This window comes from Vipera ursinii (assembly GCF_947247035.1).
Source record: "Vipera ursinii genome assembly, chromosome: 3".
Classification (NCBI taxonomy): domain Eukaryota; kingdom Metazoa; phylum Chordata; class Lepidosauria; order Squamata; family Viperidae; genus Vipera; species Vipera ursinii.
The window spans coordinates 107,182,254-107,254,342 of NC_139516.1; the positions used below are offsets into that span (position 1 = coordinate 107,182,254).

The 72,089-nt window shown below is 40.6% G+C and overlaps 1 protein-coding gene across 2 annotated transcripts; it reads left to right on the forward strand.

Moving 5' to 3' along the window:
• Window positions 1-2,315: 2,315 nt before the first annotated feature.
• On the forward strand, window positions 2,316-36,442 carry LOC310637534 (regulator of G-protein signaling 8; the record flags this gene model as incomplete). Of its 2 annotated transcripts, XM_083357991.1 has the most annotated exons (5): window positions 2,316-2,430; window positions 14,221-14,322; window positions 18,090-18,154; window positions 35,195-35,361; window positions 35,945-36,442. In XM_083357991.1, the coding sequence occupies 4 exons, from the start codon at window positions 14,231-14,233 to the stop codon at window positions 36,125-36,127; spliced, it is 507 nt and encodes a 168-aa protein (XP_083214117.1). In that variant the 3' UTR covers window positions 36,128-36,442. The 2 variants fall into 2 exon arrangements, with proteins under 2 accessions (XP_083214117.1, XP_083214116.1); XM_083357990.1 differs by lacking the exon at window positions 2,316-2,430 and having other exon boundaries at window positions 14,207-14,322.
• Between the last annotated feature and the right edge of the window lie 35,647 nt (window positions 36,443-72,089).

The window sequence follows — 72,089 nt, forward strand, 5'->3', positions numbered from 1 at the left end:
TATACAATCTCATATTTAAACAGGTAGAAATTATTGACTCTCTGCTAAACTGGAATCATGTTGTCTCATACAATATCCATCGTATCAATAACCACATAGATTATTATTGATCATTATTGTCATAGTCTAGTTTTATATATTAAATTATATAACTGAATCAATAATTCAATTGTTTAATTAATGAATTTTAAGTTTTATAACAATTGTAATTTTTTTCTTTATTTACTGATATTTTCCATCCGCTATGTCCTTTTTCATTTTCCCCCTCTTTTATGTACTCACTTTGTTCCTTAAATGTTTTAAATCAATCAATAAATAAATAAATATTCACAACAAAAACTGCAGTTTGTTGGTGCATTCAGGATGTTACCAAGCAACCAAGTATGCAACAAATCTGGTTTGATTGAGAACTTAGGTACCAAAACAACATTGTTTGTAGCTTCAAGGCTTGTTTTATTACTCTAAAGGAAAAGACTGATTTTTGAGTTAAGTTTAACCCTGAGTAACTAGATCAAAATGCTTGCTTTGGTCATAGTGCAGGTCAGAAGGGAATCAACACTGCCGATTGGTCGGCAGAATGGAGGGATGAGAATGCTATTCAGTCTTGACTTGAAAAATATTAACTAGGAGAATTACTTGAGTTTGAGCCAGTCTGAAGCCAGTCAGAATTACTTGAATTTGAGCCAGTCTGAGTCCTACCTGTAGGACTCTTTAGTCAGTGATCTTAAATTATTTCTCTTCAAGGACCAAAATGTTTTTCATTCAAATCTTGGCCTTCTGTTCTTGCTTGTTCAATCCTGGACAAAGCTTCAATTATAGTTCTAACTAGGAAGAAGGTATACAACTTCATTGGACTAATGGCAGATTTAGAATTGAAGAGCATGTCACGGGCATTATTTATTTATTTTTATTTATTATATCCCGCCATTATTATTTTAATAAATAAATTAAGACAGTGAACACACACAATACTTCTTCCTCCATTTTCCTCACAAAAACAACCCTGTGAGGTGAACTGGGCTGAGAGAGAGTGACTGGCCCAAAGTCTCTCAGTCAACTTTTATGCCTAAGGCAGGACTCAAACTTACAGTCTCCTGGCTTCTAGTCTGGTGCCTTCGCCACTAGATCAGACTGGCTCTATCACAGAATGTTGGTATGGAAGCTAACAGAATCTGGCAGGCAGACAATAGAGTGTTGATTTACTCTTAAATAGAGCTACTCCTTGAGTGAAAAGACATCCTTTTATCATCCAATAATAAAATGTTTGACCTAACTATAACAAATGTCTCATCAAGCTTGGATTGTCATTAGTTTGCAGGGTTTTTCTTTCTTTTTAACCCCTTTAACTTTTGCATTATTTTAAGTATTCAGAGCCTACTCAGAACCGAGTTAATATAAATTACAGAAATAAACAATAACCAAGCAAACTGTAGATAGGGTGAGTGTAGCCAACTGAAAACCCTTGTAAAAAGGCTAAATCTTGGGAAATTCTCTTACTGCAAAGACTCACCATCAGAATTCTTTCCAGTTCTCATTTAAAAAAATAATAATAATAAAAGGAAGAGAAATAGGTGCACCTAAGCTGGCAGGAGATCTGCACTGATGATGATATTCAGGTGAGAGGAAGCATAAGGAAATGTGAGATAACACCAAGCTGAAGTGGGGAGGAATTAACACATTTCTCTTTATCTGACTCTATCTTTTATAAAGAATTGGCTATGCATTTATCACATAGCCGTACCCAATAAGAAACCTTCATTGTGATTTAATAGATGCAATTTGACTTTCCTGACATTGGTGCTGTTTAAGTAAGCTCAGTGATGTTATTCTTCTCTGCTTGGATCCAGCCTAGAATCTCCATGGATCTCCCATCTCACCCTAAATCCACCAAGGACTTACATTAAACACTGCAAGAAGATGCTTTATTCTAATCACTGGGATAACAATTGCATGGAATGCTTATGGGAGAGGAGAACTTCAGTCTGAATCAGCTTCAGTCTGCAAATGTTTGCCAGGCATTTGGTGAATACTCCGAGCAAAGCCTTCATTTAGCAGAATCAAAACAGATTTGCCATCAGGTGGAGAAGTAAAGAGCAAGATGAAAGAAGATGCTTCAAAAAGCTCTGATCAGGTGGACACTTCTCAAATCCCACCCAGGAAACATGTGAGCCGGCTTTGCAGTGCTGGACCTCAAGCCTGCTCAGTTAAATTGCTTTAGGGTTTTGTGAATGTGATATGCAGACGGGATGATCAGAGCTTTCAGCTGAGCTTTTGCTCAGGGGGAATACTGGGGAGGGGGGGGAACTGGGAGGTGTGTCTGTCTCTCTGTGTGGCTTTTGCCCCTGCTTAAGAGATTGCTCTGTTCTCTTCCTAGAGCCTGTCTGATCACACGCTTGGCAAAGATCTCCGGAGCAGGACAGGTCAAAGGCAGTGAGTATCTTTTCTTCTTCGTCTGTTTATTAGTGTGTCTGAGATGCTGATCTCTATTGAATTGTTTGCTCTCCCTATGTATCAGCCTTTGATACGTTCTCCTATATATATATATATATTTAAGCAGGAGTGTTTGTTACATCATTTTATTCTTCATGCTTCTTTCTGTACAGAGTAATTCCCACTGGATTTAATATGGTAGGCGACTAAATGATAACAACTTGATCTTGTTTAATGGGAAAATTACCAGCAACCTCTCACTCCCTTTTTCATTCCTCTGTCCTCAAAATCAGCACCTGGAATCCACTGGAAAGGTGTCTCTCTGCACCTATTCTGTTTACTACAATGAGGAAAGCCAGTGCTTCTGTTGAGGAAAGGACAGGTCAGAGGGGTGGAACCACCCTGGCCATCACCCAAGCAAAGTTGAAGTGACCTCTTCCATTGTCCTTCTTGTTGTTTTGTGAACGGTGATGGAATGAGCTATATGGAGCAGAAAGAGATTTCATCCAGATTTTAGCATATTCCTGCAGTACCTGAGAAATCAGAAAAAGATTAAAATCCTTCTTGAATCCGAGAGGAGCTGGAGAGATAAATAATAAAAAGGGGGGGAATAATACAAAATATGGAGATTATTCACCTGAATCCTGGCAAATAGGGCACAGTTTAGCAGAGAAAAATATGAATGGAAATTATTATGGATGGTATGAAGCAGCAGAAGAGTTCCCCCTCCCACCCCCACTTAGTGAAATGAGACCCAAATGACACCTCAGCAAAAGTTTGAAATGTTTGCAAGCTGATCCTGCAGAGAGAAGAACAAGGTTGTCTCTCTCTCTCCCCTGCCAACCTCCAAATCCAAAACCAGAGTGACAGGGAAGGTCAAATTCTTGGTCAGGCATTTGGAGCACAAATGGAGACATGGCAGAGGAGTCAAGCCAGTTTTTCTCACTGACTGTGGAATCCAGGAAGCAGCATTAGATGATCCAAATGGTTAAGGTGGGGAGCTGGGTTTATGTTAATGAAGGCTTTCAAAGGGACTTCAGAAATTGCAGGGATTGATTTCAGCTAAAGCCAAGCCAGGGAGTTGGGATGGGGGATTTAAAGAAACCCATTTGCTGGCCAGTAGTGCTCTCTCTCATTAGGTTAGATGGAATGAGCTTCTCTATGTGAGCATGTATGTATTTTAATTTAATCAGATTTTTAATGGATGTTGGAATTAACCACTGGGAACCCACTTTAGATTTTTTTTTGAATGCCTTGAAACCCCATGTCATTACTTCTCTGCTGCCCATCTTTTTTAATCTTTGTTTTTCTCTTGGAGCAGCAAAGGAGGCAAATTATGGGATCATTCTAGCAGAGAGATGCTAAAAATACAGAGTAACTGCATCCATTATAAATTGGATGCAACTAACAAGACAAATAGATTGTTCCATTCCCAACAACTCACCAGTAATAACTCTGTGCCATTTTGAAGCCCTTCACATGTGTTCTGTCAATAATCCCCAGCAAGCTAACCCTCAAAGACAGGCCAAAACCACATTCTTTTTACAGGAAGCATAGCTTGTCTAAGGTTGCTGGTGGTTTTGAACCCAAGGCGAGATTTAAGCCAGGGATTTCTTTTACCTTAATTTGTCTCTATATCTCTCTTTTTTATTACTGGCCCTCAGCTACCGATAAGGGACTGCAGCTGAGAGATACTATCTATTCACCTTTAAAAAATGTCTGCAATGCTCTTCCTTCCCCCCCCCCCCAATCTCAGTCTGTCATTCCTGTCTGCAACATTAGCTCCATTCTTAACTTGTTTTTTTAAAAGACATTATTTCTTGATTCTTCTTATACATAAGCAAGAATTCTGCACTTGGGAACTGCATTTACATTCTGGAGAGATATGATTTAATGTTAAGCATTATTCAACTTTATAAAATATAAAAGGATCTACCTATACCTCTGGTTGATGATTTCATCCCCACCTGACTTACTTTTAACTTCTTAAGAAAAACCAAGTTGTTAGCATGAGGCCTCCTGGGTCAGGGGCCAGCTTCATATTGGGCAGAATGAGATGACTATTTGAAGTAGTGAATGTTGCCCAAGAGGCAGGAATTGACATGGCAGTCTTGAAACATAGAACTGGGTATGCTTTGCAGTTGTCCTATGTTTGTTAAGTTGTTCTTGGACATAGAGGAGGATGTTAATGTTGAAGTAAGATTCAATTGCCAAACTAGTTGCATTTTGTACATAGAACAGGAAGGAGGAAGTGTCTCCCTTGCTGCAGGCTACAAAATTTAGAATAGAATAGAGCTAGAAGGGACCTTGGAGGTCTTCTAGTCCAGCCCCCTGCTCAGGCAGGAGAACCTATACCATTTCAGATAAGTGAATATCCCAGGGTGGGACTTCAACTCCCAGAATTCCTGAGCCATCCATTCTGGCTCAGGAATTCTGGGAGTTGAAGTCCAGAAGTCATAAAAGAGCCAGGTTTCTCCACCCCTGGAGTCTTAAAAACCTCCAGTGACAGAGCACCCAGGATTTCTGAAAATGTCTTTAGGGTGGACCTGCTGGATGAGAACTAAAGAGAGACATGGAGGTAAGACCTTCAGGACCAAACCACTCAGTATGTAGTCCAGCTTCCTCCAGACTGGATATGTGAAATTCTCTAGCTATCTTTTCCATTGCAGAGGATGTGAGCAATTGATATTCATGCACCAAATCTCTCAGGTTGAGCAAGGGTGTGCGAACCTGAAATAGGCTTGATTGCACTACAAAAAGTCATTGAAGAGAGTTTTGAAGGAAAAATTAAGTAGGTGTGGATAGAAGTAAGCTTTTCCCACCTGTCTATTTAGCTCTGCAAATGCCCCACTGAAGTGCCTCCTTCTTTGCCAGGGAGATTTCTACTTTAGGATCAGCTAGATGTTTTTACAGACAATGAGGATATTTGCAAAAGAGGGAATAATGGAAGTCTGAAGCCTCTATCTTTCCTTCTTTTGTTGGGACAGGATTGGAAATCTGAATTTGCAAAGGTAACACACAATTGCACTGTGTGCCATTAGCTATTACTGTGACTCTCACCAGTTTATTTCCAGGTTATTATTTCAGCAATTGCATTTCCTTTGCTCTTAATGCCTTTTGACAAATGTCTTTGTCAACATTCACACCCAATATATTGCCTTGTTGTCTCTATACATGCTCAGCTTTACTCCTTGCTTGAAAAAACTGCATGTGAATATTTGAAATAATTTAAGAGGTAGAAATACTTTAAGGCCACATGCAACCCCCTCCCCCTATTCTTTCTTTGACAGGCTGGTTTCAATGCCAGCTTTTCCTTAGCTTCTTTAGAAGACCCTCAACCTTGATGTAAAGAATCAATAGCTTACCCTCCTTAAATCAGCTTGACCCTTGAGACTTCCTCTTCCATTTAATAGTTTTGCTCGCTGGTAACCTATCTCCTGTAGCTTAAACTTAGTGACAGAAAAATAGCAAAAACAGCACCTTCTGCTGGGAGCAATCTTGTGAACAACTACAATGGAATTCTGTGGTTACTTCCAATGGAAAAGTGTATTTACTGAGTTAATAATTGCTTTGCTATTTTGCCACTCTTTTTAAACCAATAATTGTCAATATTTTGTATCTTAAATTTCAGCAACTGCTTAAAGACTTTGGGTCAGTAAAGTAAAGAAAATACCCCATTTTTTTTAAAAAAAAATGTCCCAACATGTTTACAAAAATTTGTTGTTACTTAGTCATCAAATTTATATGGCTACCCATCTCACAACAAATTACTCTGGGCAGCGTACAACAAATATATAAAAACAATCATTATAAAAATATTAACAATCATTATTAAAAATTTAAAATATACAAACCAGAAGGCACAGACAGAAACTCTCAAAGCCTCCAGGCACTGGGATAAGACATTCATGACATTGTTTAATTCACCAGGGGCAGAGATATACAATTGGGTATCATCGGCTGATACCTCACCCCAAGGCGTCACCCAGTGGTCTCGTGGATGTTAAATAGGAGAGAAAGCATCAAACTCTATAGCACCCCATATAGCAGGGGCCAAAGATGGGACTTCTCTCCAATCATCACTGACTAGAATTGACCCCAGAGAAAGGAGGTGAACCAGCATAATATGAGCTGCCCATTCTTAATCCTCTGAGCTAATCCAGGAAGATTCCATGGTTGATAGTACTGAAAGCCATAGAAGGATCAAATGGGGTAAAAGATGGATGCTGAACCCACCAACTAACCATGCCAGAGATCATCCAAAAGTGCAACTAATGCTGTTGAGTCTGAATCCTTACTGAAAAAGATCCAAATACTGTAGTCCACTTCTTCCAAAGTTCTCTGAACCTGCTTAACAACCACCTTCTCAATCACCTTCCCCAAAAGGAGAGGTTAAATATTGGATGAATATTGTCCAGTATGGTGGGTTCCGGTGATCATTTCTTGTAAAAGGGAAAACCAAGGCATTTTAAGAGGTAGAGGAACAATCCTCTCATTAACCACCATTAGACCCGCTTACATAACACCCAGTGGTCACTTTTGCAGGCCAGGAGGGACATAGATCAAAAGAGGAGGTGAATGAACTCACATCCTAAGGGCCCTGTCCACTTTCTCATATCCAACAGGTTCACACTGTTCCCAGGTAATTGAGCAAGACTCCTTCTCAGGCATGTCCTCTGGACCTGCAACAAAGTTGGCATCCAACTATAAGCAAATCCAAGCAACTTGTCCAATAAATGCTGAGCAAATTCCTCTGTATGCCCAGCAAGAGGGCTTGTGTCACACAAAAGAGGGCTGCAGGGCAGCAATCTATGAACACAATAAGGATTGAGAAGTATTGAGATTTTGCACCCTTATCACCACAAGATATGCATTAATAATAGCTTTAATCCCTGTTTGGTTGAGTTCATCTTTTGTTAGTGCTAGTGATGTTCTAGACATTTCTCATTTTATTTCCTTCTACTCCTGTGTGGATCATGGGGTGAGGTTGGATGGATGCACTCTTACTCTAGGTAGCAACCAAGGCTTGGATAAACCATACAGCAAACCAACATGGAAAGCCCCAGCTCTTTCATCTAGGTCCATCAGACACTGGAGGCAGACCAGCCTCTGTGCAGTGGATAATGGCATTAGAGAATTCCATGGAAATCAGGGCATTATCTTACCATGACCAGGAAGACATCATGAGCTTCTGCAGTTTCAGATCACATACTACTCCAACAAGAACACCAAATCTGCAGGGTTGGGTTTTTTTTTTGTTTACAATAATTTTAAAGACTTAATTCAAATTTTGTAAACGAATTGTGTCCCACCATATTACTGAATTCCGCTTGTGGAACATTTATCACTGGACGAGGATCATTATTTTAAATAATCAAAAGCCATAGTAGTCTTATCTCCCCTGGGGTTTTGAATTCTGGAATATATATTGATGCCCATCCTTACAAGTGAATCGTATGAACACAATATAGTAAAACTGCTGTTGACACAACAGTAATAGTTAACAAAAACACCTTTTTTACTTTTCTCAAGCTTAATTACCCAATTTTCATTCATTTTTGTAAGTTCCACATTCGTGGAATTTGACATGATGCTCCAAAGGTCAACTTCCAAAGATCATAATTTTCTATTTTTTCCCCTCTGTGTTCAACTCTAGTCTATCCCCAGAGAGAAAAGGAAAAGGATAAAGCTCTCATAGGCTGGGAAAACAGCAGAGCAGTACATTTTAAACTGCAGGTGGAAGAATTGTTTCTGTAAATATAATGGAATATTAGCACATCAAGAGCTTGAACATCTCTGTGATGTGGTATTTCACTACATAACAAAACTTCTCAAGTAGGGTCAGCTCAACTATCATTTGCTTTTGGATTGAAGTTGTAGACTGATGGGAACACTGTCTCTGTCCCCCAACTGTTCTTTTCTCTTTCCACTTCACACATTTTGAGCTCCTGCTTCTCTGTCTTGGACATTATAACCATCCAAGGTGAGGCATCCTACAGCTTTGCTGCATCTCTCTACATATTATCATTGCCTCCTTCAGTTTCCTGCTCTGACCCCAAAGGAATTTAACCAGCACTGCAGTACTGCATGTCATCTGCTTTAAATAAGTGATTGTGAGCTTTTCCCAGTATTTTACCTACAAAAAGTGGTGGGTGGAGAACTTTATATTGAAGGCATCAAATTCAGGCCAACCCAAGGATTTGAATAAATCTCTACTAGGTACTTTTCCATAAGAGTCACACAGCATTTGTTTTTCTGACTTGCTGGCTTTCAGGGGTGTCAAACTCAATTTCATTGAGGGCCGCATCAGCATTGCGGTTGTCCTCAAGGGGCCGGGTGGGTATGGCCAGGGTGGGTGTGGCCTACTGGGTGGGCGTGGCTAGAATGCATATGGCCTACTGGGTGGGCATGGCCAGCTCTACATCGTTTGCATCAAGGGTGCCTATGGGGGCCTGGGGGGGAATGGGACAGATCTGAGGGTCTCTGGCAGAAGGAGGGTCTCTGGGCCAGGGCCAAGGCAGTGGGGGCCGTTCCCTCACTGTTTCCAGGATGGCTTCGCGGGCCACATGAAACCACTTCACGGGCCGGATCTGGCCCCCGGGCCTTGTGTTTGACATGTCTGCTTTAGTGTAACCTTGTCCTTTGGTGACCTCTTTAGACTAGGGCATTATGCAGTTCTTTGTATAAAGGGTATGCCCTGCTTGGGCCATCACTATGCCAAAGTAGGACTAAGGAAACTTGGGTTCAAAACCTGGTTCACTCACTCAGATCAGCCTACCTCATAGAGTTCTTTAAGCAGAAATTGGGGGCTCATGAACTTATTAAAGAAAAGGCAGATATGTATATAATTAATTGACACATATGTTTTTTTGCTAAATGAACAGATTATACTGTGATAACAACCAAATTAGAACTTACCCATCTTTTGGGCTGGTAAATACAATATAATGTGCTTGGGATGGTTCTTCTGATTCTGTTATTTGTTACTTGGTGTGCAATTATGCCAATGCTTGTATTAGTTTGAAGGATACTTTTTGCCAGCAAGAAAAGAACAGACTTGTCATCTATCTGCAGACAATGCAGAGAGTTCTTAAAGAGAATATCTGGGTAGACTAAAGCTGCACTTTTCATGGATGGAAATGGATTTTAACTGATGCTGCTTTGAGTTAAACATTCGCTTGTTCCTGTTTTATGAAGCCATTTTGGTGATATGAAATTGATGTAATAGCTTTTTCTTTCAATTTTTAAATCATAAATTTTCCAGTATTACAAAGAGTGATCACCTGATGATATGCAAATATATTTAAATCTAAATTTATTGTTGTATGAATATTATTGGATGGAAAGCCAGCTAAATCACTTTCAAATTGCACAACAATCCTAACAATAAGCTTTCATGACCGGAGAAGAAATAGTTATCATTTTGAAATTCTTTAAACAAAAGGATCTGACTGCTCTGTACATTTTTTTGGCTACTAGCTACTAAAATCTTATTTGACGAAGTACAGGTACAAGTGCTGGAAATAATGCTAAAGCTATTTCTATTGTTATGAAGGAGCTAAATGCTGTGGAGTGGGCTGCATGGCTCCAGCCAGATAATTAGTTTATTCAGCAACATTTAGATTTGCTCTAAAATTACATTAAAATATTCAATAAATAGAAACTAGCCAAGAATGCTGATAACAGAAGGGAGATGTGGGCACAGTGAAATTATCTCAGAGACAGTGCCAAAGCTTTCTGCAGAAGCTTCCCATATGGCATTGATAAATGTCATTTTATATTTAACTGTGCAGTGGTACAAAGTTCTTGTAGGCTGTTTCAGAATGAAATTAACAGAAAAAAATCCTTTGAGGTTAGGAAAGGTCAAGAGAAGGAGATAAACGTCTGTAGAGATCTGGGACATTTCTGAGCTGATACAGTTTGGGGCTGTAGTTTTCAAGGTTTTTTGAGAGGATCATTGAAAAATGTATGAGAATTCCTCAACAAGAACAAAAGCCCTAGTTTCCTAAAAAAAGTAGCCTATATGAACTTCCTCTTCTTTGTCCAGCACAGTGGACAGGAAGCCAGGGTAGATTCTGAGAAGCTATGCTCATCCACATACAACTGAATCATCATAGCTAACCAAACAACCGAGCTCACTTGATCACTGTTTTTGTTGTCATAGTTTCCCTAACCCTATCCAAAAGGCTTTTCTATATATATATTATTACTGTCTATAAGAGGAGGAAAATTTGAGGTTTGTCGTTAGGACACTGAGCTTGTCGACCACATGGTCGGCAGTTTGGTGGGTCGAATCCCGAGTGCTGCGTAACAGAGTGAGCGCCTGTTACTCGTCCCAGCTTCTGCCAACCTAGCAGTTCGAAAGCACGTAAAAATGCAAGTAGAAAAATAGGGACCACTATGGTGGGAAGGTAACAGCGTTCCGTGCGCCTTTGGCGTCTAGTCATGCCGGCCACATGACCATAGAGACGTCCTCGGACAAGCACTGGCTCTTCGGCTTTGAAACGGAGATGAGCACCGGCCCCTAGAGTCAGAAACAACTAGCTCACATGTGCGGGGGAACCTTTACCTTTACTTTACCTATTAAAAAAATGTGCACATGTGTATGTGTGTTAAATCCCCTCTGGGTTTGCCTGCATTGTGACCCCTTTCAAGCAACCCTTACCCAGTTATTCCGGAGCACAAAAGAAGGGGACAGATGCATAGATGTATGCTTCTTTAACCAGTATATATTTTGTCACTCTGTGTCATGGAGAGAAATGGAGATGACTCCCTTTTCGCCCTCCACATTTGCACTGGCTTACCTAGTTTGATTTAGCCAACTATTGTGAAGGCAAAAGGCTGAGGATCTTATGAGAGAAGTGGAATTAGGCCATATGGCCTCTTCTCACTTTCCTCTCTACTTGAACTGTGGCTGGGTCACATTCATTAAAATAGGACATTTATTACTCTGTCTTTCAACCTCAATAAGAAGGTTCATACCCATTCAGCTTTATAAGCATGATGAAAAGGGAAAATGGAAAGAAAACTCAAACCTTTCAACCTTATCTTGCTCTGTCTATGGGGTTGCTTAAGAGTTATTTCTAAGGTTGATTCATTTCTCAAAACTGAGGGAGATGGTGTTGAAAATGAAAAAAATAATTTGGATTGTAGAGTTTTTGGCACTCCATCTGCTTTAAGAGTGATCTCCCAGGTGTAAAAAGAGCCATATTAAAGTTTTTAAAATAATTAAATAATTTAAAAGAACATCAATAAAATTTTAATTGGTTATGACTTAAAATAGAGATACAAAGTAGGTCTTTGTGTTTTCTCTTGAGCTATAACTTATTCTTTCTAATGTCTCTCTAGAAGCCTTGGGAAAGTGGAGGGACATACATTCAATCTCAAATTATTATGACCTTATATTTGTCATGATTTCTAAAGTCATGATTACATAAATCTCTTGGCTTCCATAAACTAGCTGCTTTGGATCCATTGTCCACAATTACTAGGATTTTGCAGCCCTCATAATGCCAGTCTGAAATATAACTTTTGTTTTAGACTTTATAGATGCCAGATAAAACATTTCCTCTCCCATGTTGGTCTTCAAAAATGAGAGTTTGAGCTTACATGGTAGAGCAGGGCTTAACCAGTAAATAGAATTTCAGTAGCACAAGGCTAATAAAAGCCATACATCTTTTTGAACCATCAGAATAGGTAGCAACTGGTTTCCCTGTATCCAGTTTTCTTTAATGCTTTGCATCCTTTACAATGTGCAGTACAAGGCACACTTCCCTTCCCTTTCCTTCAATGCTTCCTTTAAGGAAAACCATTGGAACTAATAGAATTAGAGTTCTATTTCCTGCAGGCAACAGTCCAGAGAGGTGTATGCATACATGTAAAATGCACACAAACACAGGGAGAAGTACGATTTGCAAGTAGACTTCACTTCCCCTAGTTTTCAAGTTATTTCTTAGAAAAATGTGATAGTAGCTTGGAGGGGTCTTTTTAGGCCAAGAAATCTGAGAGATAACCAGAGGCAGATCATGTCTAACAGATAATGCCTAGCTTTATTTATTTGATTGTCAAATTCTATTCTCCAATATTCTTATTTTAAAAAGTGTTCCTGTCAGTGCTTTTTTTGTAAAAGAAAAAGGTGCCGGAACTCACACATGTCATACAACCCGCCTTGCCTACCCTACAAGGTTCCATCCAAAAAAGGTGCCGGAACTCCGTTCTGAGCGTTCTATGACAAAAAAAAGTCCTGGTTCCTGTCATTCAGCTGAAATGTATCTTGCTATAGTTCAGGTCTATTACATCTGCTCTGAGAAGCTGCTAAGAACAAACCTTTCTTCTTTTCTACTGGTCAATTCAAGAATTAGAATAGTTGAAAGAGTCCCTACAATAAAAAGGAACTTTCTGCTCTCATCATCAATTGCTATAATTTCTTTTGTTATAGTTAGTTCCTCAGTAGCCTATTTCTTAACCCATTGAAAGTTTTGCAGTGCCCCTAATGAGTGATGAGTCAGCAGTTAAAGACACTGAGCATGTCAGCTGGAAAGCTGATAGTCTGAGTTCGAGACCTGAGCACTGCATGATGGAGTGAGTTCCTGTTACTTGCTCCAGCTCCTGACAACCTAGCAGTTTGAAAGAATGCAAATGCAAATAGATAAATAGGTACCACTTCAATGGGAAGGTAACAGCATTCCGTGCACCTCACCTTATAGTCATGCTGCCCACATGACTATGGAAATGTCCTCAGACAACGCTAGCTCCCCCAGATAAGAAATGGAAATGAGCACTGACCCCTAGAGTTGGACATGACTGTGCAGGAGAAACCTTTACCTTTAATGAGTGATATATCAGTTTTATAAATAGAATAAGTCAAAGTTATATAACATAGTCAGCTTACTGAACCTAAGTAGCTCTGATTGGTGCCTGGGTTGGCTTTCCATATATTCTCAGAAGGGAAAGACAGCACCAAAAATATCTTCCTATTTATAAGGTTATCTTCCTAAAATTGTTTTTACGACCTGTTTTAGCCCATTCCTGAAGCAAATATCTCAGTGAAATTGACTGGCAGTAAAATAAATTAGAAGAGACAAAAGAAAACCTTTTTTTCTCGGTGACTAATGTATGGAATTTGTTGCCAGGAGACAAGAGGTGGTGCCTTTGGAAAGTGTTAGTTAACAAAGCTAGTAGTTAAATGGAATTTCTGTTTAGTTGGTTGGTTGGTTGGTTGATTAGTTAAAAATATACATGTGCATGCATCTCTCTCTCTCTCTCTCTCTCTCTTACTTTAACAACACCACAGAGATTTGAAGCAGTTGTAAAGATACACAATAAAAAGATCAAATAGATAAGCAGGTGTTTTTAAATTATAGAAATAGTACAAAAAACAATAACCTGGAGCAAGCATTAGGAATGAGGTTTTAGGGCTTAAAGTAAAAGCCACTGTAAAAATGATTTTGTAAAGAGCATGTAAAACGTATCAGCTTTGCAGCTTAAGGTATTATACAACTGAGGTCCCTCAAGATCCTAAGTTTCTGTGAGGCTGATGTAGGTAAAGATGCTCTTTTGGGATTGTTTACCACTTTCAAGTAAATGAACAATACAAAACGACTTTCTTGCTCTTCTTGTGGGCTTTCAGAAAGCATCTGGCCAGCCAGTATTTAACAGAGAATACAGAGATAAATGGAATCAATGTCTGAGGAAGAACAGATCTTTCTTGTGTTCTTATGCACTAATGTTAATTGTTATCCCTTTTCCTTCTCTCCCATTTGCTCCCCTATCGTGTATGACCGACTGCAGAAACAGAGGGATGAGGACTCGCCTGGGCTGTCTGTCTCACAAGTCAGACTCATACAGCGACTTCACAGCCATCCTTCCGGATAAACCAACTCGAGCTTTGAAGTAAGTTGGGGCCTTTGTTTTCAGGGAGGGATCCCTTTCTCCTTTTTTTTTCTTTGCCAATGACCTACTGATTAACCATTTTCAGGAGACACAGGAGGAATCTTTAAAAAGATGAATATTTAATGATTTAATGAATGAGAATAAAAATATTTACAAATTTCCACTGACCACAGCAAGCATGGCTTCCTATATACCATTTTCAAGAAGACAATTGGAAACTTACCAAGATAGGGAGAAATGCAATCACTGGCAAGAAGGACTATATGGGAAAAATGGTATCAAAAAGATGAGAAGTATGTAGGAATGCTCTGATGCAAGGGCTGCAATTAAGTACCTGCATCGATAGGAGTCCCCTTCATGGATTACTGCCTTGTCGTGGTGAAGGGGCTTGCATAATTCAATGAAGCTATGAGCGATGCCATGCAGGGCCACCCAAGACGGACAGGTCATAGCAGAGAGTTCTGACAAAATGTGATCCACTGGAGAAGGAAATGGCAACCCACTCCAGTATCTTTGCCATGAAAACCCTATGGACAGTACCAAAAGGCAAAATGATATGACGCTGGAAGATGAGCCCCTCAGGTCGGAAGGCATCCAATATGCTACTGGGGAAGAGCAGAGGGCTAGTACTAGTAGCGCCAGAAAGAATGAAGCGACTGGGCCAAAGCCGAAAGGACGCTCAGCTGTGGATGTGTCTGGTGGTGAAAGGAAAGTCCGATGCTATAAAGATTTTTTCTCCATAGGAACCTGTAATGTAAGATCCATGAATCAAGGAAAGCTGGACGTGGTTAAACAAGAGATGACAAGACTGAATATCGACATCTTAGGTATCAGCGAACTAAAATGGACAGGAATGGGTGAATTTAATTCAGATGACCATCAGGTATACTACTGCGGGCAAGAATCCCTCAGAAGAAATGGAGTAGCCTTCATAGTCAATAAAAGAGTAGGAAAAGCAATACTGGGATACAATCCTCAAAATGACAGAATGATCTCAGTTCGAATGCAAGGCAAACCATTCAATATCACAGTAGTCCAAGTCTTCCCCAACCACCGGTGCTGAAGAGGATGAAATTGACCAGTTCTATGAAGCCCTACAGCACCTTATAGAACTAACACCAAAAAATGATGTCCTTATCATCATGGGGGATTGGAATGCTAAAGTAGGAAGCCAAAAGATAACTGGAATAACAGGCAAGTTTGGCCTTGGAGTACAAAATGAAGTAGGACACAGGCTGACAGAATTTTGTCAAGAGAATACGATGGTCATAGCAAACACTCTTTTCCAACAACCCAAGAGACGGCTCTACACATGGACATCACCAGACAGTCAACACAGAAATCAGATTGACTATAGGGACCTAACAGAGGCGTAAGAGATTAAGAAGAGGTGGCAAAATTACACAGAAGAACTATACAAGAATAATCTTAACGTCCCTGATAATCACAATGAGGTGGTCACTGACCTCGAGCCAGACATCCTAGAATGTGAAGTGAAGTGGGCCTTAGAAAAGCTGAGCAACAACAAAGCTAGTGGAGGTGACAGTATTCCAGCTGAGCTATTCAAAATCTTAAAAGACAATGCAGTAAAAGTGCTACACTCAATTTGCCAGCAAATTTGGAAAACTCAACAGTGGCCACAGGATTGGAAAAGATCAGTTTACATTCCAATTCCAAAGAAAGGCAGTGCCAAAGAATGTTCAAACTATCGTACCATTGCACTCATTTCTCATGCTAGTAAAGTTATGCTTAAAATCCTACAAGCTAGACTCCGGCAGTATGTGGATCGAGAACTACCAGAAGTACAGGCAGGATTTCGAAGAGGCAGAGGAACTAGAGATCAAATTGCCAACATACCCTGGATCATGGAGAAAGCTAGAGAGTTCCAGAAAAACATCTACTTCAGCTTCATTGACTATGCTAAAGCCTTTGATTGTGTGGATCATAACAAACTCTGGCAAGTTCTTAAAGAGATGGGTGTACCAGACCATCTTATTTGTCTCTTGAGAAACCTATATGTGGGCCAAGAAGCTACAGTGAGAACTGGACATGGAACCACTGATTGGTTCAAAATTGGGAAAGGAGTCCGGCAAGGCTGTATACTGTTGCCCTGCCTATTTAACTTATATGCAGAACACATCATGAGAAAGGCAGGGCTAGATGAATCAAAAGTTGGAATTAAGATTGCTGGAAGAAATATCAACAACCTAAGATATGCAGATGATACCACTCTAATGGCAGAAAGTGAAGAAGAACTAAAGAGCCTCTTGTTGCGGGTGAAGAAGGAGAGTGCAAAACTTGGGTTGAAATTTAACATTAAGAAAACCAAGATCCTGGCATCCGGCCCTCTTAATTCCTGGCAAATAGATGGGGAAGAAATGGAGGTAGTGACAGATTTTTATTTGCATACTGATGTCATAATGCATGTGTCATCATTGCCCCCCCCTTCCACACACTCCTGATATCCACAAGGAGAATGATATGGACATTTTAATAGCAAATATAGCTTTATACTTTAAATGGGTTAATTTACAGAATGCATCCAAAATTCAGCACTCATGATTACCATGGAATTGAAATTTGGCAAATTTTATAAAACATATGCCATAAAAATGATCATAAAACAGTTTATGACATTATATAAAATGTCATAAAATAGTGTTTCTCAGCCTTTTTTTCACCATGGACTCCCTTTAAATATCTTTTGTGGCTACAGACCATGGCCATGGACCATCAAGACTTAACTCAAGATTTAAATCATAACTTTTCTTCAAGCCTTTGTGGACCCCCTGTGATAACATCACTGCCCCCTAGAGGTTGATGGACCATAGGTTGAGAACCACTGTTACAAAACATTTCCTGTGGTAATATTTGACTGAGTTATACAATTAAACATGGTCTATTTTCAAGGCAGATACATCTTTGAATGTATCCCACCTTTTCCATGCATTAGATGTTCTGTCAACATTGAGGAACTTGGTAAGGAAATATCTCTGAAAGGATTACCCAAGGGATTGGTGGATGAACATAGAGGCTTTGGAAAAGAGTAGTTGGATTCATAATAAGTAAAGTGCTAGCCTGAGATATTGGTATGTATCTTGTCTCTTTCTCCTTCATAAATCTCTTTTGGAATTCAACAAGCTTCAGTTCTTGATTAAGAGATAATGTAGAACAAAGATGGGCAATTCATTGTTGCAGATTTTTATCTTACAAGAGGTTTAAGATGACCCACTTAAACTCAAATGAAATAATACAGTCTTGATGAATCATTACTATTAGAGACTGAATGCTTCTAAAGCTATTTTCTCTCTTCAACCTCTCTTGTGCCAAAATAACAAGTGAGGAAACTTATTTCAAGACTAGCTGGGTGATCCTGCAAAGACATTAAAAGTTTCTCATGGATAGGTGGCCTAACAAACCATGTTTAGTTCAAGAATTTATTCAGAACTGAGATCAAAATTAATTCACCACAAAATCCACTCCTGGGTCCTCTCCTCCCAGTTTCTTTGCTTGAGCAATATAATTTATTAAAAGTTGGGCATGGTAGGATCTCTTGTTGTTCAACAATTGGGAGTCTAGAACTTTGTGACTATATTGTGTGTTTATCTTCTGCCGATTTCTGATACAAAAGAATAAGTTATTAACTGATCTGTAATATTGTCCAAATTATTTCAGGTACAGAATATGGACACATCAGATTTATAGAATTTTAATAAATTATTTTTGGGCAATTGTTGTAGCTCTTGACTTTCCCTTTTTCCCCATAGAAGATTATCCACAGAAGAAGCTACCAGGTGGGCAGATTCTTTTGATATCCTCCTGACTCATAAATGTAAGTAGAAAAGCCTGTCCTTTACATTGAATTATTCGTCCTCATGCTTTAAAATGTGCCTATAGTTTATTAATAAAGAGTTATTGTGTAATTGCAGCAGGAGAGGGATTTAGTTCTCTTAAAATCTGTGGTGGACTGAATACCATGGGGATTTTCTTTACATGGGTGAATTTTAAATTGATTATGACAAGTCCAGGAGGAAATAAATGTGACTTTTACAATTTCAGTTGCTATTATTCTCAAGTGACAAAATGTATTTCAGATTTTTTTTTAAAGCAGAGGTGGCCAATTTCCTTCCAACTGTTTCTGGATTCCAGCTCCTATCAGCCATAGTGATCTCTCCCCCCCCCCCAAATTTACAGCCATTACAGCTATAATACAGTGATAGAAATTCCAAATCAGGAATTAAAAGATAAGAGATAGGGAAACCATATTTATATATTATGTGTTATGTGCATTTCCTTAGCCCTAGTTTCTACATGAACAAAATAAAGAAAGCAGAATGCAGCTTCTAGAATTCTTTCCAAACTCAATTATAGCACATGCAAGTGATCCATTTAGGAAGGAAGAGGAGGGATCTCATTGGGGGATTTTTTTAAAATGGATTTCTTCTCTTTGCAATTCCCAACCTTCCATTTTCAAATTTGATCTTCCTTTTGTTGGCATTTCCACCAACATCACATTTAGTCTTGTTCTCTTAACTTTGGTGAGAGTTATCTTGCTGATGGATGGGCAGATGGACACTTGATTTGAGTCCCTTTATAGAATGTATTTCCAACATTTGGGGGGATGCTCTAGTTGGCTACCATGGAATTTTTCTGTGCTGAGTGATTCACCCAAAGTTTCCATGGCTGAAGGTGCACTAGAACTTGGGTGTCCTCAGTATAAACCAGCGCTTTTTGTCACTAAACCAAGAGGGTGCTCCTTTTTTGCCACACTCATCTTTCTTCGACAGCTGAGCTGACTGATTTGTGGCTGAGTTGTTTTGGAAGAGGAACCATTCTGAAGCTAGGAATAACAGAGCTCCAGTCTCACCTTCCCTGTGGCAGCTCACTCTTTATTCCAGCAAAATGAAGAGATAATATATTAATTTTCAGCTGTATTTAAAGGATGCGAGTGTGAATTCTGGCCCCAACCTATCTATACTATCTATATTGACCCCAACCCACTTATACTGTAAATCTTTCTTTGAGATATCACCCTCTTTATTTGATCAGACATAATAAAAAAACCTCTTAAGGGTTTTTATCAACCCTTCTTTCTCCTGAATGTAGTTGTCAAGCTTTGGGAAACTTTACAGCATAATGGCATATAATGTAACAATTTTTGCTGAAAATAACATTGGAGGCCTAAAAGAGACAGATGCTATTTTTCAACAGTAACCCCACATGTTCTAATTATTGGCGAGAGAGGAACGTTCCCTCACATCATGAGTCTTGTTCCCTCTTTATATTTCCATCTTAACAATGAGCTTTGGGATTTTTTTAAAGTTATCTAATAAGTTAATTAAAATGGGTGGAAATTGGGCATTCAGATCTCTAAGTTGGCTGCAGATTTCCGCCCACAGCATTGTTTAGCATGAAAAGCTACTTATTTTGGATGGTGCACAATATAATTTACGTTCAGCAAGAAAAACCAACAATCTGCAATTTCCATATAATTTTATATGAATCTGTGAAGCCATATAATCAACTTGCTTTGTGTCATTTATAACCAATCTATTATCCCAGTGGTAGTCATGAAAATATTATTTTGGTACGCTCACATATTTCTGTTGATACCAAGATTTTTGCTGATACTATACACATAGGTAATTATTATGAACCTGCCACATGTTTTAGCTAACCGTAGTTGGATTGTTAACTTATTTCTTTTAAAGAAATATTTGATTCTGCATTTGCTTAATGTTTGGTATAGTAGTTAAGGCACCACGGAATTTGAAATCTAGTTTCACCTTAAGCACGAACTCAGCTGGTTGATTTTGAGCCAGTCATTTCTCTCAGACCTAGAAAGCAGGCAATGGCAAACTGCTCCCAAAAACCTTGTCAAGAAAACTGCAGAGACTTGTACATATACATATTAAGACTATTTTTAACAAGCTTAAAATAATCATAAAAGCCAATTAGTAACATTATATATATATATATATATATATATATATATATAAATTAGCTTTAAGATTTATGATTGCTTTAAGATTGTTGAAAATAGTCTTAATAATTGATTATGCTTTTTATGCTTTTAGCTATTATAAATTGCTTTGACTAATTTTGTGAGAAAGCAGAATAATGGTATGTCAATTATCTGTATAAATGATAGATATACTTTGTCACTGCACGTATGAAAAGCATAGAATAACATTTTGTGTAGGTTGTGCTCATATCAATTTGACTAAACCATGCATTCTTGCAAAGTATATTGAAAACTAGAAAACATTTGGAAGCAACTCAGCTAGATACCTCTCTAATTCACAGAAATATAAGGAGGAAATGTAACACAATAAGATTTGCAAGATTCTGTTATAGCCATTGTCAATAAAGTAGTTTTAGCATACCTGCGGAATTGATTTCATTGTCTGGTCTACTTGATTGGGCTGACCTGAATCTTGCAAGCCTCATTGTGCTACACCTCCCCTTCCTTCTTCTGTGGAATAGGGAGCTGTCTGTTTGAGCTGCTTCCAAATGTTATCTGGACATTGTGGATGTAAAAAAGTGTTTTAGCACCTTTTGCCTACGCAACAGCTTTTGCATATCAAGGTCATCATCCTTACTGTCTACAAGAACATGCTGAATTATTCTCATCTAGTTGTAACTAAGGCATGAGTTATTATATTGTGATCTGTAACCAAGGCATGTGTTATTATAGCCAGAACTGAGTTTATTGGGGATAGAGGCAGCTGGATTACTAGTTTAACAGTGCTGGGTACAGCTGCACACTTGTAAAGTGAGTTCAGAAGTATTCTCAGATGGACACCTGATTCCAACAGGTTAAACAATGTCACAGACTACAGGTCTGGAGGAGGGGGGGAAGGAGCATCAATAATTTGTTTGATCAAATCCCAGTTTATTCACTTTTAGCAAGCCCATTATCACCCCAGAAGCAGTTCAGAAGATCAGTTTCTATGAAGCTGGAAAATGGAGGAGGAGAGTTGGCTGGAAGGAATGCTTAACCCATAAGTAAATTTTACTTTTTGAAAAGAGGGGCATCACTGCAGAAGTGGAGGAAGCCTTATCAGATTTAAAGGATTTCATGGGATCAAACAGGGAGAACCTCTATTTGGGCTGGTAACAACTGAATTAGTGAATTAATCTTCTGTGTCAGTTTCTTGTTATTGACTCTGTCCTTTATTTCACCTAAGCATTGTCATAAGGATTGAACTATTGGAAAACAGGCAGCCTTAAAAACTTGCAAAAAACACTATCCATAAAAAATTAAAGGAAGAAGTTACTATACATCACTAGTAATGTCATAGCAGGTTTTTTTTATTTGTATCCTGCCTTTATTATTTTTACAAATAAGGCAGCAAATGTATCCCCTATGTTTTCTTCCTCCTATTTTCCCCACAACAACCACTCCTGTGGGGCGAGTTGAGCTGAGACTAGAGTGATTGGCCCAAGGTCATCAAGTTGGTTTTATGGCTAAGGTAGGAACAGAACTCACGGTCTCCCACTTTCTAGCCTGATGCCTTAATCACTAGATCAAATTGCCTTTTTCTTTCAGCCCCCCTTATCATCCTGTTTGTCCTCCTCTGATCGTGTTTATCAATGTCCTTCCTAAAATGCAGTTCCCAGAATTGGATACAATATTCTAAACGTGGTCTGGCCAATGCAGGTGTCATGGTTCCGAGATGTTACTCTTCAAAGAACTTCAGGCATTGTTTACCTTAAGGAATCTTTATTCAAATAGCATGGCAACAGCACGTACATAAGCCAAAATCTGAATTCTCCTCCCCTAAACACATAATATCAAAGCACAATTCCCTCCTCTAATTAACAGTTATAAATCACATTCTCCAATTGGTTTGAAATGCCGACCCTCCTTCCAGTTCTCCCACCGGCCATTCCTTATCACCTCTTATTTCAAACAGCCTTGGGGGAAAAACACACACTCTACTATGAGGTTGTTATGTCTAAGTAATTCCCATACACATTCTTCCTTCTCTCTCTCTCTCTCTTCATTTAATTCTAACTCTAAAAGTTAAGGGGGAAATGGCTGCATTTTCATATATTGCCAAAGCAAGAACATCCAATGTTAGCAGCATTGACAGCAGGATATAAAACATCAATACTTTCTCTTGATCCTAACATGGTACTTCTGTTGCTGAGACTCAAAATTGTATTTAAGGTTTTTTGCAGCTCATCATAATGTTGGCTCATGTTCAGCATATCAAGACATTAAGATCTTTTCCACATGTATTGTGACCCAGTGTGGTTCATCCCATTCTATAAATCTTTGATTTTTTCCTATCCAAATGAAGGATTTTGTGCTTGTCTCTATTGGAATTCATCTTACTGAATTTTCCTCAGGGTTCTTAGCTTGTCAAAATATGTTTGAATCTTGTTACTTTCCTCTCTGTTAACTATTACTTTCATGACCTTGGGGTCAGTTGTGAGCTTGATAACCAGATCCTCATTCCTGTTCTGTCATTTATAAATATTTTGTTAAAAACATAGAGCTGTCCCATACCACTCCATACTTCCTTCCATTTACTGATATGCAATATATTCTTTGGATATGATTGTGCTACCAGTCCTATAACCATCAAATGTTATCATAATCAAGTCCACATTTTGTCATCTTATGGACATTTCATTCAATAGCTTGCTGAAACCAAGGGAATCTATAACCATCACATTCCCATGGTCAATTAAATTTGTAACTTTATCAAAAAGGAAAATTGGGATGATTTAGGATGACTTACTTTCAGCCTCCTACCAAGCAGTGCGTTCTTTTCTAAATAGTCACAAACTAACTGCTTAATAATTGGCAGAAGAATAGCTAAGTATTCAGTTTGCCATTCTTCAGTCCTATTACACTGCCTGCCACCATACACCTGTTTCTCCATGTTTCCTAAAAGATCACATACAGTATGTCATCTGCAATCTCCTTGAAGACTCTTCTATATAATTTTGTGTAATCTTAAGACTTAAATACATTCATTGTAACTAGGTGCTAGCTAACCATCCTTTTACTTACCTTGGATACCTCCCTCTTGTCAATCATTTTGCTTGAGCAGAGATGAGGAGTGCTTCTCTCTATTACTTTTTCTACCCTACCATCTTCTCTTGGTTCATTCTTTTCTTGAAATCAAGATGAGGCAGCAGCTTCCAAACTGATCTACCGTGATCTCCATACTTGCTGCTGGTGTGTCTCTCAACATCACATTTTATCTTGTTTTATTAAGTTTTTGGAGTCATCCTGCTGTTGGAGAAAAACATGGACAGGGAAGTCCAAAGCCTTTGACATCATTTCCTTCTAACTATAAATAATGTATATGGATATGTACACACACACATACATCCCATTAGGTTGGACTGAATAAAAATAGTCCTGTTAAATTTAAAATATACCTCAGTTTGGAACTTGGAAGGGAAAACTCCAGTGAGAGACAATTTCTTGTGATTTTTCCAAGCTCTGTAATAGTTTTGCACCTGTTTGGTAAATGTTTGTGTTCCAAAAACCAATTGAAATATGAGTGCCTGCACATTAAATAGAAAATCCTTCTTGAACACAAGAGGTCAGACAAAACTGAAAGCTGCACCAGAATTTCCTATGCTAGTATTTCTATTATTAAAATTGCAACATTAGACTTCCTCTAAATAGGAACAACCCCCACAGACTACATTTCAAACATTACTTCTTTACCATTTGATGTCTTTGATAAACTGCCAATGACAGTTCAGGAAAACAACATTTGGGTTGTTTCTCTTCCAACTTATTTTAACAATGCCTCAGCTTTTCCTCAGTTAACTGGAAATGGAATAAAGAAAGCTTCCAGTCATGAACTCTTTTGTGTCTGCCTTTGAGTCAGCCCATACAGTATTCTTGGCAAGATTTTTGAGAGTGGTTTCCTTCTTCTTCCAAAGGCTGAGAGAGAATAACTGGTCCAGTGGCGTAGCGTGGGTTGTCAGCACCCGGGGCAAGGCAACCGGAAGCGGAAATAGAGGGGCGGGCGGGCGGTGACGTCATGGCACTGCTGAAAAGACGCGCCCCGCAGCGGCATAGACTTTCCAAGAAGAGTCGCGCGCATGCGGGATGCTTCCGGGTCCTTCTCGAGGGCGGCTGGGTGGGGCTCCGACCTGCAAGAGCCGCTGCATTCAAGCTCGCACGTGAGCCCCGCTAAATAAAGCCACGCATGCACACGAAACTAGGCCGGCCGGCCAGCGGGTCCGTCTTCGCTCGGCCAAACCTGCCAGGGCGCCTGCGGGGCGCTTGCGGTTGGCCTGAGCCTGGGCGGAGAGTTGGCCGCTTCTATTTATTTTATTCAGTTTATGTGGCCGCCCATCTCACCTGCCGGACTCATTTCGCTTTGCAAGAAAGAGCAGCTCGAGAGCGGAGCCAAGCCAACTCTGTGCAGCCCTTGGGGCTCCCTGAGCAGCTCAGTGCGAGCGCGCCCCCCCAGATGTTGCGCCCGGTGCGGCCGGCCCCCCCTGCACCCCCCACGCTACGCCACTGAACTGGTCGGAGTCACCTAACTGGCTTCATGTCTAAGGTGCAACTAGAACATATGGTCTCCTGGGTTTTGGCTTGGCATTATATCCAGCTGGTTTCCACAGGTTCAATAATTTTATATAATTCAGCCCTGGACAACATCCTGCTACAACGTTTAGTCATATGTAGATCACACTCAGTAAAAGTTCTCAAGTTATGTTAATTAAAAAAAACTCTACTACCAAGTTCAGCCTGCTTAGTGTTTCCTGTTGAGCATAGGTGGGGATTATTGATATGTTTGCTCTAATTAATGGACAGTATTTCTGGATGTTATTAAAATGACAATTTGTCTTCCTACAGGAAGTAGGATTGATGATTTCTTTTTTTATAAAGGAATACTATTTTGCTCTAAACAATTGCATCAAGAAACAGTAATGATAAACAGAAATCAGTAACAAAGCCCATTTTCCATGCGGGAACAGAAATAGATGTTGGAGCTATTAATAACTTTTTTAAAATGATAAAATCAAGTTTGATTCCTGGTGATTACATTGACACATAATTAGCTGTTCTGTACTGTCCACCTGTGCTCAACAGGAAATGGGTTACATTCATAAATAGAACAATTTTAATTAAAGGTCACAGATCTTTAAAAGCTTCAAAAGTTTTGTGCAACACATTAAGCAGGTTACTACTATAATTATGTTTTATTATTTTAAAAAAATCTGAAAAAATATGGGAGAACAGCAAAATATACTTATCGTATGGGTACTCTGTAAAATAGGAGTGCCCAAAGAATAGCAATTCCAGAGAAAATTGCTGGTCTGGTCCTTGAAGTCCCTTCTCTTTGCTAAGCACAGCATGAGTAAAGATTATTAGGTTTGAAATAATATCAAAGCTCTATCTGCAGCAGTTGACTAATAAAGACCATTTCATATACACTAGTTATCATCTGATATTTCAGACACTGAGATGAATTTGTCACAGTGAATCTATTCTCCTTTGCTGTGAGTTGTTATATTCCCTGTGGTCATATCATTGATGTGAAGTCTCTTATTTTAGATGCTAAATCTCAAAAGTGGGAGGAAAATAGAAATGAAATTGCTCCCAGAAAGGCAGAAAGGAGAGCTTGAAATGTCAGTGAGACGGAGCAAACTTGTTTTCCTTGTCCAGTTGATGAGAATATATTTGGCCAAACAAATGAAGATATCTTTCAACAAGATGCTGGGATAGGCACAAAATAGCAGTATAGCTCACGCTACATTTCTTCAAGACTAGCTGGGTTTTTTCCAGGTTATAGCGGGATGAATCTATCCTGAAATCCACAGCCTGACGACAACTTACTGACATAGAGAAAAATCCTGATTGGAATTGTCTGACTTTGCTGCAGGGAGATTTCCCCTTTTCTCATCCTTCCTGTTCAACTTTGCAATGTTGGACATTCCTAGTAGCTTGCCAGTTCTTCTGAACCAAAACTTTTAAACTTTGTATGTGGTTGCCAGGATAAAAAAAAAGAAACACTCTAAAAAAGATAGGGTCAAATACCAATTGCAGGGCTTTGGCTGTTTGATTTATTTTAAATAACTGGTTAGTTAATAATGCCAAATCACATTTAAAGGTTTACTTCTGAGTGTATGACCAAATTGCCCATTTTAAAAAATCAATTGTCTTGCTCCATTTACAGAGAAGTGGGGCAAAGGAGACTTGATTTTTAAATCAAAACCAGGCCAATAGGAACGAGCAGCTAAGTTGTCTTTGCCTTTGCAGCCTCAAATACATTTCTTTTAGCTCAGCTCCAATAGCTAAGAAGAAAATGACTTGAAATGACAAATCATGGAATATTAAGGCCAATGTGAGGTGCACTTAGCGTTCTGGAGAGAAAGAAATAAGCTTCTTGTATATGGGAGTTGGGGCAACAAGGTGATCCATTGCTGTTTCAGTTATACACAGTTCCACAGTTCTAAATCCTTTGGAAATAGAAAAGGTTCATGCAAAAATTGTCCTCAGCATGTGAGGGACTTTGCGGAAGTGTGTGCTCTAACTGTATCACCATTGCTTTTTCCTTCCTGGAATGCCTGGGTTTCTTCATGAAAGTCACCTTGCAACTTCCTCTTTTTTCACTGACTGCTATTTAGACTGGCAAGGAAACTCAACCACAGAGACAGAATCAGGTGTGCAACTTTAAATATGTATTTATGTGGGGGAAGTTGTCAACTTTAATCTGCTAATGGAGTGACAGCTGCGCAGTCTACATCAGTGTTTCTCAACTTTGGCAGTTTGATGACATGTGCACTTCAGCACTAGAATTCACCAGCCAATCATGAAGACTTGTGAACTTTAAATTCTTATAGTAGTTGAAGTCCACACATCTTCAGTTTGCCAAGGTTAAGAAACTCTGTCTACATAACAGAATAACAGAGTTGGAAAGGACCTTGGAGGTCTTGTAGGCAAACCCCGTGCGCAAGGAGAAACCCTACACCATTTCAGACAAACGGATGTCCAATCTCCTTAAAAACCTCCAGCTTTGGAGCACCCACAACTTCTGGAGACAAGTCACTCTACTTATTAACTGTTCTCAGTGACAGGAAATTTCTCCATAGTTCTAGGTACTGTGGAACACGAATTAAGATGCTTTATAATTAATGATCCAAATAGCATAAACTCTGCAGAATGGTGATAAACAGACTTTCATTGGTCAGGAATCCTAGGCAGACTTACATTTGCTGATAAGTTCATCCAACCATGGCACATCTTTCCATCCTGACAGTGTAAAAGATTGAAGGTAAATTCACTCCATGTTATTTCAGAGCAAAGAAGCGTCCTTGCATGCTTTCGTGAAGAGATGTAGAAGAAAGACAAAGCCCGGAAGTCTTGCCATAAAACTTTACAATCCACCCACTTAACTAAGTAAGCATGGTGTTAACTAAACAGCTAGACTACAATTCCCATAAGGCATCTCTTGAGAACATAATGTTTAACCCTGTAAACGCTGAATACACTAACACAGTTCTTAATTTCTAAACTAGATATAAAATGGAGTAGTTGAATATATACTGGTCCAGCACACTAGGTTAGTTCTCTTCCTGATTAGTTTCCATCATCATCTTTGCTGAGAGCCTTAGGGGCAGGTAATGTTCCCACCCCAGCTAAAATGCTGAGGCTATTATGAAAGAGTTGCTGTTCTTGTTGTAGATACCTTCTGCTTTCATCTTTCACAAAATACCTCTGAGGTTTGGTATTTTAATAAGGCAGATTATAAACTATTTAGAAATACAGGACAAGAGAGCAGGGCAGTAAAAACATGTCTGCACAACCTGAGGAAAGAGAGTCCTCCCAAACCATTTCCGGCTTTCTTAAATTTTCAGCTTCTTACTCAACAAGTCACTTTAGCAGAAAGTTTATTTTCTGTCTATTGAAAATAATTTCCTCTTCCACTTATCCTCTTCATACAGATTCCATCAGTTTCTTTATTCTTGCCATTTCTCGCACATACACAGGAGACAGATAGGAACGAAGGAGATCATTTGGGAAAGACAGGCAACTAAAAAGAACATTTCATTTTTGAAAGAATTGATAACAAGCTGCACAAGTAATTGTTAAAGCACAAAATAGATGTTACAGAACTTCATCAAGCAGAACATCATGCCTATACGTTCATCGAACCATTTCTCAGCTTAAAAAAAAAGATGGGGAGCATTTGGCACATTTTAAGAAGGTGAATATTACAGAAAATTCAGAAGGTCAGAGCATAATTCTAAGGAACCATGTTTATTGCAACAATCGTTGGGTGCCTCTTTCACAAGAAAATAAATGGAAAGCAAAGATTTTTTATAGAAGTTGAAAGCTACAAGGCAGGAAATCCTAAGGATTTGATTTGCTGGTCAGTTTGAGGAAGTCAGGGCAAGACATGTCTGTATACCAGGTGTCGTTTCTATTGCTAGGCAAAAGGGCACTTTCAGGAGGGCAGCAGAGCTGCAGGAGTTCATGCTAACCGAGAGAGAATGTTGAAATCATCAGGAAAGTGTCTCTGCTTGAGGATGGATTCCCTACATTGCAATTCCCTTTTAGGGGCTGCCTTCTACTACCGTATGAACTATGAGCAAGGCTTCTATTCAGCGGTGGGATTCAGCCGGTTCACACCACTTCGGCAGAACCGGTAGCTAATTTTTTGTTGCCCAGGCCCAGAGTGGTCTTCTGGAAGCCGCATCCACACAGACAACCAGTTGTTAACATATTTGAATCCCACCACTGCTTGCTTCTACTCTTTGATTTAGATAGGATTGCAGGGTCTTTGAAGGTAGGGTGGGTTAATTTGAGCCCAATAGAATTAGACAAAGAAAGAAGCTGGAAAGATGCAACCTCCATTTGGTTTGTTAATTTATTTTCTCCAGCACAGTGGGCAAATGTCAAGAGTGTTTGTTTTACAATAAATACACGGTGGCCGTTTCTGTCTGTTGCAAACCTCAACTAGCATTTTTTTGGAGCTTCAAATAGAGCTTCAGCTACTGCAATCGCATTCCATGGACAGAGGAATAAACCCTTGGGAGCAATGTTATATTCTTGTGAACCTCCCTTCCTCAGACTCTGACTGGAGCAGCCAAAGAATAGATTGAATGGGGGGGAGGGATGAGAAGAGAGAGAGAGAGAGAGAGAGAGAGAGAGAGAGAGAGAGAGAGAGAGAGAGAGAGAGAGAGAGAGAGAGAGAGAGAGAGATGTTAAATGCTAAATGGTATAATGCCGTGGTGGCGAACCTCTGGAACGCATGCCACAGGTGGTACGCAGAGCCCTCTCTGTGGGCACGCATGCCATCACCCCAGAACTAGTCCTTTAGCTGGGTTTTATAAAATCTTTTCACTTTAGGCCTCCACCGCCATGTGCAAAAAAAAAAAGGTTCAATCAATCAATCAATTTCAACTTCTCGCAGGAAAAAAAAGATCTTGCAAAGTTGGAATTGATTGATTGAACTTTTTAGTCCCACCCAGTCTGCCATTACCACCATAGCCACGCCCACCCAATGGGCCACACCCACCTGGCACCCGACGATACATAAGTGGGTTTTGGGCTGCAGTTTGCACACTTGGTCTTTAAAAGGTTCGCCATCACTGGTATAAGGTCTCCTGCTTGAAGAAGGGATTGGACTACAGTAGAAGACCTCCAAGAAAACTTCTGTTATTCTAATTATAATAATTGTTATAATACAGAACAGATTCTCATCACTCAATGAAGTATCCAGTCTTCACATGCATTCATAGTCCACTGATGGCTTCTTACATGTTAATGAGAATCCATCCTACAGAATCCTCTTTCAATTAGTTGAAGGAATATATGCAAAATATGCAATCTGAGCAGGAACAAGACCCAGCAGGGAAAAGATTAGGAATTGGGGGGGGGGGGGAAGAGAGAGAAGACTAGCTTTCAAAAGCTGCAAGAAAAAAGAGAATAATGAAACAGGTTCCCAGGAGTCAAGCTCCTTTTTCTTAAGATGTTTTCTTTATATAATCCCAGAATAAACTGAGGATGGGAAGTCTGTATTGGATCTCCTACCTCCAGCTGCTTATTCTGCCCTCTGACGTCTCCAAGTTGCCTTCTGGAACAAAGATAGTTTTTTTTTCAGTCTATCAAACATGGGAAAGTATTCCTCTTTTTTTCAGCCTTTGCTCAATTCCTCACGTCCACTGGCAACCCTCCCAGCTAGAAACCCCAAGTTACGTAAGGATGCTGGAAAGCAGAGCATCAGGAAAAAAAGGGACAATACATGAAACTTTATGAGAAAATATTGTAGTTGCAATCATTAATTATTATAGCATCATTATTATTAATTATAATTACAATGCTTTCTCATAATGCTAGGCAAAAAAAATCTTTTTTCTTTTAAATCTGCTTGATGAAATGCATACGTATATACACGCAATACATATATATATAAACACATATATTAGAAATTATCTCAAAGGAGAAGAAAACTTTAGGAAAAATTTCAGGGTGTTGAGAAAAAGTAGCAAAGGAATTGTGTATGAATGACCTTTATACATTCACTCCCCCCCAAAAAAAAACCCAGCATCACAGGAGTCATGGAGTTCAATTAAATCTCAAGGGCAAACGTGACAGTACTGCTTGCACTGGGAGTTTATTTTTTTTAAAAAAATAACCATGTGTCATGGCAGATAATTCCCTTGTGAAACAATTGGAGAATTTCTCCTTTCCTAAAGTAATTTAAAGGCATTGCCATACCATTTGTCAGCCTCTAAATTTGGCAGAGCATTTCAAAATCCCATTTATCTCCTGCCCAAGTTATTCTTTTTTAAAAAACATCCCAAGACAATTAGAAAAAATAATGATGCTGGGCAAAAATCAGACTGCTGCATTCCTGGTTCCTTTTTAAAGTCAAAAGGTTCTGCTGTGATTGCCAGAATCTGGAATGTTAGAAACATGCAAGTAGCTACAGATAGTCCTTGACCTGCAACAGTTTGTTTAGTGACCAAAGTTACAACGGCACTGAAAAAAGTGACTTATGACCGTTTTTCACACTTATGACCACTGCAGCATCTCCACGTGATCAAAATTCAGATGCTTGGCATTTGACACATACTTATGATGGTTGAAATGTCCCGTGGCTCATGTGATCACCTTTTGTGACCTTCTGACAAAGGATGTCAATGGGGGAGCCAGATATACTTAACAAATGTGATACAAACATAACGACTGCAGTGATTGACTTAAGAACTGTGGCAAGAAAGCTTGTAAAATGGGGCAAAACTCACTTAACAAATGTCTTGCTTAGCAACATAAATTTTGGGCTGGATTGTGGTTGTAAGTCAAGGACTATCTGTACTTGTATAGCCTGATAAACTACATGCATTGGTCGATTCTCAATCTCCAGGGAAGCAGTATTTAATCTGATCTGCACAAAATGGGTGCCTAGTGGTTAAGGCACCAGGCTAGGAACTAGGAGATTGTGAGTTCTACTTCTGCCTTAAGATGACTAGAAAATTTTGGACCAGTCACCCTCTCTCAGTCCAACTCACCTCATAGGGTTGTTGTTGTGGAGAAAATAGGAGGATGAAGGAGTTTTAGGTATGTGTGCCACCTTCAATTATTTATAAAAATAATAATAGTGGAATATAAATAAATAAATCATATTTCAACAAAAAACCCACTTTCACTATTTTTCAGGGAGATAAAATACTGCTAACCATATTTCAAAATACTACTCAAATTTCAAAACAATAAAGAGCGGGGGCTTTAGTGACAAAGTGTAGATAAGCCTGAATTATCTTACCACATGAAAGAGAATTGCACATTGACAGTTTCCAAATTGTGGAGATTTGGGAACTGATTTGGCAGTTGCTAAGCATGCCTCCCACTTTCATGAGCCTAGCAAAACAATCATTATTTCACATTAATTATATAACATTTAGAAGTAGGCAAAACTAAGCCCAAACGCTATTTGTAGTCATAATTCAACCCACTGGAACTTCATTATCAGACAGAGGAGCCTTCTAAAAGAGGAAAGACAAAAAAAATCTTATTCACTCAAGGTTTGAAAGAAGATTGAATACAAGGGATTCTTTTCCTTTGCTTTGCAGTTTCTTTGTGTTAAGGAAGAACAGGGATGAATGCCAGCTCCACTTCCTTCACAGATGGGGTGGTTACCTAAAGTGGAGAACTTTTATCTGTAAAGCTCTCTTCTTGATTTAGGATAGTGATTTTCCAGAGTCATTACTCCCAGGAAGAATCTTTACTTACAGAAGATGCTGTCCGCTCCATTGACTTCCGGTGGTTGTAGAGGATAAGATGAAAAAAAAATGGGTCTATTGCACAATCTCTTAAACCAACCAGAACATACCAGTTTTGTAAATGCCTGAAGTGGCCCTTTTTACTGGAGGTAACTCATTCCATGTGCCTCAAGAAGATTTAGGATTGATTCTTTCTGGCTGTGTTTACATATTGTGCTAACAGGCCAGAGTGATGGCTATGGTTTTGGGAGTTAGACCAGGAAGATCAAGGTACAAGTTCCCATTTGATCATGGAGCTCACTCAATGACTCTGAACCTGTTATTTTCACTCAGCCCAAACCCATCTTACAAAACTGTTATTACAGGATAAAACTAAAGAGAAAAGTTCCACTTAAAGAGGAAAGGTAGGATATAAAGTCAATGAATATATAAAATGGCAAATAAAATTAATATTATGACTAATTGAACGTACTGGATTCACCTAATATATTCAATCATTGGCTAAGCACATTGGCTGACCTGTCACAACACACTGAGCAACAAACAAGCCAACTTCAGCTTCTGAAGTGATAAATCTATGTATTTTCAGGTAAAGAATGACGGTTTACTGCCTTTTTTGATGTAATAACAGCAACAATCAGACTCTCTGGCTTTCTGGGTGGATGTTTTGTTATTTGTAGAAGCCCCACTTATAACTCACAGTTGTACACCCCAAATATAAGTTTATTACCTCTGAGAGAACTCAACTGAATCATAATTAATTTATTTTAATAGAAAACCAGTGACTGTACTATTTTGGGAGATTTTCTTAGAGCCTGCTGAACAGGAAATGCAAACACTGTTATTAAAGGCCTATTTCTCTATTGCTCAAAATATCAGTTACCAAGCAGTAAAGAGGTAAGGACACTAATATCACTATCTGTAAAAAAAAAGGTAAAGGTAAAGGTTCCCCCGCACATGCATGCTAGTCGTTTCCAACTCTAGGGGCCGAAGAGCCAGCGTTTGTCCGAGGACATCTCCGTGGTCATGTGGCCGGCATGACTAGACGCCAAAGGCGCACGGAACGCTGTTACCTTCCCACCGTAGTGGTCCCTATTTTTCTACTTGCATTTTTACGTGCTTTTGAACTGCTAGGTTGGCAGAAGCTGGGACGAGTAACAGGCGCTCACTCTGTTACGCTGCACTCGGGATTCGACCCGCCAAACTACCGACCTTCTATCTGTTAACCCTCCCTCCCTCATCAGTTTAAGGATTGAAATAAAGGTTTTTATACATAGTAGGAATTAGAAATACTTTATAAATAATCATTCAGATTCAGGTACAATATTCCATTCAGCCACAATCTCCATTTCATCTTATTTTGATCTTTGATCCAATTATGCTTCTCAAATGGTAAGCATTTAAAACCTATTTCAGTAAGATACTCATGCTTGTTTTTCTGGTGCGTCACTTTCCTCAGAAAGACATAACAGGATGTTGAAGTGGTAGCGTGGGTTGTATTCTACCATTTATGATTTAATTCTCTAGCTACAGACCGAATGGAAGATTTGATTAAACATATGTTGCTATTCACTTTCTCTATGGATAAAGAGGAAGTGACTCACTGGTGGGATTCCCTTGAATAGTACTGTTGGCCTAATCAAGGACTTTCAACAGAAACCTTCAAGGTGAAACCCCTGTCAAGCCTTTGCTGAAGTTCCAATTTTAAAACAATAGTGGGAAGGGTCGTGGCCTATGCCTGGAACAGTGGAAATTGTTGGAAAGGAAATGTATGTCTTGCTATAGCACTGAAACCTTCAGTGAGTTAGAACAGAAAAGTCAGAGTCAGCAGGATTCACTTCCCCTTCCAAATTCCTTTCATCCAAGAGAACACAGATAGGTTTCTCTCTCTCCAGAATGCCCAAACACTATACTTGGCTTTTCCATGAATATTTTTTAATGTTTGCAAATAATGTGCTTATGGATTATCTTGATCTCTCATCAGAAAGGGAAAGGAACCATTTTGAATAATGGGCTTCAGTTTGTTCCAACACCAAGGGTGCACTGGCTACCTCAAAGAAGCAGAATACCATTTCAACTAACTCAGTGCTTACCATAACGTTTAGTGTCTTTTATAATTACATTTATCATGAATGCTGTAATACTGAAATGGCCATAATTCTTCTCTTGTAAAAGGAAGTTGCTGGTTAGAAATCTGTCAGAAACTTTTAAAAACTTTTTTCTCTCCCCCACTCCTCTTCCTATTTTTTAAAAAAACTTTCCTAGTGGTGTACAATTTCATTTTTCCAGTCACTTGAAATATAAAGGTTTCAACCACAGTTCACAAATATTCCAGACAATTTGGGTTATTAACAAGCTGAGGGTGATGCCCTCATACCTCAACTGATGTGAAGAATGATGAAATAGTACAGCACTGGACTTAGTTTAAAAAAAACACACCCTCATATGTTCATATAGGAAAAGTAGGAAGTTCAGGGAGTAAGCACTAAGTGTGGATATATGCATGCTCCCAGTTATTAGCAATATGGACTGAATCATGTTGAATGGCTAATTTCTATTGTTTTTCTCTGCAAACATTGATTCATACAAGGATGCCACAACAGAAAATAGCACCCACCTTTATTTCTGAACCATGTTAAAATATTTTTGCCAGATGGAATGGCTGCATTTCGTGCCTTTCTGAAGACAGAATTCAGCGAAGAAAACCTGGAGTTCTGGCTGGCATGCGAGGAATTCAAGAAGATACGATCAACTACCAAACTAGCTACCAAGGCCCACCGGATTTTTGAAGAATTTATTGACGTGCAAGCACCACGAGAGGTGAGCAGATGCCGAGCATGGATAGTTGGGCAGGGATGAGTCTGGGAGCCAAGGTTGCTCCTCTTGGATTCAGCATTACCTTTAGAACTGGGGATCCTTAGAGATCCTTACTGTATTACTGTGGCAGCTGAAGAAACCATGATCACTCTGATAATGTCTCAATCCTCTTTGAATAAGTTACTTCACACCTAAAATGTCTTTAAAACCATATTTTTATTCTGAATATTTGAAGAAAACAAATCCCAAGGATATATGGTTGCTTTCTCTGCATATCTTTTTATCTACACGTTAGATTTTGAGATAATGATTGGCTCACAGTCAACTACGTTTCACGGTGGAAGGGAAGGATAGGAAATAATTATGATTAATAATTATTTTCATACACAGACTGGGCATGAAGTTGGCAATACAAGCAGTCAATATTCTGTAATGTCATTAATATACCAGCAAGCCTGATATCACATTTAATTTTTCAGATGAAAATACTTGTTTCTGACTATGTGACAAAACTGCTACATTCAAATGAAAGGAATAGGAAAATAATTATTTTACATACATTATTTTCATATTTTTCTCTCCTTAGGTAAACATAGACTTCCAGACAAGAGAGGCAACAAGAAGGAATCTAGAAGAACCATCACCATCATGCTTTGACCAAGCCCAAGGGAAAATCCACAGTCTTATGGAAAAAGACTCTTACCCCAGGTTCCTGAGGTCCAAAATTTATACAGACCTGTTGTCTCAAACCCAGAGGAGGCTCAGCTAGGGCAGGGATCAGGAGGAGGAGTGCCCTCCTTAGATACCGCAAGCTTCCTGCACTAGCCACATCCATTTCTATGTGTGATGTTAAATTCATTTTCTTACAGCAGCAATAGAAGGAGAGGAGAAATGGAAAAAGCATGGAGAAATTGAGTTGTGTACATGGATAAAACATTTCACAGTATGAATCCAGTGCTGTCTTTGGATCCTCATCGTTCTATGTATGCATGTCCATATTTTAACTGAAGACCATGCATATGTACAGCAGTAAAGTCCTTAGTCCAAACCTGATAGAAGCTTCTAGCATATTTCAATATATCTCGACAAATCAATGAATTGAAGTAAAAGTAGGGTTAAGAACAATATTCAAATTGGACTACTCTCTGAAATGTTGCTGGAAGGAAAGCATATAAGAAAGAAAAAAGTTATATTTAACATCTCCAACCTTTTTGTTTTGAGGTTGCAGCTTCTGTTATTTCCTGAAGCCCAAACACATCCACTGGGGACTGAACTAGGGAATGCAATTTTGAATGAACATAAAATGATCTTGCCAATTTTTCTGTCCAAATAATTCAGGTTCACATAATTTCAGTTTATAGACTAGGGATAGAAAAACTCATAGCCCTCCAGATGTTTGAGCATCCTTTACAATTGCAATTGCTGGAAACAGCATCTGGGGGGGTCATATCCCCATCCCACTTTATCCTCTGCGTAAAACAGAAATGCTGAACTAATGACAACTGGATGCGAAATTCAATGTCTTCCCATCAATATTTTGAAGATTACTTTTTTTTAGAAAATAATTTGTACAAATGGACACTAGAGAAAAGGAGGTGTAATTTAAAGTAACTCCTTCACGTTGCCTGATAGCAAGAGTGATCTTGGCAAGGATTTCTGAATACATTTTTTATATTTTAGACTAAGGAGGCAAGTCTTTCTTCCTGGTCAAAACATCTGTTTCCTGCACAGAAAGGACCAAGCAACCTTGATTAATATGGCTAGTTCTGTTACTGGACTAATTGTCCAAGGTGCTAGATTTTTTTAAATGGCAGATGGGTATTAGAATAACACTTCTTTTGTAAATAGGAATTTCTGGGAAATCCATTGGGATTGGATCTAAACTATTTTGTTAATAAGTAAGATCACATGACTGCAGCTTCCCTCACTTGATTATTCAAAAAACCCGAATTGGGTGTAACATTTCTGGAACAAAAATAATAAGTTTTGTTGGGTTTTGCCCCGAGGAAGGGCACTTCTGAATGTGAAGCCCAGAAGTCTTATTCCTTTAAGAGCTTCAACCAGAAAGAGGCAAAGCTGCAGAACATCCCAGACTGATGAAAATGTTCATGTCCTATTTTCATTCACATTGGGGGATTGAAGTGGCAGTTTTCCCCCCCTTCCATTGCTGTTATTTATTATTACCAAACTAATGTTGGTGCTCTGACCCTGTTTCTAGGAAACCTGCTTTGCAGGGGAAAATATCCCTTTGATGAAAAGCCCTATCTTAAAGCTCTGTTTGCGTGAACGGATAGATACTCGACATCATACAGCTCACATTTCTCTTCTCTTACAGCAGCATGCCCAATTATGTATATACAGCAGATGTTGTATTTCATAACTTGAGATTTGCAGCTTAAAATAGACTTCACTTAGACATCTGCTGTGTCATGATGTTGTCAGGCTTTGCAGAGAATAAATATTTCACGACAGACTTTGTACTGGATGTGATTGCAGGGAGGCAGTTGAGCTTATTTCTACTAACAGGACCTATGTTGGGATATCAAACAAAATTGAGATAGGAGGAGGCAGACTGGATGAAGCAGAAGCAATAAATATAGGTGAATTACTATATATAAATTGGATTTCTAGCTGCCACCATTGAAACCAATCTGCCAGTGTCGTCTGAGAAAATATAGCACATTCCTGAAATTTTATTTTTCTGACAGAGGCAATTTCAAAGCATTGTTGTCTGGTGCTCTTCCTGATAATCACACTGGATGGAGGCCCCAAAAATGCTAAGCCACTCTGTGTTGGGCTTAGTTTTGGCTTAGCAATCAATGCAGTCTGATAAGTTTATGCACAGAATGAATCCAGTATCATTCTCTGCAGTTAAGAATCTCTTCAATGTAACCCAGCAAAATAAAGATAAGGAATTGCAAATATGGATGGAGGAGGAAGAGGAGACGGCTGCTGGGAGTCGTTCTATTTGCATTTATTTCTGGTGTGAGAGCTTATTCAGATATGCAGTCTCCCCCATCTGTAATAAGAACAATAGACTTTTTTTAATAAAGAAGAAAATAAAGTAGAAAACTGAGCAATATGATGGTGCTTTTGTAGCTTTGTAGTTATAATTCAGAAAGACTCAAATGTAATGGAAGGAAAATGGGTTACCTAGTAGGGACATTCTAAAATTACAGACTAAGAATAATTTAGGAGATTTCTTAGGGAATCAAGGTTGCGTTTTTTGCAGGGGGAGGGGTTGTGTGGGGATATCAAATCTCTGGATTTTAGTCATGTAACACCTACAAACAATAAGATTATTTAGCAGAGGAGAAGGGTATCTATGGCACTTCACAGGTTTCTATGTTGGATTATTACTCCCAGGATCCCATGGTAGATACTGAGTTGTATTTCAACTACTCTCAACCTCCTCACTTAGCAAATGCTTAAAGCATTCCAAAGCAAGATTTAAAATAGACGCTCATTTAGCATATAGTACAGAGTGGAAAAATACTGCACAAGCTTATGTAAGGTGATAAACTAGTAAATAGTCACTCTGATGGTTGCAAGACTGTTTCATAAATATTATTCTTTCTTTTATGTGGCTGTACTTTGGGCTGCAGTCTTCTAGCCCTAGGGTCATTCATTTTAATAGTCTTACTTCTAAATCCCAAGATTTACACTAGGATTGCTATGAACTTTTCATTATGCTGATAATATTCTTCTGAAGAAACAGAAGAACCTTAGATGAGCTTTCTATCTGCCTTCTGCCTCTCTTTCAGTCTCTGAAAGCTTACCTCATGGTTTAGACCAGGGCTTTTCAACCACTTGTATGGGTACCACCTCTGGTACATTGGCACCTGGCAGGTGGTACGCGACCATCCTAGAAAAGTGGTAATGGGGGAGGGGAATGAGCTGAACTGGTGGCAGCACCACACAAGCCTGAACGAGAGACGGCTGGAGCTGCAGGGCTGTCAGGGTTCAGCAGAAGCGCCAGGATCAGCGCTTCTTCGGGGCTGTCAGGGCTCAGTGGAAGTGCCAGAATCAGTGCCAGGCTCCAGCTGGAGCTCGGCGCTGATCCTGGTGCTTCTGCTTAGCCCAGAAGAAGCGCCGATCAGCTGGAATGTTGCAACATCCCCAGGGTCTTGTGATTTACATTCAGATGCTTCGCAACTGATTCATATTTATGACGGTCAGTGTCCCAGGGTCATGTGAAGTGACCAAAACCTGCTACAACCACCCAGCAGACGGGGGAATAAAAACCAAACACCCCCCCACCCCATCTCCACTGCCAATCCTCAACAGAAATGCTCACAACAATGAAAACCTCAGACAAGACGAAGAGCGCCGCCGGGCGGGCAGGCGTCTTGATCGGCTGTGGCTTGGGGGGCACTTTTTTCAGTGCCATTGTAACTTCGAACAGTCACTAAGTGAACTGTTGTAAGTCAAGGACAACCTGTACTTCATAACCTTTTTCCTTTTTTTCCAGTCATCAAGTTTTTGCCACATTGCTAGACGACTGGTGGTACTCAGTTGTTGCCATATCCTAAAAGTGGTACAATGGGTGAAAAGGTTGAAAAGCCTTGGTTTAGACTACAGGAAAGTGAATTGTATTTGTTAAAATATAATGAAAGAAAACATCTGAAAGCAGTATAATTATTTTGGTGACTGCTTTTGTGCAAGGAAATTCTTTTTCTTGGAAATAAAAATTATGTAGACCTTTATTTTAATGGAAAAATAGTTATCCCTTGTAAATATCATGTGAACAGTACAGCCTCATGTGATGAATAGTTTCTTTCCCTATTAATAAATTCAAGGAAATGGATGCAGGGCATTAATTTTCACAATAATATTCCCTATAAGAGAGGGAGAAATATATGCTTACTTTAATTTAACTCTAATGGACAATCCCAGGAAAAAACATGCTCCAAGCTCTATTGGCCTAAATATATTAAACAAAAAACAATCTGTTATTTATAGTTAAAGGTTTCTATGCCCCAAATTCTAGTGTCACATGAAAGCAAGGGGAGGGGAGAATACACATTATGTTCCCCAAGTTCCTAGAAATCTGTTTTGAAAGGTTTTTAATTTGTATGTCATTCCTGTTGTCTCAGGCTTCTCAAGAAACCTTAAAATAAGCACAAATACTGCATGATGTGGATAACATGAACAGGCAGGAGCTACTTACCCAATGAAATTGAATCCTGGAAGAACCAAGACAAAAGAGTTTTGTTTTACACAGAATGTAATCTTTAGATATTAGAATACACTATTAGAATATACTATTACTACCAGCTTCAAAACAGGGTTGGACCAATTAATGGAAGTCATGAGGATCAATGGCTATTAGCCTTGATGGTGTGACTTTATTACCTCTGAAGGCCATTTATGAGAGAGTAGTTGACTACCTTTGCAGTTGGTAAGGCCACTGTGAGAACAGCTGCTGGACTAGATGGGCCAACGTATGAACCAGCAAGACATTACTTTTGTTGGTTCCATGTAGATTCTTGCATGTGTAACATGGCTGACCGGCTGGCTATAGTTGGTTTATTCACAGCTGGGTCTGTTTGAGGTCAAACTTAACTTCTTGGAGATTCACTTTATTCCTTTTTGGTGTTTCATAATACACTAATGCATCAATCTATATATTAGAGTGGGCAGTCAGAACAACAATAAAACCCAACCTGAACTAAAATAATGACAAAGAATTTCACCACAGTTACAGGGAAAATTACATGGATGTGTCAATGTAATTACTAGGAGTCAAGCTCGGCTTAAAGAGATCTTATTCAGTTAAATGAGTTATGGGAAATGGCCAGTATGTTCACTTTATTCCTAGTATAGACTTGTGATATTACTTCAATATACATGATTTTGCTGCCACATCAGCAAGAACATATTGCTGTGCATGCCTGTGCCCCTGAGAAACAGAATAAACTGCAGGATATCATCCATATTGATTTTTGGGTTATTATTTTATGTACAAAACATTTAAAGAGAGGACATGGAAAACATTATTTGTACACTCATAACTAAGCTGGTGTATTTATTTAGAAAAACATGTAGGAATAGATATGTCATAATCTTCTGATTATATATCTGATTACAATAAACAGTATAAACATTCTTGCATATGGAAAAACTGCAGATTAGAAAGCGTGATTATTTGAATCTCCACACACAAAGTTTCCTTCAGCAGTCCTATTGTATATTAAATCAGATCTTTCATCTACAATTTGAACAGTAGAGTTGCAAGAAAACCAAGCCAGTTGTTGACAGTAATTGCTTTGTTCAGAAGGAAAAAATGGATAGGACTGAGAGTCTGCCAATGGGAACTAAAAGATGAATGCTAAGATAGGATGTGATCACTCACAATGGTGAGGTGGAAATTTTACTGGCTGGTCCCAAGCCTGGAATTATCGTGTCTACCTCTGTCTCCTGGATTTTTTTGGGGGGGGGAGGGGGGTTGGATATAGGAATATTAGTCTTCTGGAAAACCTATATTTGTCTTTCATAAGAGTGATATTTTTCAAGTCAACATCTCTTCCCCCTAAAAGAACAGAAATAGACTGTGTAAGCCAGATGTCTGCCCTGTCTCACAGCCAAAACCAAATGGACCACAGAGGATTTAAACAGCCAAAAGTCTTCACCACACAGTTATAAGTAGCAGGCTAGAGACAATATATAAGGAATGTCACGGGAACATGTCCCTAAAAAGTAAGGTTAATAAGGTCTTCATGCTATTGCAAGCAAGACATGAGTATGAGCCTAAAAGATCTGAAACTTGCTATGTTTGACTCTCTACGTATGGCTGGTGATCATCTGCTAAATTGTCATCTAATCTCAATGGACCAATTGCTTATAATAGATTTCACCATGCAGCAGCTACAGCGAGCTGCTGTTTGGGGTCTTTGAACCAGGGAACAGTTCAGAGATGTAACAAATGGAGGAAAAAAGGCTGACTTGAAAACAGTGAAAGCAAAATGGACCTGAGAACAAGTATATCTGCACCAGCTGGACATGTCAAAAGGTGCCAAACTGATCCCACTCTCCAATGATCAGCTGACTGCAGTACCAACAAAATAAAATGGCAGTGTAATGCATCAGATTATATCAACAACAAAATATATCTCAGTATAAGGAGAAACCCACTACCTTATCACCAATGCAACTAAGGATGATTTAAGGCTGTCTCAGACATGGAGTAGAGATTAGATGAAGGCAATAACTTGAGGGCACAACAGAAAATAGAGGTTGCTGGGGAATGTTGTGTAGTGGCTAATGCAAATAAAGAAACAGTTCTGGTACAACTCTGGATTCTTTTCAGCTAATAGATCATAAACATGTATACCTTATTCCTTTCTTTTGGCCCTCACAATTTACATTTTAAATAAAAGCCCTATATGAAACATACAGATATTTATTATTTCTGTTGCTGAGTTAACCAGTATGTAGAATACTGAAATGAAAAAGTAAAAAATAAAAGTTCCATTAAATAAAAATAAGAATATTACAGCAAAAACCATTGAGTTTGAGTAATAAAGCTTATTTTTCTACTGCTTTTCAGCTGTTTAGACCCCAAACCAATAAATGGAATAATGAAACGCCCAAAAAAAAGCTACATCAGATAAAAATAAATATTAGAGCAAAAAATATCCTGCATAAGTAATGAAAACAAGTCAGGATGTAAATTATCCCATACTAAAAGTGTATCAGGGCTGCCTGCAGATATTTTGTCTAAGCTGATTCAGAAAATGTAGAAGCTCTGTGTGTCTTCAGCCAAAGTTTGCCCTGTGTACATATTGATCACATTTCAACCAGGAGTAGAACATTGGAGCATTCTTCCCAAATAATCACAATTGTGGATAAAATTGAATAGACTAAGATAACTTTCAGATAAGAATAAGGCTTTAAAAGCTTGGATTGTAGCCCAAAATACTTTTAGGATTAGACTGAGATAACAACACTGGAGCCACTGTAGATTGAATGCTATCAGAATAAAATGCTCTACCCTGATAAAAAATATTTTGAACTATCAGCAGATTTTACAGATAGTTCTGTGGCATATCAAAACAACCAAATCTGAAGCCTGCTGGACCATATCTAGATTATGTTTTTCTACAAAAGGCTACTGCTAATAAGCAAACCTGATTTGCTAATATGCAAGCAGATGCAATATTTATGCTCTGCTTCTGGTTCCAAATCTCATTCTCACAGATGAGGAACCCAGTGTAGTCTCTTGCAGACACCCTTTATCTTTATCCACTCCCAGCTATATACCAGTCAGGTACTTGATAGGTTATGTCATGTTATTATTGTCAGGCTTATTGGAAGACTGTGGTAGAATTTTTTAGCCATTGATTGGTACCCAAGTGGAAATGGATACAATTAAACAACACTGCAGGAGGCCACACTAGATTCTCCATTTAAGCACTAGACCAGGGGTGTCAAACTGCATCATGCGGAGGCTGTGCCCACCCCAGCTCCGGCAATGCAAAAAAAGTCACGATACGGCGTGACATATCATGTGATGCAGCGAGTTTGACACCCGTGCACTAGAACTTTATTTCGGTTATGGCTGCCCAACAAACATGACAGAATCTTGATTGCATATTGTGATGAATCTATTAAATCAATCTGCATGGAAAATAAGTGCACCTCTTCTATATAGCCACTGTCTTTTAATTCTAGCACCTCCTTCCATTTCTCCCACATTCCCATGTTAATTGCCTTTTCTCTGCTCTTCTTGATTTGGGAACTGTTGATTATTCAAAGCCTAGAATCACTTAACTTAATTCTCACACTTATTATTTTTCCCCAGCTTGGCAGCCCTACTTTGCAGCACATTAAAAAGCTGATGAACAGATGTTTTATCGTCATGTTATGTGCAGTAACATTATTTTATTATAACTTTAACACTAAAGCAACTTCTGTTAGAGAAGAGAGTCCTATCATGGTGTATGGCATTATACTGCCATAAAGCTAAACCATTATAGTGCAATTCCAATGTAATGCCAAATTGTTTATGCTCATTTCATTTTATAATAGTATAATAGTTTACTGTTATGACAGTTCTAGATACCCACCAATTAGCAGTTTAACAGGCTGTAGGATAATATAGCTTTTTTTTAGGGGAGGAAGATAGGAAGGTCTATGTATGGCTATGTCTGCATGTATACCATACATGCTCTGTGTGAGTGCATGAACCTACAAATATGCACCTCTTTATATGACACTATCTGTTGCTCTTAGTGCTAAAAGGTTTTATCAATCTTGATTTTCTGGATTCTGGAATAAAGTGAAAGATGGTCACTGGCCACTTTCATGTTTGGCTGGCTTAAAAAATGGGTTGGACCAATGCATGGAACTCATGGGAAATGGTGGCTATTAGCTTTGAAGGCAGTATATTGCCTCCAAGGTCCATCTGTTTGTGCAGTTGTTTGGCCACTGTGACTGATGCATCAGAGTACTAATCCAGTATGGCACTGCTTATGTTCTCAGATTATCCAAAGCACCTGTCTCACCTGGACAGCTAACTCAATTTGTTAGTCCATTCATCAATTAATGCACTTATGTCCATGCAGAGAGTGAGTGAGTGAGCCTGTGTAAAGTCTATGAGAATGAGCAAACTGATGCGTTTATTAACAGTTGTGCTGTTAGTGTGCCTCATCTGTTTTTACAGAGCAAAGGTAAATGCTGCCTGTGCAGATTGGGAAAAACAACTTTTAATGCATTAGTTGTACATAGCCTAGAATGTTCTAGATGCTGCTTTATTTCATTGCTGAAATTCATGTTTAAGGGGGGGGGAATGGGAAGACTCACTGGCTACAATATGAAAGTGGTTGTTTGAGCAGCATTATAAATAAGCCAACAGAAATTACAAGTCTGTTGCAAAGGCAGGTTTCTGGTTTATTGACTTCTGGAATTGATTTCCTGCTTGAGCAGAAGTTTGGCGCAGAAGACCCCCAAGATCCCTTCCAACACTGTTATTCTATTAAAGTACGCTTCTATTAAAGTGATTTCACTGGTCATGAAGAAAGGAAAAAGAAATGTGCCTCTTATTCATCTAAAGCTATGGGGCTCTCAAGAGAAAGAGGAAGCAGCTCAGTCTTCTCCAGAATGTCTGTCTCCCTTTCTCTTGCATGCATTTGTTGATTGCCAAAACTACCAAGCAAATTGTTCACTGCAAAACTGACAGGCAGCTTTATCAAAGCTAGAGACAGAATGGGAGTGCAGCTGCTGTCTGAAATGTCTTCCTACTTGCTATTTTTGTGCTTATTTTATGAGTAATATCCTTAATATATCAGTACAATGGCTCATACAATGTATACTTTATATGATTGAAGATCCCTTTGACATCATCAGTGGAATTGTCTTGTAAATATGAAAATGGAATATTGTTATTTGACTTTTATTGTAAAGATGGGGGAGGGGGAATATTTTCCTTTGGTTAAGATTCGGTTCCCAGAATGAGTCAGCAAATTCTATTTCATGCATGTTATATTTCTCTACAAAAGTGTGGGGCAGAAGACTGAAAGTAGAAGCAATTTTAAAGGAAGAGAAGCAAACTTAAAAGCAGAAAGCAACAGGGCTAAGTTTAGCCGAGAATGGATGCCATATATAGGGCACAGCCTGGTTGATTGAAGGTTATATAAAATAGTGTTTTTTAGATTTGATGGGTTCACATGTCATGCTAAGTCACAATATAATTAGCTTGATTCTGCCTTAGTGTATTGCCTGGATCCAGCCATTGTAATTTGGAAACCGTGGTTTAAACCTGCCATGCAGGAAATGAGAAACTTTTCAGGCATCCTGAACTATTAGTCTTTTATGATAGAGTGCACACACACGCACACATACAAAATTTAATTGGAAAATATTGCAAAATCATCACATTACACAAGGTCTCAACAATCTCAGTTTGGAAGATCATATAGGAGCCGTGGCCAGGGGGGCTTTTGCCCAGGTTCGCCTGGTGCGCCAATTGCGGCCCTATCTGGACCGAGATGCCCTATGCACAGTCACTCATGCGCTTGTGACCTCCCGGATAGACTACTGCAATGCTCTCTACATGGGGCTGCCCTTGAGGACCACTCGGAGGCTTCAGCTGGTGCAGAATGCAGCCGCGCGAGTTGTGATGGGGGTCTCCCGATACTCCCATGTAACGCCTCTTCTCCACGAGCTGCATTGGCTTCCAGTTGCCCTCCGCGTGAGATTCAAGGTGCTGGTGATGACCTATAAAGCCCTAAATGGCATGGGTCCGGATTATCTTAGGGAGCACCTGCTGCCAGCATCAACTTCCCATCGTCCTGTGCGCTCCCACAGGGAGGGCCTCCTCAGGGTCCCGCTGGTCAGGGAGTGCCGGCGGGCAATCCCCAGGGGGAGAGCGTTCTTGGTGGGCGCACCTGCCCTATGGAATCAACTGCCTGTGGAACTCCGGATCACCCCCGACCTTCGCTCGTTTTGCCGGGACCTAAAAACATGGCTATTTGAGTTAGCCGGCCTGGACTGAGGGATTTTAAGGTTTTAAATTTTAAATTTTTAACTCTTCTGGGGCTATTAATTTAATTTTATTTAAATTTGTACATTGCACTGTTTTAATTTGCCCTGTAAACCACCCTGAGTCCCTCGGGAAAAGGGCGGTATATTAATCTAAACAAATAAATAAATAAATATATCTCAACTTCAACATTTTGTGCAATCCCATTGGAGAGCCCACATTGTTGTTTAATTTGGGGGGAGGGATTAACTGTAGAGAATAGAAAAGGATGACTCTCCTTATTCAGGGACCATTACGTAGGCCACGGGTGTCAAATTTGATCGTGTCACATGATGTATTGCAATGTTTTTTACCTTTGCGTAGCCAGGGTGGGTGTGGCCTGTGTGTGATGCAACCAGCCTGTGGGCTGCCAGTTTGACACCCCTGACATAGGCAAAAGAGGCTGAATCATTTAATAAGTCCAGAAAAATGAAATAAAATTTGGTAAAAGTCACTTCCCTGATTCATTGGGTATGAGAAAAAGGAGATGGATAATACAATCAGAATTGCAATGTGTCGTTATTATAGTCAACCTCAATAAAAGTAACTTTAGTTTTGATTTCTTGTTCAAATCTACCTAGTGGGGCTGATACCAACTAGTGTTTTGTAGGTGTCATATCTCTGTGGTACCCCTGAGAGATGCTGTGACAATCCTTGGCTTAACATTTTATGTATTACAAATATTTTTATATGCCATCTACTTGTACATGTCTACCCAGGCACTTAAGAATTTATTCATTAAGCCAGGGGTCCTCAACCTTGGCAACTTTAAGACTTGTGGACCAATTCCCAGAAATCCTCAGCCAGCAAAGGGCACTTAAGAATGTATTCATTAAGCCAATAAGACATCTCTCTTTGCCTGGATTATGAAAAGATTTTCCCCATAAGTAGAAAATTTGGAAAGCCACGTGCTTGAAGGAGGTTGGGGCAGAACTTCCACTCTTTCACTTGAAAAGAAAGCACCATCCAACTTACAGAACAGTTGGCAAATGGTATTGGACCGTAATGATAACCTACACCTCAGCCATGAATAACAGACGGCCCTCTGTTTGCTTAGCTTACTCTCTATAAAATCTCACTAGGCAGGACAGTTGCTACATCTGCTGAAGCAGGTAGTAATGTATTTCTTTCTCTGGAGAGCCACCTTGGGACACATTCTATAAAGACTAGATGTTGCTCCACAGAGAATAATCAGAGGAGCAAATGAGGCGACAAGAGAGCAATCTAACTTTACTGGCTCTCCAGTTTAGTCAAGCGTAGGATGAAATAAAGATAGCCCAGCTGAGCCACCAGAGCTTCACGTGAACATTACAAATCTCCTTATTTTCCATTTCATCTGCTTCCTTGGAGACAGGAGTGTAGAGTGAAAAATGCAGGCATACTGGACGCAATATGTGCATTATGTTTTTATTCCACCTTCTTCTATGGAATTAAAAATTATCTTCACACCATCCAAAGAAAATATAGGTTGAATTGTAGTGACTGGCCCAAACAAGAATAAAAGGATAGGAAATCTCTTACAAGTTTCGGATACTTCGGAGATGAAAATAATTTTACCAAGAGACTTTTTCAAGCTAGGAATATTGAGAAGGTAAATAGGCAACTAATACTTACTACTGAGTTTTTCATTTTACACCATGGAAAAGACAGGAAGGGAGTTAAATTCAAAAGAATGTAAGGTGGAACATCTGCATTAAATATCTGAAATCCTGATTTGATGCTTCCTATCCTTTATTTAATAAATACCTTAATCAGTGATCATTCACTAAATTATATTTGGCAAAATGGAAATGAAGAGCTCTACTCTACTCTAGGGGAACAGACAGCAAACCAGAAATTTCAGGATTTATCAGTGCAGGAAGATACAGTGCTTGAAGAAAGCATACAGGCATGTATTTATGAAAAAATCATTTTTACAAAATTCACTAGTACTGATAATATTATCTAGTTTGGATAATGAAACATCTGCAAGAAAACAACCAAGCTCAGAGAGTACCAGGGACCCTCATCAAAAAATTATGGGATGGGTCTAAAAAGATTAGAGAATCTCTGTGCCCTGACAATTTTTTTTGTCTCCACAGCAGGAATCCCCAACACCTGGGCTGTGCCCCACTACTAGGCCATGGCCCATTGGGAACAGGGCCATGGAAGATGGCAGGCAAGCACACGTGCGCAGCTCTATTTGCACAAGTGGCAGGTGAGCGTCCCAGCTGCATGCACAAATGGAGCTGCATGTCCCAGCTGCTCACCTGCCACTTGCACGGAACCGTCCTCTCTCCCCCCGAATCCTTAAAGCTGTAAAGACTGGGAACCACTGCTCTAGAGTTGCATGTGATATTTAATGGAGTCAGGGGATGTAATGATATGGGGAGATGACCTTGGGAGACAGGAGAAAGGGCTGCAAACTAGACAAGAAAACAATCGGAGAAGCAGCAGCTGAGTCACAAAAAAGATGGGAGTGTAGGAAGTCAGCAAACCCCCCCCCCCCAGAGAAGGAAATATTTGAGGGGATATTAAAAAGGGCAGAATATTATATTTCCCCAAAGGAATAATAGAAAATTATTAGGCAGAAACTAGACCCCAGTCAGAGGCCAGCTTTTACAAATGCAGATTGTAAGCAAAATGCCTTCAGCCCCAGCCCCAGATGTTTGAGCTGATGGGATTAGAAAAACAAAGACTCCCAAGGACAGGAACATGACCTTTAGGACATGATAGGATTAACCCATCACTATTAGAATACCAAAAGGGCACACTCAAGCTCAGGTCAAAGTACATTGCACAAGAACAGAAAGAACCTCAAATACAAAACCACAGGAACAGGAAGAACCTCAAATACAAAGCCCAAAGAAGGTATAAAAGCCCACCTATTCCAACTCCATTTTGTCAGCTGTCCCTGAACCACCTGCTGTTGGTTCTGTTCAATAAACAACCTTCTTTCCAAACAGCCTCCATTTTGTTTGGACTGGACCTGAAAATTTTTCTTTCAACAGGAGAATGGCAAATGTAGGAACTCTTCCTAGTTTCTGGGATTGTAAATGTGAGGGGAGGGGGAACAGAGATGTAGTTTCAGACTTGCAAGATTCTGTTAATGTAACCTTACAATAAATTAAGAGTTGGTACTTTTTGAGGGTACTCCTTGTCTGGACTACCTTGCAAAACTGACAGGGGCTATACACAGATAAGTATTCTTCCCCTTGCTATCTTAATGCCACTGAGATTGCTAAGGTCACATAGTTAAAATCTCTTCCTACCTGATATGCTATATTCAACCTATTGCTGTTTTGCAACAAGGTCTGGTGACCACTGAGGTTTCACAGTGAAGACATAAGAGCCGATACTTTATCTTATGTTCTCAGAAGGCTCTGTGGTAGGTGGATCTTGGGAAGGTGCTAGTGTCATGAAAACTTCTGTTTTCTTACCATACAGCCCACTCAGAGATTGTGTCAAATGATCTGGTTTCTGTATTGCCATGATTGTGAGACTTATAGAAACGGAATTGCACATAACCAGCAGCTATGACAGCACTTGAAATATCTGGAAAAAGTAGTCAGCAAGAATGGAAGTCACAGGAGGGCTATGAACATCCATGGAATGCTACATATGGCTGCCATCTGCCCATCTTACCTCTGGATAGTACGTTGCACCTGAAAAACATCTTGTTATATATCGGCTGTTAAACTAATTATTCACCTCACACGTTCGTGAGGGAAACACAGGTTCATTCTCCTCACACGTTCATGAGGAAGACACGGCAACCCGTTAACAGCTGTCAAAAAGGGCTGCCGCCTCTCACCCCCGCCGGCGCAGCAAGCGGCTGACTTTGACAGCTGTCAAACTGCCGCGCAGGCGCAGTTCACTGACAGCTGTCAAAGTTGCCTGGGCCGCGCATGCGCAGAACATCCGGAACTGTCAAAGCTGCCAGCTGGCCACAGCAACAGCTCGTTGACAGCCGCGGCTGCCACAGCTGATCTCGCCTGATTGGCTGCCGCCGCGTGGCGGGAGAACACCGCCAGCTGATTGGTTTTTTGTTACAAAGTTTTGTGTATAAATAAGAGTGAATCCCGACGGTGCCTCGCCCGGGACACGAGTCCAAATAAAATCATTAACTGTGCCTGCTGCCTCCTGGTCTTCCTTCGACTACAAACCACCTGGCGACGAGGATGGGATACAGGTCTGCTTGTTAGAGCTGAAGTTACTGAGCTGAAGCCACGAGCAAAGGAGGGAAGCCGTCCCACCAGCCGACATTGCTGAAGTCACTCGCTGGCTAGGGAGAGCCCTCCACCTACGCAACCCACAAGCAGACCCGTGGACCGTACAGCATGGCCAATCTCGGACACGTCAGGGAATTTGATGTTTCCCAGCCAGAAGGCTGGGAATCGCATCTCGGGCAGGTCGAGGGGTACCTCCTCATCAACAAAATCTTCAAAGACCGCCCCAGGGCCGCGGCGCTTCTCTGCCTCAGCGGGCCAGCGGTCTATGACGTCGCCGTAGGACTCTGCAGCCCGGATCCCGTGGCCGCCATGCCCTACGCAGAACTAGTCGACCGCCTCAACCGGCACTTCTCGCCAAGACGGTCTGAACTGTATTGGCGACTGAATTTTGCCCGCCAATTCCAACGACCAGGTGAGTCAGCCAAGTCCTTCATCGCTATGGTCCGCCAGGCAGCCCGCCACTGTCGCTTCCCGGACCTTGAAGACCGCATCAGGGACCAGGTCATCATTGGCCTGCGGAACCAAAAACTTCAAAAGAAGATCGTCACCAAACCCACAATGGACCTCGCCGAGTTGACAATCGAAATTATGGCATATGAAGACAGCCACAGGGAAGACGTGACCCTGTCGGGAAACCCCTTCAGCGGGTCAGTCCACCAAGACTACCCTAGGAACCCCGACCCCGGAGCACCTGAAGAAAAATCTGAAGTGGACGCCATCCGTCCGAGACCCGGCAACCCCCAAGCTCGCCGAGAAAGCGACAGAACACCGGAACGGCCTGCCGGGGGCACAAAAAACCCCATCATCCGCACCAAATGTGCCAGCTGCGATGGCAATCACGCCAGAGCCTCTTGCAAATTCCGCAATGCCAAGTGCCACGGGTGCGGCAAAACCAGCCACATCCGCTCCGCCTGTCGCAGCACGAACCGCGAGACCCTCAACGATCTGGAAGTCACCCCTGAAGGTAATACTCCCCCTCCTAAATTGCCCAGGGAAACCCTAAGGTCATCTATCTTGACCACTAGCACGGACCAGGGGCCCTTAATCACCAGCTACATCAGGCCAAAGGTAAAAGTCCAAATTTGCATACAGGGAGTCCCTTGCGAGATGGAGGTGGACTCAGGGTCCTCAGTCTCCATCTTATCCTGGGACACACTGCAAGGAATAGCGCGTCAATGCAGACGCCGATTTCCTCTTAGCCCCTCAAAAAAAGTTTTAGCTGACTTCCAGGGCGCCCCGATCAAACTAAAAGGGGAAAACAAACTTATGGTTGACTACAAGCAATTTCACGGCGAACTCACAGCCCAAATTGCAGTAGGGAGGCGAGCTAGCCTCATTGGCCTCGATTGGTTCGAAGCTCTGGGCATAGAAATCATTGGAATTAACCAATCTCAGTCCCGTCAATTAGAAGCTGTCTGCCACCAGTACGCGGACGTGTTTGACGGGACTCTGGGGAAGTACAACGGCCCTCCCATAGACCTGAAGCTGAACCCGGAGGTCCTTCCTATTAGAATTAAGGCAAGGAGAGTTCCCTTCGCCCTCAAGTCTAAAATAGAAGCTGAACTTGATAGGCCAGTCGGCCTAGGTGTGTTAGAACCACTGAAGGGGGCACTTGGGAGACCCCCATAGTTACCCCGGTTAAGCCCAACGGGGAAGTCCGCCTCTGCGCGGACTATAAAGCCACCCTGAACCGTGCATTAAACCCCCACGCCTATCCAGTCCCAATGTCAGGGATGTGCTGTCATCCATCCAGTCAGGCACCATTTTTGCCAAACTCGACTTGGCTCACGCCTTTTTACAATTGCCAGTCTCAGAAAAGACAGCTGATGCCCAGACCATCGTCACCCACTGCGGGGCGTTCAAGGTGAACCGCCTGCAATTTGGGATCGCTGTGGCACCTGGCATTTTCCAGGAGGCCATGGAAAAAACCCTCAAAGGGATCCCCGGAGTCTGCCCCTACTTCGATGACATGCTCATCGCAGGGGAGACTGAGGAAATTCTAGCAGATAGGCTGCAGGAGGTGCTGCAAAGGTTCCGCGCCGCCGGCCTTAAACTGAAAAAAGAAAAATGCTCCATAGGAGTCCCTGCCACCGAATTCCTGGGCTACAAAATTGATGCCAAGGGGATCCATCCCACTGATTCGAAGGTCCAAGCCATCAGGGCAGCCCCACCCCCCAAAAACAAGGCTGAACTCCAAGCCTTCTTAGGACTCCTTAATTTTTATCACGCCTTCCTTCCCCAGAAGGCAACCATAGCAGAACCACTTCATAGGCTGCTAGATAAAGGAGCCCCCTGGCTCTGGACTCAGTCCCACAACGACAGCTTTCAGAAACTAAAACAGCTCCTATTCAGCAAATCCACAGTCACCCATTACAGGGAAAGGATGCCCCTCTGCGTCGCATGCGACGCCTCCCCCTACGGCATAGGAGCAGTCCTCAGCCATCTGCACAGCGATGGAACACAATCCCCCATCGCTTATTACTCCAGGACCCTTTCCAGGGCAGAGCGAAACTACGCTCAAATAGATAAAGAGGCTCTAGCAATAGTGGCAAGCGTGAAAAAATTTCACGACTACCTATACGGCCGCTCCTTCACGATCTTTACCGACCACAAACCACTGCTAGGGCTCTTCACCTGGAACAAATTAACACCCCAAATCTTGTCCCCAAGAATGCTGCGCTGGACCACGTTCCTAGCGGCTTATTCATTCAAACTCAAACACAAACCTGGGAAGGAAATGGGTCACGCAGATGGGTTAAGCAGGCTGCCCCTGCCCACTCTCGAGCCAGATCCTGCACCGGCTGGCCAAATCCTGGCAATCCAGGAATTGCCTGATCGCCCCTTATCCGCCAAAGACATAGCCGCAGCGACCAGCAAGGACAAGGTCCTTGGCAGGGTTCTCACCTCGGTTTTAACAGGCTGGCAGTCCACCTCCCCTGGGCCAGAGTTCAAACCCTATTTCCTCAGACGGCATGAACTGTCCGCTCACCTAGGTTGCATCCTATGGGGCAGCCGGGTCATCATTCCAACCCCCCACAGACATCAAGCACTACAATCCCTCCATGAGGGCCACCCAGGCGTGGTTAAAATGAAATCGCTTGCCCACAGCTACCTATGGTGGCCGGGGCTCGATGCCGACATTGAAAACCACGTAGCCACCTGCTACATGTGCCAGCGAACCAGACCACCCCACCACATGCCCCCGTTACAAATGGGAGGTGACTAAGAACCCCTGGTCCAGGGTCCATACCGACTATGCCGGCCCCTTCCAGGGCCAATACTTCCTCATAATCGTCGACAGTTTCTCCAAATGGCTGGAGGTCATCCCCATCACCACCACGACCACCGCAGCCACAATCAGGGGTTTGAGGAGGGTTTTCGCCACCCACAGGTTACCCAATGTCCTAGTGTCCGACAACGGCCCCCAATTTACCTCTCATGACTTCCAGATTTTCACCAGAGACAACTTGATTAGGCACACCACGTCTGCACCCTTTCACCCATCCTCAAACGGCCTCGCAGAGGTCATGGTGAAGGCCACCAAGGACTCCCTGAAGAAAATCATCTCCGGAGACTGGCACTGCCGGCTGGCACAATTCCTCCTAGCCCAACACTCAACTCCTTGCTCCTCCACCGGCAAGTCACCAGCTGAACTCTGCTGGGGTCGCCGCCTGGTCACCAAGCTGGACCGTTTGCACCCTGACAGGACAGCTGCGGAATTGGACCACACACCACCTGTCAGAACCTTCCCTACCGGTCAACTCATCTGGGCCAGGAACTTCGGGGCTGGCGACAAATGGCTTCAAGGCGTAGTATTAAACCAAACCAGTCCAATCTCCTATCTAATTGACTTAGGGGGAGGACGGCACATCAAACGACACGCCGACCAGCTGAGACCCAGAGTGCCGCAAAGCCGCCTTCCCCAAACACCCCCCACTACGCTGCTTAACCCAGCCCCACCACAATTGCCACCAAGCCCAGCGCCGCACACCCCTGATGTCCCCGAGAGTTCCGAACCTCCAAGCCCAACAACTTCCACCGTCGGGGGAAGGGAAGATCAGCCCGGGGAGAACCTCCACCGCTCCACCAGACCGCGGAAAACACCAGCATACTTAGCCGACTACGAATGGGCCGGAAGCAGAAGCAGCGGAACCCAGCCAAGTTAAAAACTTTCAAGGGGAGGGGGAAGGGGTGTTATATATCGGCCGTTAAACTAATTATTCACCTCACACGTTCGTGAGGAAGACACGGCAGCCCGTTGACAGCTGTCAAAAAGGGCTGCCGCCTCTCACCCCCGCCGGCGCAGCAAGCGGCTGACTCTGACAGCTGTCAAACTGCCGCGCAGCAGCTGTTAAAGTTGCCTGGGCCGCGCATGCGCAGAACATCCGGAACTGTCAAAGCTGCCAACTGGCCACAGCAACAGCTCGTTGACAGCTGCGGCTGCCACAGCTGATCTCGCCTGATTGGCTGCCGCCGCGTGGTGGGAGAACACCGCCAGCTGATTGGTTTTTTTGTTACAAAGTTTTGTGTATAAATAAGAGTGAATCCCGGCGGTGCCTCGCCCGGGACACAAGTCCAAATAAAATCGTTAACTGTGCCTGCTGCCTCCTGGTCTTCCTTCAACTACAAACCACATCTGAAACAAAAACAATTTTCTTTCTTTCCCACCATTCATTAACAAAACAGTTGATGGGAAGCCTTTATCAATATCCCATCAGGCTATGCAGAATACTTTCTTTCCTTGTCAATCTCCCATTTATTCAACTGGTCTTTTCAAAGAAGATGTCAGCTTCATTTCAAATTCCTCTCATACAGTTTCTTTCCTGTTTTTCATTGGACTGAAATCATTAAACCAAAGCTAGTCTGTCACTCCTGAGATTTCTCCTCCATGCTTTTCCTTTTAATCTACTCCTATACCTCTTGATTTTACTTTCCTTCCTCTCTTTAAACACTTTATATATGATTACAGGATTCTTCTTGGTATTCTGGTGTCATGGCTTTCTAATTTTAGCCACTCTTTTCACTGTTCCTTACTTACTACTGTATTTCAGTTTTTGTGACCACCCTCTGATACAAAACCCTTGGTAACTTTCAAACAATATAAATAGGTAAAATAAGAATAAAAATGATCAGGCCATTGGGAAGGGACTACATCAATTACCAATACTATATTCTTAACAATCAGCTCATATAATGTCCTGGCCCAGTGCATGGGAAGACTGGGTCTTTAAGTCTCTCTTGAAGGACAGCAGGATTGGGAATATTCAGATCCTGGAGGGAATGCTATATCAGAGAGCAGATGTAGAGGCAGAAGCCACACATCCTAGGTCCCTAAAGATGAATTGTTTATCAGATGGGACCAACAGTATGCCAATCCCAGCTGATATTAGCAGGCAGTATTACAAAAGGACAGTTGTAGAAATAGACCTATACTACAGAGATTTAATGGACATCGTTAGCAGTAATGTCTATGACTTCAGCTTCCTTGAGGGTGGAAAAAAAGCAGCCTTTGATTCAGATTTTGAATTTGCTTCATGGAGTCACTAAAGTGATAAAGTCATACAGCACTTTAGATTCAAAGTCAAAAAGGTGTTTCAGGGTGGGCAGGTATGCAGACAATGCAGCTTCTTGCTTCCATTTCTAAATTTTTCCTGAGATCATGCAGAACAGATGATGCCATCATAGGCTCCTTAGAATTTAGTGAAATTTTAACTCCCATACCTGTCTATTCCTTTTAACAGTGTAGCTCCATATTCCCTCCCAGTGGTGTTTGATGGACTTGAAGCAGTAGAAAGCCAGTTGGGAGAATAATGCTGTGTGATTTTTCAATCTACTGACCATTTTGTTTTCTAAAAGGAAACAACGGAGAACTTAGTAAATGGGGTAGGAAAGAACTAAAGTTTTATTTAACTGGCAAGAGAGAAAAATGAAAAAGAAACAACCCAAAAGTCAAATTCCAGTCATGCCTCAGAATATGTGGAAACTCTTAATAAATAATAAAATACTTTTACTACAGGCTATTTTGAAATTGGTACAGTAATTCCAAGAAGAGCAAACTGGGATCCTGATCCTTAAACAGTTTCTCCCCATGATTTAGATTTAATTTGGAGGTTCTAACTTCATGTAAGTGGACAAATGATTCTCGCCTACAGCGATATTTCTGAAAAACATTAGATGGAAAGCATTACTCTTGTGCAATTATAATCAGGATTTAACATCAGCTTACAGACATTTTTATAGCTTCATTTGTAATTCTAATTTCAACTTTAGCAACCTCCTTCCACATACCACAGTGAATTCATAGAGCAGAAGGATTATTTCACTCACAGACATGAGGCTAGACGTAGAGCGTGCGCTTTTGTTTTCAATCAGTCAAATGGACCGTAACTGATTCTGAGGGGGAACACTGAAACAGTAGCTGTCAGCTTCAGAAGCAAATCTGCTCTACTTCCAGATTTGATCCCAGAAAATTTAATTTCTGAGTTCCCTAGGGTGAACCATGTAATATATTCTGAAAACAGGAGAGAGCCACAATCATTTATTGACTGAACAGTCATTGTTCCATTTTCACTGTTTTATCATGGAATCCCATGAGTTTTCAAGTGTTTAGGATCCAGATATGCAATAAATATGTGTTGATGCTAGACCTAAACAATTCTGCCCAATGATAGCAGAACTACCTTTTCAGTTACTAAGTGACTGATAAAGTTCAACATTCCCTACCACATATCGGGTCTCCTGCTTGAGCAGGAGGTTGGACTAGAAGACCTCCAAGGTTCATTCCAATACTGTTATTCTGCTTTTCCCTAGTGGCTAGTAATGACAAACAGGCCAGCAAGCCTTAGAAAATATACAAAATATCATGTTCATCTTAAGCAATCATATCACAAACAACAAATGTTATATCATACTTGCATTTTCAGACAGATCAACTGCAATTCTAAGAAGAAAATGCCCTTTGATTCTGACTCCCAGCACCATTTATTCTTCCTAAACAAGAACACTCACAAGAACTCACATTTGTTACAATGTCTGTTTCCCTTGAATGTCACCATGATGTTGAGTGCCATCATGCTTGTACAAGATTGCCACTAAAGGGTTTGTTTTTTACTGATGGAGTGAAAGATTTATTAAAGAAACAGACCAAAGGGTTATCCCAAATTACTGCTCCCCACTGAACATCACAAGGGTTGGGGTTGAGAAAGCGGTGGGTCTGGTAAATGGCTAGAGACCAATGGGCTTAGTCAGCTCTCAAAATTCACTGCTGGCTTTGGCCGTGGATGCATTGAAAAGGAGCCAACTAATATGAAATTGGCAATAAGTGAGAATTATATGCTGAACAGTGGGGATCTGGACATCTCCCTACCTATTCCTGAAATGCAATAACCCTCCCTATTTCTACTGTTAATAAGTCCTTCCAAAACACCCCTAAACCCGTGCTGCATTAAAGCCTGAACAACAGGCAATCAGCAGCCAGAGGGGTGGCTCTCTGTTGCTTCACGGTGCAGTGACTTGGCTGATCCTACATCGCAGATGGTCACCTGACCATGCCAGCAACAGAAAAGCAAGTGGAGTCCATCAGAATATTTTCATGGCAAAAACTGTGCTGGAATATAATCTTCATTTAGTAACTGTTTACAGTGGCACACTTAACAACCGCACAATTTACTTAACTCCAGTGATTCCATTAACAATCATGGCAAAAAGGTCATAAAATGGGCTGGAACTCACTTAACTGCCTTGCTTAGCACTGGAAATTCTGATCCAAACTGTGATCATTAGTCAAGGACCAACCTGTAAAAGGGAAAACCCTACTGTCACAGATGTATAGCTAAGAAAAATTTAAGGCTGCCTTGGGTATCTGAAAAGCAACATCATAAGGATCCAAGAACATATTGTGCTATGGTTAGGTGTAAGTGAAAAAGGTCTTACTGTGTCAATTCCTTACTTACCAAGCCTGGTATTTTCATTTTTTAACATTGTTTTCCATTTCCCCACCCCGCAGGATTTCTAAAGTTTGCTTGACTTAAACTGACCATGTCGACAAAAATAAGGAATTATATGAATTTTTATAGCATGGGTTAGGGTGGAAAATCTGGATTTTCTAATTCTATCATCCCACCGAGAAGAATTTGGCTAGTTCATGAATTGGCTGTATCTGGTTTGTTTTTGTTTTTTGACAGTCATGCAAATAGCAGGATTAAAAAAGCAATGGAAATTACTGTTGTCACATTAGAAGGAATTTTCCCCCCTTTGGAGAAGTCTGGTGTAAAAGTAAAAAAGTCCTCCCACTTCCAGCAAGCTATGATCAGCAAAAAGGGGGGAGGGGTGTGTGGGGGCATTTGCTGACTATTATTTTCACCCTGGTCTCCTTCACCCTTTTGATCATATTCTTATTTTCTTTTACATCTCGGATAAAGCACACCCACCGACTCTGCAAGTTGACATTCAAACCTTGAGTCTTGCTTAGACAGTTTACCTTACAAGCCAGTAACTTGTGTTTGTGCTGCCTTCTCTACACTCTCTACTTAAAGAGAAATTGCCAGGACTTGCATCATTTCAGGGATGACGTCATGACTTGTATAGTAACTCAGTGTCCTCTAGCCAACCCCTTCACCTTCTTGGCCTGTGAGGGTCAGGGTGACATATGGATGACAGAGAAACTGTAGGACCATGGATATGTCACTGGGAAGGGAGATGTGTGCCATCCCTTTTAAAAGTGAAGGGAGCCATGTAAGCAGGCAACTATCCCTATTTTCATGTCAGTAAAAGAACAAAAAAAGTCCTAAATGCTGTATTCCCAGAAATGTTATATAAATCACAGCCCTGTACATGTCTTCTTGCACAATGTTTTTCCTCTTGTTGTTTTTGACACTTTCCATCACTTTAATTCTACTCCATCTACCTGATTAGCCATCTAACTTTCATCATTTTTTCCCTGCACCATCTGTGCTCACTTTTTCCCCTCTTCTCAAGCCTACAGACTTTCTCCTCCCTCTCCAATTTTATAAATAAAATGTGGCTGGCGGGTTTTTAAACTTTTTTTTTGGTAAATGAATTAAGTTCTGCATCAAGAGCCTACAGCTTCCAAAATTCATACTTACCTGTAGTTGTTTTGCAATCAAGATTTGTAAGACTGTGGAATTGTTGCAGAATTAAGAGACTCAGACCTCGGAATCAAAAGAAGTTTGTTTTATTTTGCGCGCAAAAGGTTCAGATTAGAAAGCAAAGGCAATGTCTGAACAACTTTCCAGGAAACAAGCAGGTACATTTATAGTTTTCAAAAGTCACAGAACACGGAAATGTAAATTATTAATTCTGATTGGTTACATGGATTCTAAGCCCCCTTCTAGCTCATCCCTAGCCCCCCTTTGCAGTGCGAAATTCTAGCTAAATATCGTGCAACCTTGTTTCTAACAAAGGTCACAGGCACCTTGCTAGCATCTAAGTTTCCTGTGCTATGTCTGTGGTTGAGTATAAGCGAGACATATGTGGTTAGCTGTAACTGAACTGTGTGCTAGCTTATTAGATGTGACCCACAGGTGAACTTGTGGTTTGACATTTTCCATTTCCTGGTTCTTCTTCTAACTAATACACGTATTACTCTTTATGCCTCACTGTTGTGTCCTACCTCACATTTATGACATACAGCATCCATATGTATTATTTATATTTTTCCTTATGGCCTGCTTCATTCCCCCCTGTTGAGACTCAATTTCCATTTGGACAAGGAGTCTCACCTTCCATGTTATTCCTTTATTTCAGCAAGCAAAGATCAAAACCATTGTATATTAGGATAGGTGAACAGTATAGCAGAGCAACACTTTGAACTGACACTTATCAAGATAGAGATAGATAGCGACAAGCAAAGAAAGCAAAAAGTATTCCATGAGTTAGACTTCATCCTCCTCAGGCACTCTCTCTAAGCCCCACGGTCCAAACTGCACATATATTCCACCATCCAGATCCCTTCTTTCCCTTGGAATCCCAGGTGTGTATCCATTCTCCAAAAATCCCTCAAGCATAATCAGTTCCTTTTCAATCCTTATCTCTTTCATTGATCTCACAGCCAATTGCCTCATTAAGGGAATTACACACGGGATGAAGGCTAACCCCGCTACTCCACGGAGCAATAGGAACAGCACTTGCTTGACCCATGCGGTTCCTGGTAACCATGAGAACCATTGGTCAGTTCCCTGGAGTCTCTGGCTAATCCTGGACGCTCTGTCTTGCAGATCCTTTGCCACTTCTCTGACCATTCCTGATTTATTCATGTAAAAGCAGCATTCTTCTCCTAAAAAGAGACACAAGCCACCTTTTTCAGCTGTCAGGAGGTCTAGGGCCCGCCTGTTCTGCAAGACTACTGCTGCCAAGGAATCTATTTGGTCTTGTACTTCGACCAAGGTCCCAGCAATCTGAGTTAGACTTTGTTGAAATTCCTCAGAAAGCTGTTTAAACTGGGTTGTAGAATGGGCTAAGCCTCCCACACCTGTTCCAACTGCAGTGCCTATTCCTCAGGTAGGTAACAAGGGTATCACTAGAGGTACTCTTTTTTGCACATGTCCTATGAGAGGAACAGGGAGGGCTTGTTCCCCATTAACAACACCCATCTTTGGGAAGAGGTGTACCAGAGTACAAGTTCCAGTCTAAGTAGTAGGCAAACATACATACACATTTTCTCCACACAAGAAAAAGACTCCATCCTCTTCCAAACACACTGCCATACTCATGGAAAAGGCATGAAATCTATGATTATACTCATTGCTCCAAACCTGGTTTTAGTCTAGGAATAACATGCTTAGGTTTAGGAGCTGGGGTTGGCCTGGGGTGCACTCCCCACTGGGAAATAAGACCAGGAGTGGGTTTGCTCCGGTCCCTCTTTGCCGAGTATCTCCAGTGGCCCCAAAGCCTGGGCTTTACTTGTCCCTTCAGGTTCTTCAACAGCCCCTGAGCCTTCCTCTAGGGTGAAAGGAACTGTCTGACCATTCTCACAACATTTGGGACTACCATCCATGGCTTTCTTACCCAATAGGCCACTTGTAAATAGTATCCATAGCCATAGGAGATTCATGGTTGACAACCTAAAATAGGTCAATGTCATTTTCTATTATTTCTATTCCACACTCACAGTCACAACAAGGGGAATAATTACAATTACAAGGTTACCACGCCCGGAGGATGGAGGGGATTAGGTGGAATTTGGGAAAGGACAGTATCAGTATTGGATGAATCACAAAGCCTAGTCTTATTTGCTAAATTTAGTATCACAATCCCAAGACTCCCAACAGACTCCAAAGAACCCACTCCCAGGGTGTTTCAAACATAAGTGTCCACAGAAGATACACACTTTCCTTGGTCACACTTAGTGATTTTAGGTGCAACACTTGTTACTTTGGGTGTGGGGTGATTCCAGAAGAAAAGGTTTCCAATGCAGCAGGTTACAATCAAAATAATTAAGATCACTAATGCCAGACACATTACACCTATGACTATATATTGTCGGACTACCATTTCTCGAGATAGGTCCAACCTACACCACACAAACCATCCCTAACACATTAACAATTGTTTTTCTCCTTGTTTTCAGCCGTACGTAGAGGGTCAGCTTCCGGAGTGACACCAGTAGGGCCCCTTCTGCCCCGTATGTTGCCTGCCCATTGCCGGTAGGGCAGTTATAGGGGGCGCTTCTTCAAGTGTAGCACTAGAGGACGGGTCTCGTCCTGCTCTGCCTCCCAACAGTCATCAGCTGCGGGCTTAACTCCAGTGAATCCAAGACTTGGATTCTAACACTTTTACTTCTAGGGGAGAACACATGACCACAATATACGGGCCTTTCCCTCTAGGTTTCAAGTTTTCCCCTTTCCAGTGTTTTCCCCATACTTTGTCTCCCACTTGGATATTATGACTGGGAGCAGAAATGGTGGGCTTAGGGACACACAATAGTGTTGGATTTCTTGTATTTGCTTATTTAACTCTCCCACCATTTGACTCACCCATGAAGTCCCTATTTGACTTAAGTTCCCTACATGATTTTTCAAATTAGTACTTATGAGGGGGAGGTCTTCCAAACATCATTTCATAAGGAGATAGCCTAATTCCCTTTTGAAGGGTGCATCTCACAGACCAAAGTGCTAGTGGCAATGCATCCGCCCATTTAAGGCGAGTTTCAAGGCACACCTTAGTCACCTTTTCCTCTATTCTGCCTTGAGTAAGATTCTAGCCACTTCTCATGCATGCTTTGTCTTGGTAAGGAAACATTCAGGCCACCCAGTATAATTACACACCATAACTAGCATTGCTTTATATAGTCCACATTTTGGCATTTCTGTAAAATCAACAACTAAAGAATCCATGGGGTGATATCCCTTAGGCTGGCTTCCTGGTGGAAGAGTAGGTCCTTGTTTTGGATTAACCTGGGCACAGGTATTACTGTACATCTCTTGGTTGCATGGGCACACAGCAAGTGAAGGCGATTAATGTACACAATATGACGGAGGGCTTCAGTTAGTGCACTCTTCCCCATGTAAGTAGTTAACTGAGCTTCTTTTACTACTGGCCAGGTTAAATTCTCAGGGACAAAAATCCTTCCATCTGGGAGTATGTACCACTCTCCCTGTTTGTGTCCTTGCAAGTCTACACTTGCCTGTAATTCCTCAGCTTTGGAATATTTAGGGCTCAGTCCTCTTGGCATTTCTAATGGTACACAAGCTGTCACGTCCGGGTAGGGTTGGCTATCTCGAGTTGCTGATAACATTGCTTCTTTGTCAGCTGCTGTATTTCCTCGGGCTACATCTTGTCCCTTTTGATGTCCTTTACAGTGCATGACGCTACTCTTTTAGGTCCCCACACAGCTTTGATGAGTCTTTCAATCAAAAGAGGATGTTTAATTTCTCTTCCTGCTCCTGTCAAGAGTCCTCTCTCTCTATAGAGTGCAGCATGTACATGTAATGTGAGGAATGCATATTCAGAATCTGTCCAAAGTCAATTTATTAGCTTCCTCTATCAGGAGAGCTGTGGCTGCCAGAATTTTTAGACATTGTGGCCACCCTTTTGAAACTGCATCAAGTTGTGTTGACAAATAAGCTATGGGCTGTTGCCAACTTCCCTTTTCTTGAGTCAGGATTCCAATAGCCACATTACTCTTTGAGTCCACATACAAATTAAAAGGTTTCTCCAGATTGGGAAGTCCTGTGACAGGAGCTTGAGATAAAGCTGATTTTAAAGTCTCAAAACAAAACGCTCCTTTTCTCCCCCCTTTGTGGACTCATAGAGTGGTTTGGCTAGCAGGGCAAAATTCAGTATGCAATGGGGCGAGGGTAGCTTCTCTGCCGGAGACGAATAGGCACTGCCAGAGGCTTTACCTGGATGACTAGTGGTGCATGCTGGGCTGCATAACCTGAGGATTATCTTCTGCCCATACTTGGAACACTCCAAATTCCTGCCACGTATCGGGGACTTGAACCTCTTGGGCCACCATTATTTGCCACATCTCATCTGGAAGGTACTTCATTACAAGTGCCATTCTGTCTTCTTCAAATGACAATGTCTCTCCCATTTTTCACAGCAGGTCTCACCCCAGCAAAGGAATGGGACACTCAGGCATATATAAGAATTGACATTCAATGTCCCATCCATTTAGGGAACATCTCAGGGGCTTCAAAAAAGAATGACGATGAACGGAGCCATCAACTCCTTGCACATTTATGACATCAGTAGAAAAGGGAGCCAATAACTTAGTAACTACAGATCTAGATGCCCCTGTATCTACTAGAAAGGTCACATTATTGTCCCCTATCTTCATTCGGACCAAGGGTTCAGGGGGGGGGCTTGACTTAACTCTGGTCCCCTTCAGTTTTCAGTCCATTGTTCAGCTGCTGCCAACCCTACGGCCTCAACTTTTTCTTGAAATTGGCCTCAGCCTCTATTTTCTCTTTTTTTCTTTTCTTTTCCCCACTTCTGGGTAAAGAACCTCTTCCTGTAGCCATTCCTTTGTCTGTATTCACAAACAAATTGCTTAGTAAAGAGCAACAAAGGAATCCTCACCAAACTCTGGTTGAGTTTGTTTGCACATAAATCTTCACTCAAAACAATATACAGTAACTCATTTATAATCCCAAACTTTTTCTCAACTTCTTCATTTTAAACAAGGGTTGAATTACAATTCCTTCAATTCTCTTAGGTATTGTTTTCTATCAGTGTGTCCCACACACAGGCATAAAAACATTAAAAAAATAAAAATAAAATGACAACAAAACGCAACACCAGCAAAATAAATAAAATAAACAAGATTAATAAGATATTGTGAGTTACTGAAATAGTTTTGTATCAAACTGTAATATCAACTCTTCGCTCTTAATATAAATTTAGTCAAATTCCAATTTAATCAGATTCCATTCAGATAGAAACAAATTTCCATTAAGTAGGTTAAAACATTAAATTTCACATCCATCCCAGCTTCCTCAAACCAGAATTCTAAACCGGGAAAAAAAATAGTTTAAAAGATTAGACCCCCCTTTTCCTTTCTGTCTTTCTCGCTCTTAAAGCAACACAACCAGCAAAGGTGAGAAGACAGAAAAAGAAGAATTACAGAAAAATCTCACCACTAACAAAATAGTTTTCTCTTCTTCACATGCATTTCCATGAATTCTCTCACACATCTTCCATGAGACTTTTCATTTTTAATAAACAAACAAAAGAAATTCTGCAGTTTACTGCTTCTTTCACAGTCTGTGGTGGGGGAGAAACTCTCTCTCTCACACACACAGAGGATTATCATATCCATACATTCATTTCCATTCAAACTGCTTGGATAAACAATTTCACATACAGATATTTCATTTCATACTTTCTTCTGACAAATCAATAACTAATATTATAATTACAAGGAGCTGTTCAGAAGCGAATGAGCTCCCTTGTTTGTTGGTTGTTTTTTTTAATAAGGCCTTTTTATTAATTATTATTAGACACAACACAGACACTTAATTATTATTATTAGACACAACACAGACACACAAACACTACCTCCACACTCCTCTAACAAAAATGGACTATATACTGCCTGGGATCCATCAGGCACATAAATTTCTTTTATTAACCTATATGTTTAGTGCTTGACATAGCCAATTTTTAAAACTTCCATATTTTGAGCAAAATGCACTAGTGCTTTTAATAGGATTTCTTGGTGAGTTCCTTGGGCTTTATTAGTGTCATTATCAACATCTGCGGGTTGAACTGGACTCACCACTGGCTGCTGGACTGGAACCACTGGTGGTGGGACTTGAGGCACAGGGTGATACACAGGGACATGGGGGAGGGGCGCATCTTCTTCATAGGGATTAGTTTTTGAAACAGGTATGGTTTCAATCTGACCCTTTTTTTCCTTGACATCTAGGATTTCTATTCATTCGTGCCACACAGACCTGCAGGAATTCTACTCAGCATTTGTGGAGCCATTCAGGATTCTCCTTTACTACTATTTGCCACTATTGATATTGATCTGGGTGACCATAATCTCCACTAAAACCTTTCTTGAAATTCTTCAGCATACATTGAAGAGGTGTCCGAGGGACACTTCCTCCACCACCCATTTTCTAAGACACTGCCACTGACCTGTGGTGCCGGACGTTCCAACGGTCACCAACAGGAACTGCAATGGCTTAACCACCCACACAACACTATCTCTAGGGTCACATTAGGACGCACTGATCCTGGACCCAGGGGGGTGATCAGGCCCCCTCTTCCACTCTTAGTGGGTCTATAGTCCCTACGTTTTACAACGAATGGGACTATTTCATCCACTTTTTTTTTTAAACGAGTGGGACTACCCTTTTTTTCAATATACTTGCCTGCAGGCGTCTTCTCCCTCAGACGTCAAGTTCTGGTTGTGGATGACTTATTTTGATTCCGTGCGGGTTCTTGGATCGGTCGGGTGTCCACCAGGCGCCCCCACAGAGTCCTCCGTCTCCTTTCGGAGAAATCGTCCGTGCCGGCTAAAGGAAGACAGGACGACCCCGGCTGGGCCCCAGGTGGTCCGTGCCGTCCTCAGCGAAATATCGCTCCAAGTCCCATCTGGGTCGCCAGAAAATGTTGCAGAATTAAGAGACTCAGACCTCGGAATCAAAAGAAGTTTGTTTTATTTTGCGCGCAAAAGGTTCAGATTAGAAAGCAAAGGCAATGTCTGAACAACTTTCCAGGAAACAAGCAGGTACATTTATAGTTTTCAAAAGTCACAGAACACGGAAATGTAAATTATTAATTCTGATTGGTTACATGGATTCTAAGCCCCCTTCTAGCTCATCCCTAGCCCCCCTTTGCAGTGCGAAATTCTAGCTAAATATCGTGCAACCTTGTTTCTAACAAAGGTCACAGGCACCTTGCTAGCATCTAAGTTTCCTGTGCTATGTCTGTGGTTGAGTATAAGCGAGACATATGTGGTTAGCTGTAACTGAACTGTGTGCTAGCTTATTAGATGTGACCCACAGGTGAACTTGTGGTTTGACATTTTCCATTTCCTGGTTCTTCTTCTAACTAATACACGTATTACTCTTTATGCCTCACTGTTGTGTCCTATCTCACATTTATGACATACAGCATCCATATGTATTATTTATATTTTTCCTTATGGCCTGCCTCAGAATAGTTTAGACAAATAAGTTTGATATCATCCAATTTGTAGCAGTTAAGCCTCCAGAACTATAAGAAGGGAGAAAGATGACTCAGGTGTCTTAGTTAAAAATACCATAGAATTCAATGACAATTCTGAGTAGGTACTTCTCATACTAAAATATGGAAGAAAAAATAATAGAGGCAAAGACAGATTTTATAAATCAGCATGCTTGGAACTTGCCCAAGAAACAAACTATCTTACTTTGGTCTCAGAAGTGCAATTTGTATTTATTTATTCAGCTACAGTATTTCAAGCCTATCTATGCAGAATAACTGCAAAAGCACATAAAGCAAAAATACGAATATAAAAAAGGCTGCAAAAACCATACAGCAATATTAAATCAGCATAATAAAATGTACAAGGAACAGCAGAGTAAAAACACATTGAGGGTGAAAAATAATCAGTGAAAACATACATCAGCAAGTCGAATCCAGAAGAAAGGAGAAACAGGGTTGTGCTGAAGATATGTAATTAATGTAAATACCAACAATTAATGTCAGGGAAAAATATCCCTCGGGAACTCTTATTCAGCGCTTTCTTTAGTTCTTTCACCAAAATGGTTCTTTTTGGGAGGGAGGGAGAGAGAGAAGTATTGAAGAAATAACAGCTCTTGAAGAAGTTGTTCTATGACTTGTAATAGGGGCTTTCAAATAACTTTTGACTCCTGATGACTACTTAGAAAGTCCCTGCAATTTTTTTGACAAAACTTTCATAAGTGATTTACTATGCCTTCTTGCTAGGGCTGAGAAAGAATGACTGCCCCAGAGGCACCAGCCTGTAATCCAGTGCCTTTAAAGTTTAAACCACTTACATGAAACTGGTTCTCTTATATTACACAATTTAAGAAAAAAACACCCGTCCATTATTTGCCCACAATGTGACTTGGAATGTTACCAGGCCAAAACATGATCCAGTCACATTGTACTTGAAAACAAAGTAAAATTAAGGTAACTTAAACATATCTTTCAGTTTCCTATCTCAGTATATTGATGCTTTTTTGCCAAAGTGCTACAATTATACTAACTGAAGATCTCTGACTTTGTCTGTGATATAGAAGGCTTTCTTATCCTAAATAAATTAAATTGGTATGTTTATGAAAATGAGTTTTTTCTAAATTTTCTAATACTGTATCTCGGTTTTGTCAACAGATATGCTTTTCCCTTTGTGAAACACAGGGATTTTTTTTGTCATAGAACGCCCAAAACGGAGTTCCGGCACCTATATTGGATGGAACCTTGTAGGGTAGGCAAGGCGGGTTGTATGACATGTGTGAGTTCTGGCACCTTTTTCTTTTACAAAAAAAGCACTGGTGAAACATCTCTACTTTCTACACTTAGAAAATAACGTAATTAGGGGAAAACAACATTTAAAAGGTTAAAAATCTTTTACAAAGTTTTAAAAATAATCCATTGGAGAAAGTAGCACAAACAATTTAAAAAGTTGTTTTATTTTTGACCTGGTGATGATAGAGAGTGCAATGTACAGCTGTTTGATCCATTAACATATACACATTTCAGAACATGAATCTTTTCTTGGTCTATTTATAGGAGATAAGTTACAGTAGCTTAGTGCAGTCAAGGATGTTTAGAAAACACAGGGGGGCGGAAACAATCCCAAATGCAAAACAACCACGATGTTCCCAACTAGTTATCAATAATAGATGAAGCTGCTAAGTGGGTGGGTGATTTGCCTACTAGCACAACAGTGCATTAAACAGGTATCTAAGAAATAACATCTGAAGTTGCACAAAAAGGGCAGGATACACAACAGGCAAACCTGATAACATGGTTTTAAAGAGTTATAATTGAAAACAAGGTCCTCAAATATAGGTCACACTGCAAGGAACAATGGCTTTAAAAATGCCGGGTCTGCTTTTAATGTCAGAACACAGGATTAAAGCAGCTCTTGGTACAATTGTATTATGTTCACAAGCAGGTTGCAGCTTTCCTAGCACTTGTTCACACAATGTGGGCATTGGGTTTGCCTTTAAGTAGTACTTAATTTCTAAAGAAACAATGTCAAGTATTTTATCACAATCTGCCAGAAGAGAACAGCATTAGTAAATGGAATCAGCTGGCATCCATTAATCTAGGCTAGAAAGGAAAAACCCTGCTTTCCACAAAGTTGTATTAAAATTAGAGTGTTTGAGAAAAGTTGTGCAAAAATTAGGATAGGGCTGTCACATTAAACAAATGGTAAGATAGAAAGAGCTTTGGGTATAAAAGTATTGGAGTATTCACATATGGTAGTGTAAGTGGGTACTATAATCAGGCACAACTAGATTTAAACTTGTGTGCATGCATCCATCACAGTAATGATTTATTTCCATTATTTATAAAAGAAACAAGAGACAGAAGAAGACTTGTAATTTTAGACCCACCTCCCTACAAAAAGAATAAAAGCTAGCAAAATAAAATCAGTCAGTTCAGTTCACATCCTCCAGCAATGCTGGACAGGGAAATAACTAAAATGGGTTAAAACCTTTCAGCAGAATAAGTAGCTATTTTTAAGAGTTAAATCAGTCTTCCCAAATCTGGTATCCTCCATATGCATTAGACCACAGCTTTTGACATCTCCAGCGATATCTAAAAAATCCTGGATCTCATGTTCTGGAAAAGGTGTTGTTGCAACTGCATTTTGTAGAAAAATGTAACTAAGTAAATATACCTGAAAACAAATCTTCAAAGACAATATAAAAATGTCTATAAACCACTGAAAGGGTTTCAATATTTTTCTGATTTACTTCCCTTTGTTCTGGCAAGGTCTGAACTGGGAATGCATTGGAGAAGACTCTTCCACTGGCAAATCCTCACTGAAATATTAGGGCAAAGCTTTTCTTCTCTATTATGGGTGGTTGCATAGTCAGCCAAATATTAAAGGCTGAATTTGGTGTTTTTATCCACATCCTGAGTCCTTCCCAAAAAAACTTGGGATAGGCAGATATTGTTTGATGGTGTAAAACTATCATCAGAGGAAGTAAGCTGTTCCAAGCAAAGCTGCCTTTTTCAATTGAGTGACAGTGATTTTGCAAATGTTATTTATATTTTGTGATTTTCTCCAGTTCTTTCTCTTCTGTTCTGCTGTCTCCAGGGACTTCAACACGGGTGTCAAATTCGATCATGTTATGTGAGGTATTTTGATGTATCAAAAAGTTTTTTGCCTTTGCGGAACCAGGGTGGGCATGGTCTGCGTGTGATGCATCCAGCCTGTAGGCCGCCAGTTTGACACCCCTGTACTACAACATCCACTCTCTAGATTTATCTATATATCAACAATTGTTAAGTCTGTGGCAGGTGCTTGTCTGTCTCAGTTCTAAAGTCCCAAAATAATGTATCTTTTTCAATTTCTAATACTTTGTCTAATTATGGTCTCATCAGCTCTGGCTTGGAGGCAAATTATAATATTCCAATGCACCATTGTTGACACCATTTGCCATGCTGTTCTTTATAGTCAGTCTGTGATATTCAAATAGCTAACTAGATGGTCTTGGTAGAGGTGGTATTGCTTTCTGTTACTGTCTTCTCAATTCTGGTTTTGAATGCATTAAGGCTTGGTCTTCTGCAATCAGAATTAGCCCGTTTCTTTCTTCAAATTTCTTGCTCTTAGCCATTGTCAGATCTTGTTATTATCTGTTCTGTTTGCTATGTTTAAAATGTACTAACCATGTAATACTTTTCCTTGGCATGTCTATTTTCTAAACTTCATTTCTTTTTTCTTGTAGGCCAATTTGGTCTCTCCAAGTACTCAGTTAGCTTTCATGGTATACTAGCTTTCACACACCTTCAGATATTTTTCCAATGCCCTTTTTTCTTCTTCAACTTTGTGATGTACTTGCAACACTCTATGCCACCTTCATGCTCCTTGGAAAATAGAGTATGTCAACTTCACTGTGTAAATGAAGGGCATGCTTCACTGCCATTATTTTTCTAGTTTTCCTGTTCAGGGCTTTTGGTTTGCTGAGTCCAAATTCACTATTTCAGCTCTGTATCTAATGTCTGGAATTGTACACCTGTTAATTACATTGATGATATTTCCACCGAGTTTGGACTTTAAGAACTTTTTCACTCTCATGATGCCGCTTGGGGTGTGTGTGAAAGCCCTAATAAGCAGGCATATACATAGAATGAAGGCTACTGCTAAGCTTGTAAGCCGCCCTGAGTCTTCGGAGAAGGGCGGGATATAAATGGAATTAAAATAAAAAATAAATAAAATAAATAAAATGATGTATTCAGTTCAACTACTTCTTGACTTCAATGTGCTAGATGCTGTCAGCTTGATGGATGCCCAGGTATTTGTAGAGCTAGTCTTCATCCATACTCTTTGATTTTTCCCC